The sequence below is a fragment of the Pyrus communis genome, chromosome 13, assembly GCF_041283825.1.
Source record: "Pyrus communis isolate YQ-2024b chromosome 13, ASM4128382v1, whole genome shotgun sequence".
Lineage (NCBI taxonomy): Eukaryota > Viridiplantae > Streptophyta > Magnoliopsida > Rosales > Rosaceae > Pyrus > Pyrus communis.
In genome coordinates, this window is record NC_142577.1 from 27089680 (window position 1) to 27142465 (window position 52786).

At 36.3% G+C, this 52786-nt stretch overlaps 7 protein-coding genes, 2 long non-coding RNA genes and 1 pseudogene across 11 annotated transcripts; 7 read left to right on the forward strand and 3 right to left on the reverse strand.

The window, feature by feature from the left end:
* Positions 1-852: 852 nt before the first annotated feature.
* On the reverse strand, positions 853-1997 carry LOC148692029 (uncharacterized). The gene is made up of 2 exons (XR_015955218.1): positions 1763-1997; positions 853-1642 (listed from the first exon to the last, which is right to left on the reverse strand). It is a non-coding gene; the product is annotated as an uncharacterized LOC148692029 (long non-coding RNA).
* Positions 1998-6931: 4934 nt separating this feature from the next.
* On the reverse strand, positions 6932-10057 carry LOC137737309 (uncharacterized). 2 transcript variants are annotated; one of them, XM_068476752.2, is made up of 8 exons: positions 9928-10057; positions 9501-9791; positions 8920-8991; positions 8285-8349; positions 7943-8096; positions 7743-7835; positions 7545-7634; positions 6932-7326 (listed from the first exon to the last, which is right to left on the reverse strand). In XM_068476752.2, exons 2-8 carry the CDS (start codon positions 9765-9767, stop codon positions 7192-7194), a joined length of 876 nt encoding a protein of 291 aa, XP_068332853.1. In that variant the 5' UTR covers positions 9768-9791; positions 9928-10057; the 3' UTR covers positions 6932-7191. The 2 variants fall into 2 exon arrangements, with proteins under 2 accessions (XP_068332853.1, XP_088539605.1); XM_088683479.1 differs by having other exon boundaries at positions 7743-7856.
* A 1916-nt stretch (positions 10058-11973) lies between these two features.
* On the reverse strand, positions 11974-16113 carry LOC137736911 (putative apyrase 6). Of its 2 annotated transcripts, XM_068476228.2 has the most exons (9): positions 14982-15952; positions 14629-14741; positions 14099-14206; positions 13924-13978; positions 13308-13499; positions 13116-13213; positions 12737-12933; positions 12531-12615; positions 11974-12436 (listed from the first exon to the last, which is right to left on the reverse strand). In XM_068476228.2, the coding sequence occupies exons 1-9, from the start codon at positions 15595-15597 to the stop codon at positions 12401-12403; spliced, it is 1500 nt and encodes a 499-aa protein (XP_068332329.2). In that variant the 5' UTR covers positions 15598-15952; the 3' UTR covers positions 11974-12400. The 2 variants fall into 2 exon arrangements, with proteins under 2 accessions (XP_068332329.2, XP_068332328.2); XM_068476227.2 differs by having other exon boundaries at positions 11974-12615; positions 14982-16113.
* A 3590-nt stretch (positions 16114-19703) lies between these two features.
* Positions 19704-21432, forward strand: LOC137738388 (amino acid transporter AVT1I-like). The gene is made up of 3 exons (XM_068478022.2): positions 19704-19868; positions 20013-20620; positions 20879-21432. Exons 1-3 carry the CDS (start codon positions 19751-19753, stop codon positions 21392-21394), a joined length of 1242 nt encoding a protein of 413 aa, XP_068334123.1. The 5' UTR covers positions 19704-19750; the 3' UTR covers positions 21395-21432.
* Positions 21433-25469: 4037 nt separating this feature from the next.
* Positions 25470-25883, forward strand: LOC137736312 (pentatricopeptide repeat-containing protein At2g02980, chloroplastic pseudogene; annotated as a pseudogene).
* Positions 25884-26808: 925 nt separating this feature from the next.
* LOC137736724 (amino acid transporter AVT1J-like) lies at positions 26809-28756 on the forward strand. The gene is made up of 3 exons (XM_068475962.2): positions 26809-27103; positions 27249-27856; positions 28204-28756. The coding sequence occupies exons 1-3, from the start codon at positions 26986-26988 to the stop codon at positions 28714-28716; spliced, it is 1239 nt and encodes a 412-aa protein (XP_068332063.1). The 5' UTR covers positions 26809-26985; the 3' UTR covers positions 28717-28756.
* An 826-nt stretch (positions 28757-29582) lies between these two features.
* Positions 29583-33721, forward strand: OTP85 (Pentatricopeptide repeat (PPR) superfamily protein). The gene has a single exon (XM_068477934.2). The coding sequence runs from the start codon at positions 31651-31653 to the stop codon at positions 33430-33432; it is 1782 nt and encodes a 593-aa protein (XP_068334035.1). The 5' UTR covers positions 29583-31650; the 3' UTR covers positions 33433-33721.
* Positions 33722-35890: 2169 nt separating this feature from the next.
* On the forward strand, positions 35891-37962 carry LOC137737999 (extracellular ribonuclease LE). The gene is made up of 4 exons (XM_068477595.2): positions 35891-36079; positions 36198-36353; positions 37191-37389; positions 37592-37962. Exons 1-4 carry the CDS (start codon positions 35978-35980, stop codon positions 37813-37815), a joined length of 681 nt encoding a protein of 226 aa, XP_068333696.1. The 5' UTR covers positions 35891-35977; the 3' UTR covers positions 37816-37962.
* Positions 37963-41091: 3129 nt separating this feature from the next.
* LOC137738167 (ribonuclease 3-like) lies at positions 41092-43562 on the forward strand. The gene is made up of 4 exons (XM_068477793.2): positions 41092-41417; positions 41991-42146; positions 42829-43027; positions 43163-43562. The coding sequence occupies exons 1-4, from the start codon at positions 41313-41315 to the stop codon at positions 43384-43386; spliced, it is 684 nt and encodes a 227-aa protein (XP_068333894.1). The 5' UTR covers positions 41092-41312; the 3' UTR covers positions 43387-43562.
* A 1246-nt stretch (positions 43563-44808) lies between these two features.
* Positions 44809-46365, forward strand: LOC137736313 (uncharacterized). Its single transcript, XR_015954593.1, has 3 exons — positions 44809-45031; positions 45308-45928; positions 46062-46365. It is a non-coding gene; the product is annotated as an uncharacterized LOC137736313 (long non-coding RNA).
* The last annotated feature ends 6421 nt before the right edge of the window (positions 46366-52786 follow it).

Genomic DNA, 52786 nt, shown 5'->3' on the forward strand with positions numbered 1-52786 from the left:
GTGACATAATTTCACTGCGCAGTTATTAGATAAACAATACATTATGTTGTGGAAAACCGATTATTTGGATTGGTTCGATTAATAGTTTTAAGTTGATATTCTGCCTAATTCAAGTCCTCGAGTTAACATATTTTCAAGTGTGATGTTCTGCATAGTCCCCGTCTCATTAGGAAGGCCTCTCACCGATGTCGAAATACTTGCACCATGCAGTAGATCTCCCTTAGTTGACTCCACAATACGGAGAGGAAAACCTTACGGACGTAATGCTCGTAAGGGTTCATGTCATCTGTTGGCATCTTATCTCGCGCTTCAAATTCATGAGGAGGGAGACAAATTTTCTGGTAGGGTTCTCAACCGTTGTAAAAGGGTTTACAAGAGTGATGTTGATAGGTTGGTTTGCTAGATCTATTGCAGTTGGCGCTGCTTGTATGCAAAGAGTTTCCTTTACCGGTTTTATTGGCGATTTTATGGGTAAAGTCTCTCATGTGGCGGGTTATGAAGTGACTGAACTTCTAGTTGCCGGGATTGAAGTTTGTTTGGCTTTGTAGCGCTATTTGTGTTCTTGTGCTTGTCACACTAAAGGATCCGCCAATATGGTGGCTATTAGATTGGCCAAACTGGCTTTGTTTTTTTTGTTTTGGAGTTATTTCTATTTGAGGATCCGTCAGATTTAATTCAGGTTGCCTTCTTTGTAATTTGTACATTTTCTTAAAACGCTAATAAAATTGTTGTCGTTTTGCCTCAAAAGCAAAATGTGGGAATCGGAACACAGGACGTAAACTCTACAATGAACCGTCCAACACTTGAATTCCCAATAATTAATTATGTTCCTACGCTTCTAAACCCAATATGTTCCATTTCATAAAGTCCATGTTCTTACTCACTCTGGATGTCAACTTACTGCATTGTAAACCCATTCTTGCTGACAAATAAATCTATGTTCTAAACCCATTGTAACATTCTAGTAAGAGAGCTGTGTGATTACAAAAGAATTTCACTATAATATGCAAGAAAACTCAAACACTGATGCAAACGAAATAGAACATTGTTCTTCAGAAAAAAAATATAAAAGTAGAAAAAATTTGAACACCTATATTCTTTCATTCATTTTGGAGGCGCCGCCGTCATATCTAATGTCTCTCATTCATTTATGATCTTGGCTCAAAATATAGAGATGGCGTTGCCTCCACAGTCGTTGAAACCCTTCAGTGATTTCCTCTGTTACTTCACTATACACGTCTCTATTAGAAAAACACCAAAAGCAAGACAGGAAAAAAGACCAACCAACATATGAAAGTTGCTCTTGAATTTTGAAACTTTGAAGCAATTCACCGCCCTCTGTTTTTTGCTGCATTGTTTGAAATCAAATCAACTTTGTGTGTAAAAATGTCAGCTTTGCTCCTTTAAGCCTTATTGTGGATAGGATCCGATCCTCGTCGCACTCTTCTTTTGCTCGACTGATTCAGATCAAAGTCGTTCTTTTTGTTTGTTGAATTCTTCTTCTCAGTGTTCATTGCCTCCACTGTGACAGCCTTGAGACTGCGCTGATTCTGCGGCAAAATCCCTTGATGATATTGGTCTCGGTTCTGTCTGAGGGCAACACCTATACTAGTGAGGGCACAGACTTCATCTGGTTGAACTACTAAGAACCCAATACAGATAAGAAGAAGAATAAACACACTGTGATTACTGCAAATCATAGTTTGATTTCGACAAAAAAACAGATTAACAAGAAGAGAAGTAGTAGGAGATAACAAGATACCTTCCTGTAGATGCAAGAAGGGTATTTATGTGTGCTGGTTTTTGGAAGGGGAGGATTTAAAGTGTAAAGCGATGGATGGAGGGACCCAAGACACCAACAAGGAATTTTAGATTCACCCAAATCATAAGTCTGCAATCTAAGCAAATTAAGGCTGTTATATTGAAGAATCTGACATGGATGAATAAAGGGTATTTGAACAATACCCTTGAGAAGCCAAGTATCTTTTTTCAATTGTTCCCTCCCCTACATCTCTTATCATTTGCCCTGCTTTTGTCTACTCAGAATATAAAGGCCAAATCCAGTCTACTGGTCTCTCTTTGCCACATCACTATACTGTGCTTTTGTAATTTCGATGTATACTTATTTAATCAAGTTATGCTATTTTGGTATACAAAATTAACCATATTGTTAACACAGTTTACAATACATGTCTGTCACACATACAATAATAGAGTTCGCTACGATTAGAGAGTGTGTCAGCAATGTGATTAGTTTTGTGTATGTAAATTGTAACTAAACGAGTGTATCTCCAAAATAATCTCGGATTTCATTCGTGTTTGTTGTCCCTTTTTGGCCTGACACTCGTTAGATTTTGATGGTTAACTCATTAATCTGAGATGTGCATTGGGACAAAAGGGGTTTAAGCTTCTTAACCTGAGGTGTGCACTGGGGGTTTTATGGTAAAATACATTTCCTTTCCCACTAAGAAAAGGATGTTTTTGTTTTTCTAATAGGAATATATGACCGAGCAGACACCACTGTAAACCTAACAGATACTACAGTCGCAAGCAGAAGCAAGCCATGCATTGCATGTAAAGAAACAAACACTTGCTTTATGCCGTTCTAAATTTCTAAGATCTCCCCTCTCCCTTCAAACTTAAGAATTCCAAGCTCTCTTCCCGATGCAACAAAAACAACACTGGTACACTCGGGTTCTGGTGCTAAATGTGTTTTCTTTATGCTTTACTTTGCTCAAAAACTCCTGCTCTTCAATTTTCTTAGTAAAAAGACTCATTTCAGTTGTGTAATTTAGACCACTTTTTCTTTATATCCAATGAGATTTAATCAACTCTTGAATATTATATAATTAACATAAGTTTTACATGCAACTTGGAACATTCGAAAGCATAAATTCTTGTGCTTTATCCAATGTGGTGGGCGACATGTTGCCTTAAGATAAATGGCGACTGGTCAAATAAAATCTGGGCTCGAATGTTTTTTGTTAATGTGCTGATTCTCTGCTTTTTTATCCACCAATGAAAGTGAAAAGAGAGCTAACTGAATTGTAGCTTTCTGGTCGATTTTTTTTTCTCCACAAGGTTTTTAAAATCTCCTTTGGTGGGTTTCCTATCACCAACCATGCATATATAAATAGTATATACAATGATTTATCCAATTCGAACACCAATATCATATTTTAGGTACTTCGCATTTAATGTAGAAAATTAAGCGAGATTAACTACTAATGCAAGTAAAATTAGAACTCAATATCACTCAATTCCCAAAGAGAGACTATCAGTACGTTTAGAAACTTTGTACTTTAGGTTAGTCTTGATGTTGCTTGAAAATTGATTTTTTTTTTTTTTGTGATACTACACCATTTATATTTTAAAGGCACGCATGACGTCCAAAATTTTTGAAATGTATATTTATCAAGAAATGCTAAGAATAATTGCTTACGTGCGAGTAGATGGTAGATGGGAACCTCACAATTCCTTAGATAAAACCTAATCCCAAAACAGAATCGGGTCTACGTAGAAAACTTATTGCAAACCCTAAGTTGGCTCCAAACGCTTTTGCCAAATTAGGAAATAGGTAAATAGTGTGAGTGGGATCTTTTGATTCTTTGGATTGCTGTACGGCTACGTACCACATTGCTAAGGTAAAACTAGATCAGTTAATTAATTATGAAAAACATTATATTTTCTTACTAAGCTGGTGGATCCCATCCCTAAGAATCATGTTAACAGTAATTATTAAAAGCAAAAACTAAAAACTAAATTAAGATTAAAGATTATAGAGGTAATATATTTCGTATCGGACGGCTTTAGTAGATTCTCGAGGTTGGTCTTAAAGTTATGGCTTTATAAACATGTTTAAAACTGGAGAGGGGGACCCATGAAAGTTTAAACCTCCCTACCAATCATAACGGTCTCGATGCAATGACAGCATTGATAAGCCACCAAAGCAATGAGTGCCAAAGCAAGTTAAAGAAGATAAAGCAAAGGATATATCCCATTTTGTTCCCCAATAATTTTCCATCTTCTTTCTCGTCTTTTGCCTTCTTTATTTCCTTTGCCCCCTTCAAATTTCATGTGTTTGATTTGATATCTTCATTTTCCTTGTTTTTTATTGTGGTAGTGTTGAAGCTAAGTATGTGTGACTCAAATTAAGGGAGCTTCTATTCGGATCGTCATATCTCCACACTATAGTACGAGCAATATCGAAGCGTTGTTGTATATGAGAACGCAAATAGGAGATTAAGTTTTTCGTTTTTTTTTTTTAATGTATATGAGTTCAGTGTCATTTGGGGAAAAAGTTAAAACTAAGATTCGTCTTTGGTCTAGATCACAACGTGGCATAAGAGAGTGTTTCCTTTTATCTACCAACTAAAAATCGTATTCTTCATCTTGTATATGACTCACGACATTGTTTACTTACTTGGAATGAGGGAAGTCGTGAATCATGAAAATGAAAGAATAAATGAGTATGAGATCAATTACTTTCTAGCTAATATGATTCTTGATTTCTAAATATTAGATTACGAATTCTAATGTGAAAGCCCATACGTTTTTATTTATAAATGTACTAGTAAACGGATGAGAAATCGAAAATTCAAAGAACTTCTATATGACAAGTTATCAATGGCCCAAATTTGTGACAAGTCGTTCAGTTAGGGAGCTTAAATTTCTTGATAAACCCATATTTAGGATAATTAAGACAGCTTAATAGCAAAAAACAAAGTTGGGAGCTACAAAGAGAATGTCCCAAAAATATATGCCAAAGAGGGATGCTTGCTTTGTGTACTTTACGATCATTCTTCCTGGATCACGATTCACAATCATACCAAACAGTGTGAGAGAGAATATATGTAGTCTTATATGCTTTGGTTTCCTTCAACAGAGATCGCAGTAAAACACAAGACCACGTTGAACATGATTCACAAAAGCTCCAAGCCTACCATCCATCCATCACTTTGTAATTGGGACCACTTCGAAATCTAGGAATTTACATAATCAACTTAGTTATATGTTCGTCAAAATGAAAAGAAAAACTTAGATTTAATGTGCTGAAGTAAGAAGCGGGTCTCAGACTAACAAATCTCGTCTTTGTTGAAGGCAAAAGATGGGCTAGTCATGAAGATGTTCGTAAGTAATTGATCTACTTTTAATTTGGACAAATTTGAAAATTAACATCTATTTCTAGCATCCACACACACATATATACTGTATTTGTTTAGTTATCTATCTAATCGAATCCGAAACACCGAACAAGACTATTTATATACGCCCCAACTTGACAATAAAACAAAGAAAACAAATGGATTTGAAATTTTTTTCGCGTATAGTTGTTTCAAATCTACCACATTTAGTTTTTTTTTCAATTACAAACGCAAATCTATTCTTTCAAATTCATTAGTCCATGTTTGGCTGAGGGACTTTAAAGTAGCAAACTTTAGACTCAATTGTTTAAAATGCACAACAAAAAGAGCAACGACCGATCAAGGACTACGAAGCCTAACAGACTAATGAATTTGAAAGAAAGAATTTCAAATGATGGTAAGAACATGTTCATTAATAGAGCTAAAACTTTATACGTGTTTTTATCGATAAGAACGCGTTCATTATTAGAGGTGAAAATTTACAAGTTTTCTTATCTGTAAAAACGTAAAAACACGTGTAAATTTTCTACTCAACCAGTGAACATGTTATTACCGGTAAGAACACGCTCATATATGACTAGCATCTTGTTTTTTACTAACTTCAAAAAGGGTTTTTGTCACAAATGGTCCCTGAAATTGATTCTCACCATCAAGATAGTCTCTGAAATTGAAAATCGATCAATGTAGTTCCTGAAAATAGTTGTTGCAAATCAATGTGGTCATTTAGTCACAGTTTTGTTAAAAATTATGTTAAGTGCTGATGTGATACATAAATAGGCCCCATAAGTCATTTTTAATTACAAATGGTGCTTGAAATTGACCCGCGAAATCAAAATGGTCCCTGAAATTGACCCGAGACATCAAAATGGTCTTTGAAATTGAAAATCAATCAATATAGTCCCGCAAGTAAGTGTCTCAAATAAATGTCGTCATTCCGTCAGAATTCTATCAAAAATTCTGTTATGTGCTGATGTGACACATAAATATGTCATACAAGTCTAATTAAAAAAAAAAAGACAAATAGGTTTAATAATTAATAAAAAGGTTGTCAACCCAAAAACCTAGTCCCACAATCACCTCCAATCTCAGTCTACATTCCTATACCTCCATCTATGGTAGCCTTCGCTGTCTATTCTCTAGAAAGGAAAAAAAAAATCTCAATACACCCATCTTTACACACTTGGACACCCTTCACTGAATTAGGCTTGGATTGAGATCACGTTTGGTGACGGTTTGGATTCGCGACAACTTTTGTGACATCACTGTTAATATTTAGGTGATCAACATCCTCACAACCTTAATCTTGAAGAGCTTGTTGGGCGCTCCCCTAGTAAGAATACGTCCATATATGACTAGCATCCTATTTTGTACTAATTTCTAAAAAAATAATTTTAGGCCCGGGGTTCATTTTTTCCTAGGCCTCTTTTATTTAAAATATTCCGAAATAGTAGGTAAAGTGTTAGAAAAATACATGTCATAACAAGCCTTGCTAGTTGTCGCCATAATGCAAGGCATGACATATGTTTGACACAATAACACTCCACTAGCATGTTGAGTGTGAGTTTATGTGGCGGTTATGAAGAAGCTTCATAAAGTTGACTCAAAATATATTGCATCTAATCATTTTCTAGTTTGTTTATCGAATTTTCATATTGCATTTCTAACAAATTTACCTCAAGGTTCTACAGAAGTTTTAAGTCCCTCGCCGCAATCTTTCTATGTAACATCCTTGAGCTGAGGAAATATATTCAAGTCGAACAACCAACTGCTTTGAGCTACCCAACAAGTTGGAGAAATTTTTTCTTTCTTTCTCAGGTTGGACGAAATTAATGTACATAAACATACATGAAATACAGGACAAACGAAGATGGAACGAACCAAGACCTGACTGACATAGCCTTTTCTCTTCTCCAATGTTTTACACTTTTTTTGTTTCCATCATATTTTTCGACAAACATAAACGTTTTCATTTATTGTTCACTACTTTCCGCTGAATCGCCCTCACCATGGCACCGGAAACTCTCTGGCATTTTGTTGGCTTCATAAATTAGGCAGTTTCTTGATGTGCAGTTTCTGGATGTGGAGTTCCACTGGGTCCTGGTGCTACCGCAAATTGTAAACCCCTATGTTGCCCGGATTGAAGAACAAAAGCAACTTGGGCTGCTGCCATTGCTGCGGCCTCCTGTTTTTCCATATTACGATGAGAACAATAATGAGCGACAAAAATAAGCACAAATTCTATGTATCATGTTACAGTTTCCAAATCTAAGATTATATCTTTACGACATAACTATGGAATATACCAAGTGATTATTATGTAGCTACATCAGTCCAACATGGTAAGAGCAGAGCCGGAAAAAAAATAAAATAAAACCCAACAGTGGATAAGATAATTCTGACCTGTCTTTGCTGTCGACGCTGCAAGATACTGATGGCCCAAGCCATAATATAGCAGGGCAGTAGAAAGCCAGCTGCTCTAAGCAAGAAAAGCTGCAAAGCGCGACCAGTTTATCAGCCTCAATGAACCGCAAATCACATTCTTTCAACAATGTAGCACCAGCAGGCACGTTGTAGAAATGCAAATTCAAATCCACTTACAGAGAAAATGGCAGATGTGTCACTGTCATCCCCAGAGTCGGAGTCAGAAACTGAGGCCCTCAATGCATGCCGCAAGATTAGAAGGGCCATTAACTGCAAAATAAAAAACCAAAGCTGATTTACATCATACATGAGGATAAGCATATGAGAAAAAAATTTTGAATGTTTTCCCGGTAAGTTTTGAAAATTAATCGGCTTACAATTAAGGCAGCTGAACGAAAGAATGGAGCTCCACTACTACTTGAAGAATAATCATCATATTCAGTATCCATAAACTGACGTTCTGCCTCTGCAATTGACAAAATGCGTGGATCATCCAAACTCAAGGGAGTGCCAGAAAGTGTCCAGCCACCGCTGCAAGAAACACCCATAGCCAAAGATAAGTAAGGTAACTATAAGTCTATAAGGAATCTAGATTGCCATTTATACAGTTCTATTCATAAACATGACAGAAGTATTACGTAGCTAAGTTACCAAGATAATCAAGATAAATCAGACACTTGGGTAAAACATGAACACATGTATAAGAAAATTTGACTCACCCAATTTCAATAGTAGTTTCATCAGATGGTGGACGAGGAGGTGCAGTGTAGCCAGGTTGGTAAGGCTGTACATAATGCAAAAGACCACGTATTAGAACGGAATGAAATTTCATATGGCTTGGAAGGATTTCAAATTTTTCAAAATAAATAAGATGGACGAATAACAATTTCAAACAACTTCTCCATCTAACTTAATAAAAAACAGAACATGACCTACTTTTCCAAATTCTGAAGAAAATGTAAGCTATCTATATAGCGTTAAAGGGATACAGGAAAAGCATAATGCGTATGAGAGATCTAAAAGTTATATGTACACAAATGACTTCTATTCACCCGCTCAAATTTAATTTTCTTAGGTAAACATGGCCCCATTGGATCACATCATTTAGGAAAAGGTCAAGGGCGATCCACCCCTTACCATGTCACCACATAAATTCAACTGTCATCCACTCACTACTAGTTTTTAATTCCTCATGACGCACAGCCGGCCAAGGATTCTAACAGGAAATTAGGAGTACATTTTTCAACAAATGAAAATTCCAGTAACCAAGGCAGTCGGAAAATCAAACGTAAACGCTTATGTGCAACATAAGATTAGCACCAATAATAGATGCAGAAAAATTCAAGAAGCATACCTGATGACAAATTTCACAAGTTATATCCCCTTTCTCATTGCACCAATACTGAACACATTTTCTATGAGCATACTGAAAAACAAATTAGAAAAACAGTAAGAAATCCATTGGAGACCCATATGATAAACAGATGTAAAACAAATTTCACCACGCACAATGCGATCAGACAAACACGAAAAACAAAGATAAGAAGACATGAATAGATGATTACTAAGCAATGCTTTACAAATTCAACATTTTGGAATGCAACAATTCTGTTAATTACAAATTTACAATATTGATGAAAGAACTGCAAACAAGGAGGGACAAGACCGGTTCTTTGAATACGAAATGTGAGACGGCATGTCCTAATGACTTAATGGATTCCACAAATTCAAATAACTAGCTAGGAAATTCTCCCATCCATGTCGATATGCTCATACCTTCATTTGGGGACATTTCATTATACTCTCTCTGTCCCGAAAACTACACAGTAATTTACAAAATCGAAAACATGCCCTACAACCACCCAAATGAATTCAAATCCGTACCATTTTCAACAAAAAATTCCAGAATTTCGTACAAAGACGGCAAATTTATACCTTGAGGCTGCCACAACAGGCGCAAGGAGATTCCAAATTGCTAACGCTATCCTCATCCTGGCAAATGCGGCACTCCGCCGTCTGAATCAGCGGTTCCTCCTCATCCGCCTCCTCCGATGACGAACTCGAAGAAGGCCCGGCGGCATCCAGTTCTGGCTCCGGTCCAGCCGGCTCAGGCACAGAACCAGCCTCAGCAGGCTCGGAAGGCGGCTGCGCTGCCATTGGCCGAAGGAGGCGGTCAACGTACAACACGAGGTGGTCACTCATTGCCGATTGCACAGAAAAACGGACCTAATCGAATTGAGCCAACACAAATTACCAACCAAACGAGACGAATTTGGGGTCAAATAAAAGCCCTAGAAAACCCGGGATCGCGCTGGAATGACACAGCGGATCGGAGGTTTCCGATTTGGGAGAAAAATCTTACCTCCGAGTAGGAGAGGAAAATCGAAAGCGCGTTAAGATAATCGAGGAAGAGAGAGAGAGAGAGAGAGAGGGAGAGTGAATTTCGTGAATTTCGTGAATTTTCTAATTGGAGTCGTCCGTTGGATGTTAATTTGGATTTGCCCAAAATAGCCAAATGGCTACATATAGTGCTGGCTGTCTTGTCCCCGACTTCACCGAACGACTAGAAGGGGTATTTTCGTCCTACTGGTTTTTTGTAGCCGCGTAAAACGACCGGTTCCGCTCTGCACGACCGAAATTGATGTAAAACGACACTGATTTGGACAAATGAAGTTGCTTTATCAATTACCACCGTCGTCATCGGACTCGTCATCATCACCGAATTTGGCAAATATGGGAATGTGTTGGGAAATTTACAAAAACTAATACATTGTAAAACACACTATAGATTTAAAAATAGAAACTTTAACGAAAAACTATTGGTATTATTTATTTTAATGAAAAATCACATTTTACAATAAGAAATCAATTATGATATTATTCACTTTACCTTTATTTTGTTCTTATCGTTTTCAAGTCATTTTTATTAATTTTTCTTTAAAAAATATTATGTTCCAGCTCCTAAGAAATGCTTCTCGAACTTTATGATAAAAATATGGTTTTAACTTAAAATACTTTTGAATTTTTTCACGAAATAGCCAAAATCACTTTTGATTGTCAATGCGCGTTTTAGCCCATCTGCAAACAATCTCAAACATACCATTGGAATGAGGTAAAAAGCCTAAAGGGGTCTTTCACATGCCCCTAATTTGGTTACTTTTTATAAAATTTTGCGGGTGTCATTAGGTTGGGAAATTAATAGTTCAATCCAACTTTTGAGCCGACTCTCAAGCCTACGTAGCTCCAAACCTTCTATAGAAAATTGCCACCCCTGAAGGGTTTCAAAATCATGCGTTTTTGTTTTCTAAACTATGAGGTATTCCACATTCTGAAGAGTAGGACGAATTTTCAGTAGAGCGTATAAGGGCCAAAGACATTTCAACTCATTTCTAGTCACAGTTCAATGACACACTTTTTCTCAGAGCTTTCAATCAATAAATTATCTGTATCTTTTACAGCTTCGTGCATCGAATCCAAGACCAAAGAGCAAACCTGACTTATAATTCTATCGCATTTCCACTAGACCACTTCCGTGGTTCAAAATCACGGTCTTAAATTTTGCAAACTTTGCTTTAAATTGTTCAATTGGAGGTGTAATGTACTAGTGAAGCTACGCTTTAATCAATTATTTCAACACACTTTGGGCAGTGTACTCAATTATTTCAACAAGGCAGTATAATTTGGGTCAGATTTAATTAATTAGGTAGGAATAGGATAACGCAGCACACAGATTCAAATTGGTAAAAGACCATTAATTTCCCTACAAAAAGTTAATTAAATTATTAATTTCTTCTGCATGTTCTTTTTGTCACACTCATACAGCTCAGAAGATACTCGTTCAAACAAAAATGGTGGGATTGGAGGCTTGGAGCCCAAGAGCAACGGCAAAGAGACCAAGACCCTTTCGACTGGGAGAGAACATCGAACCAAACTACAAGTCCACGACGTCGTTTTAAAAGCAATTGGAACAACATAACCACGGGCATACTCCGATTACTTGCATTGCCCGGATGGGAACAGAAAGAACCAGACCTTCAGGGACGCAACCCTTATGTTTACCAACTAGCTTATGATCTAGTGATGCTTCTCCTTAAGGGCCGGACATTTAACATGGTCATGCTCTACCTGGTTTCTTAGTTTTCGAGTGAAAATGAGAAAGTTCATTTCCCCAAAATTTGAAATTCTGAAAAACCATAGCCTCGGTCTTCAGATGGATCTAATGACATCAACAACTACAATTTCCAGTGAACATATACGTTCCAAGAGGCCTTCACTCGATACAAACAGTCGAGAGAGCCGGTAATTCTTTCGTTAATCCAAACGAGAGAATTGAATAACACGAAGCACATGAAAAGTAGAAACCCTGATGCAATGAAATAAGCTCACGCTTCAGTAACAAGAATAACAATTGTGACGAACAAATCAAGTGCATTACCGCATTATCATACAACGATACAGCTTTCTACATCTCTCTCCAATACCAGCATGCCCCTGTTCTTTTATCCTAACCTTCATATGATATAACAAATAGGAGGTACTGGGATTCCTCCGAATACAAAATGGGGATCTAAGCGTAGCTATGGCGCAAATATGTTACCTCTAAATTCTGTGCAGATAGATACCCGCACTGTACAATCTCATTTCTGGTTGGTAACCTCGAGAGGGTGGCCTTGGGCAAGAAGCCGAGGCTGCTCAAGTGAATTGGGTTTAGCATATCGCACCACTCTTTCAATCCGAATCTACATGGCGAGTGTGCATTCCTCTACAAGGTGCTATCAATCATCTACTAACACGAGTCACTATATACCGCCCTTTCTCCAGATCGTAAATTGTCTTCAGCTGTGGCTTCCTCCACTTTGACAGTGACCACACTGTAAACATTAATATTGAAAAGATAAAAATTACTGATAGCAATGTGGGAGATCCATCATCAATTATGGCGGTAAGCCAATCAGAGTGCCCTACGTCCAAATCAGATGTACTTTGCAAGATGAAAGCTCCCAGTGCCCAATCGAGTGGAATACTTCCCACCTGATTTGCAAACCCGATCCTGGTAATTAAAAAAAATAGTGACAAACAATAAGATACAGATTCGCATTCGTGTGCTCAAGTTCAAATGTATAAGTATGTCATCATCTTAATATACAATTCTGAAGTAAAATGAGTAATACCTTTCATCATCCAAAGCAATTCCAAGACTATCATGAAGTAGGGCTACCGCATATGCGGAAGAGAAGCAATAGTGCAGCAAAGCTTCTTCATCAACTGTCGGGTATCTCTTCTTTATCTTTGACCAATCTTCTCCACAAAATTGTTGTCCAGCCATCATCAAATTTGAAAGAAATCCATTTGGGGACAAACCAAAGAACTAAGCAAGTATTGACAAAAAAGAAAAAGGAGTGTAAGCAACACTGTTAACTGCAATGAAGAATAATATCTTTTTTTCAAATCTGAAAGGGTATAATTCTTACTTGCTTAACATTAAAAATGATAGTAAAAGCAGTAATAAGAAGAACCTGATGAAAAATAAAGTACTGAGAAGAAAAAAACCTTAGATGTATAGAAAAAGTTTTCTGTAGCCAAAAACTTTCCCCGAAGCTTAGGAATGAAGGTTGATCCTATATCGCAATGTTGATACACGCATTTCTCTGATCCCAAGTAAAGACATAATGAGTGTTAAAAGAAGGTAACGTGTCACGCAAATGTAATAACACACTAAAGATTGAAGAAGAGTATCTAAACCTTTTCCCTTCTGCAGCATAATTTTTGCAGCAGATCTGCACTCAGAGAAGTTACCCCTTGATTGTAGAGCAGATAAATGTCTATTCTTCCCAACCGAAGAACGTGGAGGAAGCTCCAAAGACTGCATCTTATATGAGTAGCCTTTAGGAGTGCAAGGATCTATTGACATTCTTTCCTGAAGTGACTTACCAGCTGCATTAATGAGAAAAGCATGAAGAAACTCAGAAGAAGAAAAAAAATCATATTCTAAGTGTGAAACTTTAAGAAGTATGGCTAACATGCATTTGATCAAATAAAGGAATCAAAATAACTGTGCAAAAGGGAGAGTAAGAACCGCATAAATATGCTCCATGCTAGCAAACAGTCTAATATTCTGTTTTAAGAATATATGAACTGTCAATTGTAGCATTCAATGCAAACGAATGTGAACCAGCACAAATCCATTGCATTCAAATATAGACAGATCCTATCAGGACAGACAACGACACTCTATGTATCTAAGGAGGTATCAGTTCAAAGGTGCCACACAACAATATATTGGAATTCAGTAAGTCAAATAACTTGAGGTTCAAAGCATTCATATAATCAGGGCAGAAAGAAAAGCTTGTATCTTGACCTGAGTCGAAGTCTCCTGAAACAATAGCCTCTTTCAATGAATCATATGCAACATTCTGCAAAACCAAATTACTTTTTAAACTTCAAACCATAAAGTAACACCTTTAGGAAAATTAAAGTTCAAGCTTCAATTTGATTGGCAACTTTAAATAGAGTTAATAGAACTAAATGAATACCTGGCCAAAATGAAGAAAGCTGTGACTGTAGAGATTGTAAGTGACATTTCCAAATTTAATTGCACGAGAGAACTCGGGAGGCACCGACTCACTTGAAACAAAAGTCACCTAAAATAAAATTGCACCGAACATTCTCAGACAACCAAAAAATAAGAACCTCATATTCCCAATCGCATGAACCATGCATAACTCTTTCCAACTCTTTTCTCTGATATTTTGTTAGTAAATTAGAAAAAACACTTCAAGAGTATAATTGGAGGAAGAAAAAAAAAAAACCAACTCAGCTAGCCATTTGCCATGTTCTAACTAATTCTTAGTTGTGAAATTCCTTTGTTGTCAGTCACCCATTCAAAGTCAGCGGGGTTTCCTTCCAAAACATTGGATTTGAAGTGTTTCTCTCTAAAGTGCAATGTTATCAAGGACTATTAAGTGAAAAGGCCTAACTTTTTAGTGCTTGTGCATGAAGAGATATCTAATCATATTTCCGAAAAGAACACAAATTCCCGAGTAGCAGATAGAAGTAACCTAACCTGAGCAGAAGCTCCACCAAGTTCAATAATCCCAGTTGTTTGCGCAGGATCGCCACCAAGAGTACCAAGAGCGTGGTTTGCAACAACCCAAGCATATAATCCTTCATCAGATCCTAAATCAACTAGAACTTTCAGCAATAACGATTCGAAGACTAATTCCGAAAAATAAAAAACTACAAACTTGAAGTTAACATACAATTTACAATGACCATTATGGCAAATAATCTTTCCTAGCATCCGATATCGGCTTGTTTTGCACAATGCCACTAAATTTAGCTTCAAAGCTTATTCATTTCACTTCAATTGTATTGCAATTAATACCAAAATCACCATAAATTCACAATTAACAGTACCTGTAATGACGGAAGCCCACTCGTCACGAAACTTAAACCCCGAACTGCGAAGCACCTTCCTACAAGAATTCAGAATCCGATTCTGAACACCCAAGTCAAGCAATCGAAGCCCCGCCGTAGCCATAAGCCTAATCTCCGTCTCCGCCCAGTGCTCCTTCGGAACCCTCCCCTTCCCAAACTCCACAAGCTCCCGCAGCGACCCACCTGCCGATTCCGGATCCCCTGCATAAGCCGAGAGCCCCGGATTGACCCGCATCGACGCCAACCCGTCCTTTCCAAAATCAAAGACGGCACTGTTACCGCCGTCAACTCCGTACCCGAATACGTGGATCCGGCTTCCCGTACTCCCGCCGTCGATGACAATCCCGTACCGTTTCGTACCAAAATTTCTCGAATTTCGCGCGGAAACGAGAAAGTAGCATGCTGTGAGAGCGAGTGCGATGGCGACTGAGGCGATGATTAAGAGGCTCGATCTGGGGTTGTGCTTGGAGCTCCGGGAGAAGAGATTGGATCGGGTGATGGGTCGGATTTGGAGCTTAACCGGATCCATATTGCTGTCGTCGTCGTCGTCGGCAGGCTTCGAATTGACCCCTTTACGGGTATTCAATCGTCGCATGAAAAGGCACCGAGAATCATAGGAATTTTCGCAGGTAATTTGACAAAAACAATGATGTCGTAGTGACGGTTTCCAATCGAAACGCAATGAACAATTAAATTCAAATGTGTAAAAAAATGAAAAATGAGGGGCTCGTGGTTGATCGGAGACGGAGAGGGCGGTGATCAAACTGTCGCCCTCTCGATCCCTGTGTGCGTCGCAGGTGTTGGTATCTGGGAAAAACGAACGACCTCTTGGTTTTCCCTCTTCCTATAGAGGCAGGTTCCGACTCCTCCTCGCTCCCTCCTTAGGACCTTAGCTATCCTCCGACCGTTCCCGGTTCGGTTCACTTGTCTAATTGTGACTCATTCTTTACGGTTTGTCGCGCTGGACCGTTTCTCATTTTGTTTTGAGATTGTTTATTGGTATACCATCGAACAACCGAAAACCGAAAAAAAAAAAATGGAACAAACGAATTAAACCGAAGAACAACCGTACCAAAATATTTAAAAAAAACATATTTTGCACTCTAGCCTCGACATGTACGTGCATTCTTTTCTTTGAATTACTAAATATCGTACTTTATCAAAAAAAATATTTTTCCCCAAAAAAATCTTCTAGCGTTTAAAAGTTATCAAAATATTTTCACCAAAAAATCTTTCAAACGCTTTTAATATTTTAAATATCAGTATCAGTTGAAATATTCATATGCAAATCGGTAGAAATATCAATGGATATATCGAATCGATATTAGTCTTTTTCAACGAAAATGATGGAAATTTAAAATGAAACTTTAGAGGTCAAACATTGGTTTGGACAAAGAAATATACGAGTTTCTTTAGTATTTAACAAATGTGTCAAAAATATCTACAATATCTGTTGATTTTAGCCTAAATTTAAGAGTTTATGTGTTATGAGGTGAAGTTTAGACTTCAATCCTTATTTTCATATATTTTTCTATTTTTTTTTATATTTCTACAAAAATATTTATTGTATAAACTTTAAACGTTGGATATATCAATAAGGGAAAATATGGGCTTCCTCTTTTTCTTGTATTTTCTTTTTTCAAGAGGGTTGCAGTCTAGTCTCTCCTTTTTTTTTCTTGTATTTTCTTTTTCAAGAGGGATAAGGTGTATGTCCTTCCCTCTTTTCTTGTATTTTGTTTTTCTTGCTTTATAAAGAATAAGGTTTTTCTTTCCTCTAAGTGTGACTTTTTTTTTAATATCAATTCTTTCGTACCGTCGAGATTTTCAAAAAACAAAAAAAAATAGGGGTTCAAGGATGGTGAGCTGAATCCTACAAGAGCGAAGCCCATTAGTGAGCCCATAGTTTGGCTAGAATATATCACAGTGTGGCCTAGCAATGTATTGGGCCATACCATCAAGACCAATAAGATCCCAGCATCGGGCTATCAGAACCCGCCTACCCAATTTCCCCCGTCTACACAACTTATTCTTATTGCCTCGTTTATGTACATGAAACATGTTACACGGTGAATTATTCTTCGTATTATAATATGAATAAAAATTAAATACACATGTTATAAGTTAAGTGAATCTTAATATCACATGAACAGTATTTTGACTACACTCTGAAAAACTTCTTGCAAAGAAACCAGATATGAATATAACTAGGTCAAACATAATACAAATATATCCCTTCTCATCCCACCATTTTGATGGGAATTAAAATGAATATGCTTCAATTTGGACACAATTTTTTATTTCTCCTTTCAAACATGCCTAGACCTGAATATTTAATCATATGATGTATTTGCTTTTTGTCACGTTGCTTTCAAATTCTTTACAAAAGGTTGGAAAATAATATAATGTATATTCCATGCAATTTCTTTTGACCTACAAAGTAGAATCATTGAACCATGTCCACAATTTCCCCAAGCAATCAGTTAGGTTAGGTAGTCTTTAAGCATGCCTAAACAATATGTGATGTGTGCCCTTTTTTTGGGTAACCCAAAGGAAGAAGTTAGCTTCTTCAGATCGATGATGTTTCCATTTTTAGAATATTTTCATGATTCGTAACAATTCGTTACGAAACTTAGAGATGGTGATGGATTATGATCATATATAAAAGAATCATGCTTCGCTGTTAAAAAAAGAGCAGCAAGTGATGATGAAACCTAATCACAAATAAACAAGTGTCTAATTATAGTTCTAATTTTAATTATTCAAACACGTATCCATTTATGATTGGTTTTGTCAGCAACACTTCCTGCTCTCCTTTTAGTAGCGAAACATGATTCTATATTAATGGTGATGGATTACGATCATAGCTCTAAAGTCTTCCTTACAATTATACAAGCAAGCATATACATGGGATGGAAGCACCTTTATCGTTGTTCATGCGGTCATATTTCCACTCTCTTCATACATAATGCTAGGCAAATGATCACAATACTACTAGGCATCGATCGATCATGGGAAAAATAAAAGAATAACGTCTTGACTCTTTGAAACGACACATTTAAATGAGTTGTTCACTTGTCTATCAGAAAACTAAAACTTATGCGGCTCTAATATTGGACTAATTTTTAGAGGCAGGTGTAACTACATTAGTTAGAGCAAATATGCTTTTTTTGTATACCCGACTTCAACTCTCCTTCTCAAAACTTAGATCACTTGTATCAAAACTCTCCATACGTTTTTTTTTTCCAATGATTTCAGTATAAATATACAAATTCGACCCCTTTTTGGTTGAAAGTATGTGAGTTTTTTACATTTAAAATTAGAGAGGCTCAAATCTTTAGTTAAGGTAAATAATCACTTAAATGAGTCATTTCAGATATACGTCCCGATCATGCATCAATAGGTACCAATATTGTAAATTGGTTTCTTTCTCTAGTGCAAGACCTGTGTGCCCAATAGCATCCACTTACTAACACCGAAAGAAAAGAAAAAAAAAAAAGCAACCCAATCTTATGAAAGGAAATTAATTTGCATGTAGTTCAATATCCTAGTGATAGGGTGTTAAGTTTTTACTCATATGTCACAGTTCGAAACTCTCTCTCCTAAATCATTTCAATAGTTTCGAACCCTCTTCATTCTCCCTAATAATGGTAAAATTAAAAAAAATAAAATAAAACCCTAATTATCTAATTGCCATTGTTATGGTTGTCTTCTACAAAAAACATACGTTTTTCTTTGCGCTTTAAAATTTACTCAAAACATGTACACTAATCATGTTTATAATATTCTTTTGTGTTATACAATTTTAATTATCTTTAAACATAAGTGTTGAAAAGCACATGGTAAGGTTTATGTCCCTCCCGACTAGATATAACTTCTTTTTTTTTCCATATCAATAAATTTCCCTCAAATTGTCGAGATTCCAAAAAAAAAAAAAAAAAAAACAAGACATGGTTTCCAATTTGATTGTGATGTAAGATAAGACCATGAACGTGGAAAGTGCTTTTCGGGCTATTTTAAGTGTGCAATTTTCATGTGTTTATTCGTAATTATTTTAGAATGAGAACTTATTGGATATTGACCAAAATAGTGATGATATTCAAAATATTAGTTATCATAAGATAAAATACACAATTATAATTTGAAAATGGTTATTAGCATTCTAGAAATTCTATTTACAATATAACATTCTAAAAAGTCTGGTCGACATTTGCACTTCTCCGACTATAACAAAAGAGGAGTGTCAAATAAGTTTTATATTCGCGTGTCAATCACTGTTCTGAACAGTTATTAATGATATCACAAATAATGCATGACAATAAGAGCATACGTCTCCTCTGAGATTGGATCCTAATGGAAAGTAAACTTAATTTCTTCTAAAGCAAAGTTCGTGACATGTAAGTGGGTTTCCTTTTGAAAGCCTATAGACGTGTAATTTTCCACGAATTAAATTCCACAGATTGTACAAGCTGCCTAATGCTCTCTTTAATTAAATATTGGTGTTTTTTTTTTTTTTTTTTTGGTTGAAAACTGAAATATTGGTGTTTGGTTGTGTGGCTATCTACTCATCCTCACCATCCATTTCCCTTTTCTTTCTTTTTTCTTTTTTTTTTCCAGGAACAAATGATTTTGTTATTGGAATTCAATCGTTTCTGGCAACGCTAGCTTTGGTAACCTTTTTGCATTATATAACTGGATAGCCCCTTCTTCCTCAGTGGAACCAAAGTTTTTTTAGTGGGCAGCACAAAAAAATGGACAGTCTTAAAGCAGAGAAAATTGAGAGCCAAAGCTTACCCTCACAGGAACCAACCAAAGGTGGAGGCACCACATTTTTCAGAACATGCTTTAATGGTCTCAACACGTTATCAGGTAAATTTGTCTCTTTTTTCTCCTTGTCACACCATATTTTTAACTTTCTTAATTACGACAAATGTAAGTTAGGTCAGTTGACTAAATTAGCGTGTCTGACCCCTTCACACAAAACATTCTTAATTACCTTGTTTAATTTTTCAGGAGTTGGGATTCTATCGATTCCATTTGCACTTTCTGAAGGAGGGTGGCTGAGCTTAATCCTTCTTTTCCAGTTGGCACTTCTTTGTTGGTATACTGGGTTGCTTCTGCAACGTTGCATGGACGGGAATCCGGGGATCAAGAGTTATCCCGACATTGGAGAAGCTGCTTATGGACAGAAAGGAAGAGTCGCCATCTCCATTTTTATGTACCTTGAGCTGTATTTGGTAGCTGTTGAGTTTCTAATATTAGAAGGTGACAACTTAAACCAGTTGTTCCCAAGCATGGGTTTTAACATGGCAGGCCTCAAAGTCGGAGGCAAACAATGCTTTGTTTTGCTCACTGCCCTTGTAATTCTGCCAACGACATGGCTGAAGAGTCTGGGATTGTTGGCGTATGTTTCCGCCGGAGGAGTTTTCGCTTCTCTTTTTTTGGTTGCCTGCGTATTTTGGATTGGTGCGGTTGATGGTGTAGGGTTTCATGAAGGAGATGTTCTTCTGAATTTCAGAGGATTGCCTACTGCTGTGAGCTTGTATCTGTTCTGCTATTGTGGCCATGCAGTTTTTCCCACATTGTGCAATTCCATGAAGGACAGAAGCAAATTCTCCAAGGTCAGTATTTTCAAAGCGAGGTTAAATAATTCATGGAACATGCGCAGATAGAATGATTGCAAATTTTTAATAAAAAACAGAACTAGAGGAACACTTAAGAGGACCATAAAGAGGCATTAAATCGTGATTCACATATCACTTATTGTCGGTTTAGTCTCCTTCAACTTGATTTTTGATTAAATTTTTTTAAACCGATTCTATTTGTTCCTGAAATCTTTTGCAGTGATCTGACCATGTCCATTTTCCCCATCATTGCAGGTATTACTTATCTGCTTCGTTGCAAGCACCATCACCTACGGATCAATGGCGGTTTTAGGTTACTTGATGTTCGGACAAAACTTGAAGTCTCAAGTCACATTAAATCTTCCGGTACGAAAAATTAGTTCAAGGATTGCAATTTACATTACTATAATTAATCCCCTCACAAAGTATGCAATTATAATTACTCCGATTGCTGCTGCTATTGAGGATACACGCCCTTTTCGCAACAGTCGTCGCACTGTTAGCATCTTCGTGCGAACCTTAATTGTAATTAGCACCATAATTGTGGCATTAGCCATTCCGTTTTTCAGCTACTTAATGGCTTTAGTCGGCGCATCTCTGAGCGTGACGGTCTCAGTCTTGCTGCCGTGCTTGTTCTACCTCAAGATTAAAGTCGCTGCTCGGAGATTCGGGTTCGAGTTGGTGGTAATTGTTGCGATTATGGTAATAGGGTCTTTTGTTGGCGTAGTGGGTATGTACACTTCTGTGAAACAAATTGTAAGACAATTCTGAAATCGTAATGGAGCATTTTAATTAGTAACTCTGATAAATTTTTTGCACGAAGTAGAATTTCAGCACATGACTCATTTCCCATTTCTGCAATTATGCAAAATCACTTTCTGTTTTTTTTTTTATTTAGTGGGGTGCTTTTAGATTTTAGGGCTTCAATAAGATTGTTTTTAAATTTTATCCTGAATGGTTTTCCAAGTCTAATATAACTCCCTATTTTTAAAACTTACCAGATTTAAGTAATTATAGCACATTTATTATTTATAAACTTTCCATTCGAAATTCTTTACCCATCTATAATTATTTTTTTTATTTTGTGCTCTAATCATATCAATAGATAAAAATTTATTCAAAATTCAAATTCTCATTATTAAAAAAATTCAACAACAAAACAAAATCAATTTATACATAACATTCGGTATCTTATTTTATTCATAAGTACGAAAGTATCGGCACATAAGTTTCGATACATAACTTTAGGTACTTTATATTACTCATAGGTACAAAAGTCTCGGTAAGAATATATCGGTACGTAATATATATGGAGAAATTCACGCACAATAAAAAATATATGAACTTTCTTATTATGAGAACTTAATAATAACTATCAATGATAAATAACATTTTTATTATTTATGGGAATCTATATATAACCTACAAACAAAAAACTCAATAATTATTACAACCTATTTAATATTAAAAAGTTACAACTAAATGCTAAGGATTAGAATTTTTTCAAAAAGTAATTTTAGACAATCATTAGAATAAAATTTTTCCTTTTTTTTGTTCAGTATGGAAGCATTTTTTACGATGAATTTGTTGGAAAATTAGTTATTATTATTATTATTATTATTATTTTAGATTTTTTTTGTGAGCCAAGGATTATGATTATTCATCCGTTATATTTAAGGTTTATTTTCGTTTTCTCTTATAAATAGGAATCTTATAAGTCCGATGCACTGTAGACTTATGAATTATGTAGCATTCTTAACAAATCTTGTTGTGTTTCTTCGATTTCAATATTCTTTAATTTTATAATTCTTTTATTCAATCATGGTACGGATACTTTAATTTTCAACAGAACTGTCGGTTATGGCGTTTATGTCCATACTGCTTCCGGATCATGGCTTTCAACTTTCCGTAGTGGAGAGGATGTGTGTCCAATAGCATCCACGAAACAAAAAAAACAAGAAATTCATAGAAAAAGGAGCAAACTTAATCCGGTTTTTAATCAGCCAACAAAGTGCACTGCTTTCCTAAGAGCAAGTCGACTCTTAAAAAATACGTTAGCATTCAGTCTATTTAATCTACTCAGTGTACAGTGATAGACCTTATGAATAATTTAATTGGCCAAATACATTTTCATCTCTAAAACTAAATAGCCTAGTCAATTTATTAAAATATTATTAATTTTTATAATAAAATATTTGATTTTTAATTTCTGATTTTATAAAAAATTATTATTAATTTTTGACATTTTATTTATTTATTTTTAAGTTTTTTGGCGGAGCGTTGATCTAAAAATCAAATGGTCCTCATTGTGCCACGTCAGTAGCCATTAATTTTAAATTTCAATTTTTTTTACTGTTGAAATCCAATAGCCTAGAAAAATAGCCATTGGAAATCCAACGGTCCACATTGTGCCACATATCCTGCATAGTGGGCCCCACCTTTGCGATGCTGTCGGCCACTTGCAACCATGCGCACGTGTTTTCCACGTGCCTGACGCAAAAATAGGATATTAGGTGGCTAACATCATCCTAGCATCATGTAGGTCGGACCTTAACTCAGCACATTTTAGACCGGCCTAAAGACTGGCTTGGATTGGGTGCCAGCTTATTAAGCTTGGTTGGGGTGTTTTTTGGGGGTGCCGGCTCAATTTTTGGACTTTAGACCAGCCTATTGTCTTGGGCTGGACTTGCTCTAATAATTTACTGCTTTTTCCCCGCATTATTTTCATGTGCTTGGTTATAATAATTACTCTGCTAAGTCGGAATCCCTTAAAGCAAAGAAAACGGAGAACCAAAACCAAAGCCTACGAAACGTACTACAGTTGAGAAATTTTCCAGTACAACAGTCACAAACTCACAAGAATCAGGAAGCATGCACCATCTTTTGATCAGAATCATTAGTTTGGAATCTTTGGATCTGTCCAAAAGCGACTCGATCAATGTCAGGGTCATGTTAGGATTAATTTCAATTGCACCAAAGCAAACTTTGGATATGCCATTTCTTTTATTAAAGGGGCAAAAGATAACAATAAGATAAAGAAAATGACCTCAAAAGGAGGGTACCAGCTGCAAGAATTTGAAAGAGGAAGATCTATAAAATACATCCAACGTTGTAAGATCGTGTGAAAGATAAAAAATCTCAAAACAATCAATCTGAGATAGGAAAAATGATGTTCTTAGCTTGTTAGTTAATTGAAAGATATTATAACAAAATACGAGTATCCAACTCAAAATTAATCGATAATAAATTGAGAATAGTTTATCAGCTATATATCGGCTTATTCTGATTCATTTTTCATCGTCTGCAATTATGCAAAAGCAGTAAAGCACCTTTCGTCTTTTGTTTTTAATCAGTATGGAAGCACTTTTGAATCTTGATGATGAATTATTATTTCATGACGTTCAGCCAAGTATTTCATATTGAATATGGATACATTATGAGACATTGGGACACATAAAGCAGCAAGTTTCATCGTAAATAATGACTTTTAACTTTTTTTAGAGCAGAAGAATGTGCTTCCAATATATAGCACTTCAACACTAAAAAACAACACATCCAAAGAAAAGAAGAGCATATATTTAATCTGGTATATTTAATCTGGATTTGGGATCCCTGCAAAGTACGTACACTGCTTTCTTCCCTAATAATTTGATGCTTCTTCAGTCCTATTTCTTGCATTATCTAGTGTGGACTAATATATGGAACTCGTATAGAAGTCACACACTTACAATGGACTAGAAAATTTGAGTATGATATTAATATATTGAACTTACACTAGTGAAGCAGTAATGTTATACGTATCAAACTCAAATTACATGATTCTTATATATAAGTATCACACTCACACAAACTACTGTGAAATGTCTAAGGAAAGACACCTAAAGTCGGAGCCCATAAGGCTAAAGGCAAAGAGAATGGAGAGCCAAAAACCTAACACCTACGGTCGAGAAACTTTTGAGTGTGACGATCATAGATTCACAAAAATAAGGCAAAATGCACCACCTTTTTGGATCATATTAGTACTTAGTTTGAATGTGCAGAGTGAATTTGCAAAATGTGGGAAAGTTGCATGCTCTTAAATCCATGAGAGCACCTAACTCTTTCATGTTCGATTCTCCTTTATCTTGTATTAAAATTTGAGAAATTATTTTGCACTAATTTTTTTTTTCCCAACCACTCTCTTCTTTTATTCTAGCCACTAAACTGAATAAATAAATAAATCAAGTAACGTAAACAAAAAAAGAAGTGCACAAGAAGAAGGGGAATGTGGTAAATTAAAATCCCAAAAAAAATATATATATTTAGGCTTGGGCTGCATGTAGTAGTAGAACCAGAATTTGGGCTTTGGGTGGACAAACAAGAAACAAGTTCCATCATCTAAAGGTTTCCTGGACAAATTTGAACCCAGTAAAAAAAAAAAAAGAAAAAAAAAAAAAAGAGGAAGTTGGAAAACAAACTTTTTACCATATCTGGGAAGAGTGATCGTATGTACACTTATATTTCGTTTCTGAACATCTGAATACCTTTCTTTTATTTTTTATGATTATTTTTCTCTGGACACCTATTTTTCACTTTCTTTGAACATCCATTTTCTTGTCTAAATTATAAAGGCTTTCTCTTCAATTTTATTGTGAAATTCAACCGTCCTCAAGTTCATCAATCGCTTGATTACCACCCCATGAGCGTCCAAGAAAAAAAACTATTTTTCTTGAGAAAATCACTATGTTCTTTGTATAATTTTATAAATATGTATAATAGTCTCTCTGATTTTTTTTTTTTTTTCAAATAAAATTGATGGTTGTACGAAACCCAACCATCTGCTTGTGCCAGCCATGGTGATGTAGACATGGGGATGCGGGTGCTTAAACGGATTTTTGAGTTAGATGATTCTCACAGTGGGGACTATGTGATCATATCGAACTTGTGTGCAAGAGCGGGGAGATGGGAGGATGTGGATTACTTAAGGAAGTTGATGGGAGACAGAAGAGTTGTAAAGATTCCCAGATGCAGCTCCATTGAGGTGAACAATGTAGTGCACAAATTCTTTTCTGGAGACGGGGAGCGTTCTGTTTCTACTGTACTGCACCGGGCAGTTGACGAATTGGTTGAAGAATTAAAGCTGGCTGGATATGTTCCTGATACTTCTCTAGTGTTTCATTCTAACATGGAAGATAAAGAGAGAGAAGTTTCTCTCAGATACCGTTGTGAGAAGTTTCTCTCAGATACCATGGTGATGGATTATGATCATAGCTCTATTTAACGTCTTCCATACAATTATACAAGCAAGCATATACATGGGATGGAAGCACCTTTATCGTTGTTAATGCGGTCATATTTCCACTCTCTTCATACATAATGCTAGGCAAATGATCACAATACTACTAGGCATCGATCGATCATGGGAAACATAAAAGAAGAATGTCTTGACTCTTTGAAACGATACACTTAAATGAGTTGTTCACTTGTCTATCAGAAAACTAAAACTTATGCGGCTTTAATAATGGAAAGTAGGCTTAATTTCTTCTAAAGCAAAGTTCGAAACATGTAAGTGGGTTTCCTTTTGAAAGCCTATAGACGTGTAATTTTCACCAATTAAATTCCACAGATTGTACAAGCTGTTAGACCAAGTCCGTGTCTGGTTTCTGTTCCCGCGACTTCAGGAAGTTGTGATCAACCTAAACTCTCATCTATGAAGAGTTAGTTCAGTTTACAACTCTTTTAAATGTTTGTTGTTTCTGTGATACGTTTCCTTTGTATCTTCAATTGCATGCGTTCGAGCTGTCAGCCAATGGGGAAAAAAATTGGATCTGTGTCGTTAGACTGCTAGGGCTCTGATACCATGTAAAACTTAAGTATATTCAAGGGTTCACTTCAATTGCATGCCTTTTCAATGAGAGGCTGCATGTATTTATATTCCACTTCAGATTACATCAGGGAATGAAATCCCTATTTACAAGGTTATTCAAAATTCAAAAATTACAACAGAAGATACAAAGGAAACGTATCACAGAAACAACAAACATTTAAAAGAGTTGTAAACTGAGCTAACTTTTCATAGATAAGAGTTTAGGTTGATCACAACTTCCTGAAGTCCCGGGAACAGAAACCAGACACGGACTTCGTCTAACACAAGCTGCCTAATGCTCTCTTTAATTAAATATTGATGTTTGTTTGTGTGGCTATCTACTCATCCTCACCATCCATTTCCCTTTCTTTTCTGTTTTTCCAGGAACAAATGATTTTGTTATTGGAATTCAATCGTTTCTGGCAATGCTAGCTTTGGTCACCTTTTTGCATTATATAACTGGATAGCCCTTGCTTCCTCAGTGGAACCAAAGTTTTTATAGTGGGCAGCACAAAAAATGGACAGCCTTAAAGCAGAGAAAATTGAGAGCCAAAACCTACCCTCACAGGAATCAACCAAAGGTGGAGGCACCTCATTTTTCAGAACATGTTTTAATGGTCTCAACACGTTATCAGGTAAATTTGTCTCTTTTTTGTCTCCGTCACGCCATATTTTTTAACTTTCTTAATGACGACAAACATGAGTTAGGTCAGTTGACTAGGTTAGCTTGTCTGACCCCTTCACACAAAACATTCTTAATTACCTTGTTTAATTTTTCAGGAGTTGGGATTCTATCGATTCCAATTGCACTTTCTGAAGGAGGGTGGTTGAGCTTAATCCTTCTTTTCCTGTTGGCACTTCTTTGTTGGTATACCGGGTTGCTTCTACAACGATGCATGGACGGGAATCCGCGGATCAAGAGTTATCCCAACATTGGAGAAGCTGCTTATGGACAGAAAGGAAGAGTCGCCATCTCCATTTTTATGTACCTTGAGCTGTATTTGGTAGCTGTTGAGTTTCTAATATTAGAAGGTGACAACTTAAACCAGTTGTTCCCAAGCATGGGTTTTAACATGGCAGGCCTCAAAGTCGGAGGCAAACAATGCTTTGTTTTGCTCACTGCCCTTGTAATTCTGCCAACGACATGGCTGAAGAGTCTAAGATTGTTGGCTTATGTTTCCGCCGGAGGAGTTTTCGCTTCTCTTCTTTTGGTTGCCTGCGTGTTTTGGGTTGGTGCGGTTGATGGTGTAGGGTTTCATGAAGGAGATGTTCTTCTTAATTTGAGAGGATTGCCTACTGCTGTGAGCTTGTATCTGTTCTGCTATTGTGGCCATGCAGTTTTTCCCACATTGTGCAATTCCATGAAGGACAGGAGCAAATTCTCCAAGGTCAGTATTTTTGAAGCGCGGTTAAATAATTCATGGAACATGCGCAGATAGAACGGTTACAAATTTTTAATAAAAAACAGAACGAGAGAAACACATAAGAGGACTATAAAGAGGCATTAAATCATGATTCACACATGGCTTATTGTCGGTTTAGTCTCCTTCAACTTAATTTTTGATTAAAATTTGGGTAACTTTGGATGCGGTCCCTATTTATCAACATTCTTTGATTGAAACCTTGTTCGTTTTCAATTTTTTATTGAAGTCACTAAAATTTTTGTAACAGATTCTATTTGTTCCTGAAATCTTTTGCAGTGATCTGACCATGTCCATTTTCCCCATCATTGCAGGTATTACTTATCTGCTTCGTTGCAAGCACCATCACCTACGGATCAATGGCGGTTTTAGGTTACTTGATGTTCGGACAAGAATTGAAGTCTCAAGTCACATTAAATCTTCCAGTACGAAAAATTAGTTCAAGGATAGCAATTTACATTACTATAATTAATCCCCTCACAAAGTATGCAATTATAATCACTCCGATTGCTGCTGCTATTGAGGATACACGCCCTTTTCGCAACAGTCGCACAATTAGCATCTTCGTGCGAACCTTAATTGTAATTAGCACCGTAATTGTGGCCTTGGCCATTCCGTTTTTTAGCTACTTAATGGCTTTAATCGGCGCATCTCTGAACGTGATGGTCTCAGTCTTGCTGCCGTGCTTGTTCTACCTCAAGATTAACGTTGCTGCTAGGAGATTCGGGTTCGAGTTGGCGGTAATTGTTGCGATTATGGTAATAGGGTCTTTTGTTGGGGTAGTTGGTACGTACACTTCTGTGAAACAAATTGTAAGACAATTCTGAAATCGTAATGGAGCATTTTAATTAGTAACTCTGATAAAAATTTTGCAAGAAGTAGAATTTCACCACATGATTCGTTTCCCATTTCTACAATTATGCAAAATCACTTTCTGTTTTTGCTTTTTTTTTTTTTTTTTTTTTTTTGGTTCGGTATGGAAGCATTTTTTATGATGAATTTGTTGGAAAATTAGTTCTTATTATTATTGTTATTTTATTAGTTTTGTTGTGGGTCAAGGATTATGATTATTTATCTGTTATGTTTAGAATTTATTTTCATTTTTCTCTTATAAATAGGAGTCTTATAAGTCCATTACAATGTAATCTTACGAATTATGTAACCTTCTTAATGAATCTTCTTGTATTTCTTCGATTTCAATATTCTTTAATTTCATAATTCTTTTATTCGTTCATGGTACGCATACTATAATTTTCAACTGAACTGTCTTCGGTCAAATGTCAATACTGCTTCCGGATCATGGCTTTCAACTTTCTGTAGTACAGAAGGAACAAAGAACAATGCTTTCCTAATAATTTACTGCTTTTTCCCTGCATTATTTTCATGTGCTTGGATATAATAATTACCCTGCTCCAAAGACTCTTGCATTATTCATATGAATATAAAGTGGGAATCCCTTAAAGCAAAGAAAACGGAACCAAAACCAACGTCTACGTAACGTACTACAATTGAGAAATTTCCAGTATAACAGTCACAAACTCACAAGAATCAGGAAACATGCACCATCTTTTGATCAGAATCATTAATTTGGAACCTTTGGATCTGTCCAAAAGCGATTCGATCAATGTTAGGGTCATGTTAGGATTAATTTCAATTGCACCAAAGCAAACTTTGGATATGCCATTTCTTTTATGGGATAACTTGATATAGATCCAATTTTGTGAGCCATTAGTAGAATTAGTCCACTTCATTGAAATAAGTCCAATAATTGAGATTCCATGTATGTTTATTTGTGGTTTGTACCATATTTACCCCTTAGGCTTACGAATTGTAGTAAATACACAAAATTTCTTAATTATGTGATAATTTGTGGTTTAACTAATCCCTTAATTGTAGGATTAGTTATAGCCATATAATCACCTCAACCCCCAGTCCGTTTCATCTCTCCTTTTTTCCTTCTTCCAAACAATTCCCTCTATCAATCCTCCTCTTTTTTGTCTCTTCTTTTCATGGGTGATATTTTGTGTTCTTCTCTCCAAATTCATTCCTTTAATGGAGGTATATTATATCATATTTATATTTTTATGTTCCACCATGTAGGTTCCAAGCATTTTTCTTCCAATACAATAGGTAATTTATTTTTATTTTGTGGGTAGATTATATATGCTTTGTAGGTATAAAGCATTTTCTTCCTATACAATAGGTAGGTAGTTACTAAATTATATCGGTCTTGTTTTCTTCATAAATAGTAGGTAGTTACTAGATAATATTTTAGTTTGAGTATTTAAATATTCAAAATTTAAAAACTGAATAAATGATAAAAAATTAAAGAATTTAAATATTTTTATCTGAAGGGGCAAAATTGATATCAAAATATGTAATTGGATACTGGACTCGGTCCCAAAAACTACCTAAGTTTTTGGATCTAGATCCAAAAGCCCCTTCTTTTATTAAGGGGGCAAAAGATAACAATAAGATAAAGAAAATGACCTCAACAGGAGGGTACCAGCTGCAAGAATTTGAAAGGGGAAGATCTATAAAATGCATCCAATGTTGTAAGATCGTGGGAAAGATAAAAAATCTTAAAACAAATAATCGTGAGATATGAAAAATGACATTCTTAGCTACTACATAGTTAAAAGATATTATAACAGAATACGAGCATCTAACTCAAAATTAATCAGCAATAAGTTGAGAGTAGTTTATCAGCTATACGTTGGGCTATTCTGATTCATTTTTCATCGTCTGCAATTATGCAAAAGCACCTTTCGTCTTTTGTTTTTAATCAGTATGGAAGCCCTTTTGAATCTTGATGATGAATTATTATTTCATGACGTTCAGTCAAGTATTTCATACTGAATCTGGATACATCATGAGACATTGGGACACATAAAGCAGCAAGTTTCATTGTAAATAATGTCTTTTAACTTTTTTTTAGTGCAGAAGAATGTGCTTCCAATATATAGCACTTCAACACTGAAAAACAAGACATCCATAGAAAAGAAGAGCATATATTTAATCTGGATTTGGGATCCCTGCAAAGTACGTACACTTCTTTCTTCCCTAATAATTTGCTGCTTTTTTTTTCAGTCCTTTTTCTTGCATTATTCATGGCCTGTCATGCATTATCTAGTGTGGACTAATATACTAAATTCGTAGAGGAGTCACACTTTTACAATGGACTAGAAAATTTGAGTGTGATGCTAATATATTGAACTTACACTAGTGTAGCAGTAGTGTTATACGTATCAAACTCAAGTTACATGATTCTTATATATAAGTATCACACTCACTCAAACTACTGTGAAATACGTAAGGGGACCCCATAAGGCTAAAGACAATGAGAATGGAGAGCCAAAAACCTAACACCTACGGTCAAGAAACTTTTGAGTGTGACAATCATAGATTCACAAAAATAAGGCAAAATGCACCACCTTTTTGGATCATATTAGTACTTAGTTTGAATGTGCAGAATGTGGGAAAGTTGCATGCTCTCAAATCCATGAGAGTACCTAACTCTTTCACGTTCGATTCTCCTTCATCTTATATTAAAATTTGAGAAATTATTTTTGCACTCATTTTTTTTTTCCAACCACGCTCTTCTTTTATTCTAGCCACTAAACTGAATAAATAAATAAACCAAATAACGTAAACAAAAAAGAAGTGCAAAAGAAGAAGACGGGAATGTGGTAACCAGAATTTGGGCTTTGGGTGGACAAACAAGGAACAAGTTCCATCATCAAAACACACAAGATAATGATATGGCAGCGCCGGCTGTCCAAATAAGCCCGTTCTCTCACCCAAAAACCAACAGAGACACCCCTCTCTCTCTCGTCCCCAAGTGCTCGACTTTGAGAGAAATCAAGCAAATCCATGCCTTTTCCATCAAAACCCATCTCCAACATGACATCTCCGTCCTCACCAAGCTCATCAATTTCTGCACCTCGAACCCTACGAGTACCTCCATGGACTACGCTCACCACCTGTTCGACCAAATTCCCCACCCGGACATCGTCGTCTTCAACACCATGGCTCGCGGCTACGCGCGCTCTGACACCCCGTTTCGAGCCATTTCACTCTTCTCCCACGTTCTGTGCGCAGGTCTCTTCCCAGATGACTACACATTCCCGTCGCTTCTCAAGGCGTGCGCCGGCTCTAAAGCGTTAGAAGAAGGGAAGCAATTGCATTGCTTTGCTATCAAGTTTGGCCTCCACCTTAACATCTATGTGTGTCCTACACTTATAAATATGTACACCGAGTGCAATGATTTGGATGCCGCTCGGCGGGTGTTTGATAAGATAACGGACCCTTGTGTTGTTATACACAATGCCATGATCACGGGCTATGCTCGAACTAGCCGGCCAAATGAGGCGTTGGCGTTGTTTCGAGAAATGCAGGCAAGCAATGTTAAGCCTACTGATGTAACCATGCTTTGTGCTCTTTCTTCATGTGCTTTGTTAGGAGCATTAGACTTGGGAAAGTGGATACATGAATATGTTAAGAAAAACAGGTTTGATAATTACGTTAAAGTGAACACTGCACTGATAGACATGTATGCAAAATGTGGAAGCTTGGAGGATGCAGTGTCTGTATTCGAAAACATGAGTGTCAAAGATACTCAGGCTTGGTCTGCAATGATCGTGGCATATGCGACACATGGGCATTGTTCCAAAGCCATATCTATGTTCGAAGAAATGAAAAGAGCACGAATTAGACCTGACGATATCACCTTTTTGGGTCTCTTGTACGCGTGTAGTCATGCTGGATTTGTTGAGGAGGGTTGCAATTATTTCTACAGCATGAGTGAGAAATATGGGATTTCTCCCGGTGTTAAGCATTATGGTTGCATGATAGATTTGCTAGGTCGGTCTGGACGCTTAGAGGAGGCCTACAACTTCATAGATGAGTTACCAATTAAGCCGACTCCCATATTCTGGCGAACGTTGTTATCAGCTTGTGGCAGCCACGGTGATGTAGACATGGGGATGCGGGTGCTTAAACGGATTTTTGAGTTAGATGACTCTCATGGTGGGGATTATGTGATCATATCGAACTTGTGTGCAAGAGCAGGGAGATGGGAGGATGTGGATTACTTAAGGAAGTTGATGAGAGGCAGAGGAGTTGTAAAGATTCCGGGATGCAGCTCCATTGAGGTGAACAATGTAGTGCACGAATTCTTTTCTGGAGACGGGGAGCGTTCTGTTTCTACTGTAGTGCACCAGGCAGTTGACGAATTGGTTGAAGAATTAAAGCTGGCTGGATATGTTCCTGATACTTCTCTAGTGTTTCATTCTAACATGGAAGATAGAGAGAGAGAAGTTTCTCTCAGATACCATAGTGAGAAGTTGGCGATTGCTTACGGGCTCTTAAACACAGCCCCCGGGGCAACAATCCGCGTCGTGAAGAACCTTAGGGTATGTGGGGATTGCCACTCTGCTGCTAAGTATATATCGTTGATCTTTAACAGACATATAATTCTTCGAGATGTCCAACGGTTCCATCATTTCAAAGACGGAAAGTGCTCTTGTGGAGATTATTGGTAGTTGAACTTAATCGAACTGGAGATCATTTTTATCATAGCATAGAAAATATATTGGCTCGACAAAACTCTTCATTTTGTCGGTGGAAGGCGATCCTTGATATCACGCTCTTCGCCAAACCCACTTCGACGATCATCGGCAGGCTGACATATCTGTCAATCATCATCAACAAGAATGCAGATTAATTTGTTGTAAATGTAAGATAAACTATGTTGTTACAAAAATATTTGTACTAATTCAGGTATTTGCAGATTAATCATGGGAATTCGAACTTAGAAGCACATTGCTCTAACCAATTTGGCTAAGCTTAGTTTTACAGTGAAACTCGAGCAATTGGGTACACTCCTGGTATAACATGTTACAAAGATGCATCTGGGACTAGCCAGCTTCATGAGGTTTATCGAATGTCCATGCAGCCCGACGAGATGCTCGTCCAACATTGAGTTCCCATCCTTCTAGCTACTTTGATATTATGAGATTTTCTAGTATCGTCCAGACCAAGATTTGATGGCCAAACTTCAAGTGTATTACATATACCGGAGCATAGTAGAATTTCCATAATATCAGTAAGCTCATTGGATATTGGACTCTCTCATAGTAAAATTTCGCTGTCATCGTAATGTAATTACGCATGTAATTAAGTTGCTCTACACTGTCAAAATTCTTGTCCACCAGATTATCATTGGAAAGAAGGAAAAAGGACGTCGGCAATCATTTTAGGAAGCTGTTTCAAATGTTAAACGAAAAATCCTGTAAAACAATCACAAATACGCACAAATATATTCATAAATTGTAATGATTCAGTTCTCCGCAGTGTAGACAGATGACTTGTAATTTAAACAGAGACATGAGTTCTCCACAATTTATCTTGGCACTATTTGAGTTCTAATAAATTAAAATTTGGGAAAGTTTTTCAAACTTCTTATTATGCTATTGGAAGATTTTTTTTAACTTTCTGATTTAGGGGCAATGCTTTCACATCTTCTCATACTTCATCACAAATGACAAAATTTAAGCCTGAGCCGCCTAACATGTGAACAATGATGACAAGAAATAGTGGAACTCCATGTATCATTGTACTTAGTTGTTTAAAGATCAAATATTGTCATCAACTATTTTTCGATGTCATGATAGTTTGCTCCACTTAGAGTAAGTATCATGTTCGATTTGCAGAGACAATAACACTATATATTTGTAATGAGTTTGACAGTGAGTTGTGGTTCATCCAATTGTGGTAACGTACCTTTGTTGTTATGTTTTGGACTGTCGTAAAAGTATTTTGTGAATATATTTTGTAAGAAAAAGATCCAGCTAATGTCAAGATACAAAATGAAAATTCCTAAAATGAGGAGAGAATATCCTCTTGATCAACATATGCCAAGTTTTCAGTATGAAAGCATTAAGCATGTATGGAAATCACGGCACGCTATTTCACCAACATTATTGCTATTGGTGACCACATTTCTATATGCATGCATGCATGTTACAACCACATGATTTAGATTTGTTTTATTTGACACAATATAAATAAAGTGTGAAAGCATTACTTTATCTACCTAACTTGGAAGGCTAATCCATCAAATAATTGGTGCAAGTACAAAGAGATGCTTACAATGGAGAGAGGATTCTCACCGGATCCTTTTTGTGAGGATTTTGGAAAATTTTCAATCACATTCGTTCATCGTGTATCGTGCTATTAGTTTTTGTAAGGTACTGTTTATATTCAATTTTAAATAAAAAAAATTTACAATGATTTCTAATTGCATGTATGATGAACGGATATGATTTGAGGATCCTCGAGATCCTCACAAAGGATCCGGCAATGATCCTCACTCCTTACAATATTCCTAACATTTATTTTATTAATCGAGGTAACTTCCAAAGGTCGCAGGAAGTCACAAATATGGCCAATAAGTGTGTGCCATACGAGAGATTTTTCAGTGGAACACAAATACATACAATCGCAAGAACGCTTAAAAAAATCTTCTCTCCACTTATCTAATGACATATAACGTATCACTTTAGATTTCTAGCATATTGAAAAATCTCCCATATCATACATTATGCACCATATTGTCTCGTATTAAATGGGAAAAAAATGATAAAAATTGTTTACACCTGTGTCAAACCTTAGCTAAAAAGCTTAACACAATCTGCCAAAATCACAGAAGCATCCCGCGTTGAGATTTAAATTAATTAATGGCTAATTTCGTTTAGTTGGACAAACAAAAAAATTAAGAAAAATAGTGAATGTGACAGGAAAAAAAATCCCACAAATATGAAAGGAAAAATTTTGTACAAAGAAAAGGTGAGCCGACATATAGCTATCATCATGCAACGGTTACACACGTAAATAATCCAGTGGACTCATAAAATTTGGTAATGAAAGCATATAAGGCTGGATATTCGGCCCCTCAACCTTTCCATATTTCTGCCTATAAATAAGGCTCGTCACCTCCCTTTCATATACACTATCATTACTCTCCAAATTAACCAGTCTCAAGAGTCAAAGGCCACAACCAAGAGAGAGAGAGAGTGAGTGAGAAGGATGAAGACCAACCCTTCAACTTTTGTGAAGCTTTTACTGATAGGATGTCTTTCAGTTGTTTGTGTTGCAGAAGATTTTGATTTCTTCTACTTCGTCCAGCAGGTGAGTGAGACGTTTTATCTTATGCCACGTCGGATGAAATCGAACCCTTGACCTATGTGATTGTTAGTTCTTATGATTTTACCTTGTCATGGTTGTGTTTTTTCGTTGAGTAATGCAGTGGCCGGGATCGTATTGTGACACAAAGCAAAGTTGCTGCTATCCAACAACAGGGAAGCCTGCAGCTGATTTTGGTATTCATGGGCTTTGGCCGAATAAGAAGGACGGTTCATATCCCTCAAACTGCGATCCTAACAACCCTTTTGATCAATCTGAGGTATTTTAATTGAATCTTGAAAATGTCTTTTAGCATAAAAAACATCGATCTTATACTTCTTTTTACATTTAAGGCCGGCCATCTAATGCAAAATCTGCTACATTTAGGCATTTTCACATAAAAATCATCTATCATTTATTCGAAATCTGTTAAAAATGAGTTTTACAGTATTAAACTTGGACAAAATTGTAACAAAATGGTCACACGCCTCATTGGTGTAAAGAACAAGTCCTCTACAAGCAAGCATGGAGAAAGCCTGTACTCCCACTAGTTGTGTATAATCATATATATATATATATATATATATATCTCATCACGTGAGTAGTGATGTATGAGAAATATAAACACATAATTGGATGTATCGAATGACCCCTGGTAATTGCAAGCTTGGTTTTGTGGCGTGACGTTTGATGTCACATCTCACACCCCCTGCGTGCTAGCAATGGCGCATTTGGACTTTTTATCCTTTATTCTGTTTTTTTCGTACTACTTTAATCTTCTGTTGTTGACAAATTAAGATTTATAATTATAATAATATATATAGCTCTTGATAATGGAATTGGATTCCATCCGCATCATTTTGATGAGATATTAGGGATCTTCACATCGTAGTCATTATTCATGTATCGTGCGGTCATAAATTATTTGACTTTTTTATTTAAAATTAAACTCAAATAGTATATAACAAAAAATGATTATACGATGAACGATTAGGATGTAGGGATTCTTAAAATTCCCACAAAGTGAATTCGGAGAAGGTCCTCTTCCCTTGATAATTAACGAACGTTATCAACCTTTAGATGCCACTAAATCCTATCATGAAAAATGATGTCACAGATTTCAGATCTAAGAAGCAGCATGCAAAAAGAATGGCCAACATTAGCTTGCCCAAGCGGCAATGGCATAGCGTTCTGGACACATGAATGGGAGAAACATGGCACCTGCTCAGAGTCGTTCATTGACCAACACGGTTACTTTGCAGCTGCTCTTAACCTCAAAAAGAAAATAAACCTCCTCCAAGCCCTCGAAAGTGCAGGTAATTAATAAATAAATTAAGAAACTAATCTGATCAAATTATCAATGCGTAACAGTTATTACACACGATTATTAGTTGGTAGATGTTGTATTCACTAGTCACCTCATATTGAGCCCACTAATTTCAGTAACTATTGATGTTAATTCCTTGCTGTGTTCGTCGATCCACATTTGTTAAACATATATAATTTTATATGTTACAGGTATACAGCCAAATGGGGACTCATACACCCTACAGAACATCAAGGGGGCAGTGAAAGATGCAACTGGGTTCACTCCATTTATTGAGTGCAATGTGGATGAATCTGGTAACAGCCAACTTTATCAGGTTTACTTGTGCGTGGACACTTCTGGTTCTGACCTCATTGAGTGTCCTGTCTTCCCCCATGGAAAGTGCGGTGCACAAATTGAATTCCCAACTTTTTAGAAATGTAGAAAGATGACTAGCTAGCTCAGAGACCACAGCATCAGCTTTGTCTAAATTTTCATGTATCCATCATTCGCTAATCATGAATTCTGGATGTAGTCCAGTTTTTAATAACCCATTTATGATAAAATACAATATATTTTGATATATGAAGTTATTGAGTCCTGACTATGTAGAACTTAATTTTCTTAGTTACTCACGCACATGAACCACATCAAGTGGTCTAGTGGTAAGTTCATGAGTCCTGACTATTTAGAACTTAATTCCGTCCAACTTTTTTGTTAATTATTAGCACGTGAGCCACACATATTAAGCTAAAACAGAACTCTACATTAATTGTTAGCTAACTCACGTACTAATAATTAACAGAAAAGTTGACGGAAGTTTCAATTTTGAGCATAAATCTTAACAGACTTTACCATAGGAACTTAAATCCTAGTTTTTTTTTACTACATGGGTTATCTTCCAACTATCCTATTACCACGGTACTTAATTTTAATTAAGCCAAAAAAAAAAAAAAACAAAAACTCACTAACATGGATTGATAATATTACATCCTTTTAGATTTTTTTACACCTTTAAATAAATAAAGGGTTGTTTTATTACCACTGGTAATTTGTTGAATACACCTACAACTAAAATGTCTCTCAACAATTTCATCTTTGCCCTTCCGTTTGTTAGATCTACCCCACCTTCCAAAACAATAAATCCCACAACCACCCACAATACCCCCACACCGTCGCCTGTGACTCCATTGTGTTCTTCGGATTATCCGAACCCTTGGAGAGGCGAGAGTGTTTGCCTCGACATTGTTTTTAAATAAGCCTTATTCTCCAGGTTTCTTGAAACTGTATTAGTATTCCTAATTGTTTTTTCATAATGATTTCGAAACTGTATTAGAAGTTTATTATCCATAACCATAAATTGAATTACAGGGTTCTCTATGCTTATTCGACAGGTCTAAGTTTCTCCAAATTGTATTAGGGTTTTGTTCTTATATTGCCCTGAGTCCAATTCTCGATATGAGAACTATGCTGAGGCCAATCCAGTATTCCCAAGTGGATTTGAATATAATACCAAAAATAATAATAATAATAATAATAATAATAACAAAAGTACAACGATGAATATTTTGATGTTGAAAAAATGCGAGCAGTCTAATATTAAGCAACGGATCTCAACAATCACCCATCGGCCACTGTGTGGAGAAATTTTTAGTTGTGACGGAAACACAAGTGGTACAACATGTGTTCTAATAAGAGTGGTGGGAAATTTTATTTTTTAAGTTATTAACTTTTTAACACACATATCCCACCATTTGTACAGTAACACGTGGTGTACCACCCCGTGTACCGATCACATTGAAAAATCTCTCCGTGATGGAGTCGGTGGTTTTGAGAATCTGATATTGGTGATATCTTATTTAGTTTATTTTGTTTACAAATTTAGACTCATTAGTATTACCCTTAAAAAAAATTTATTTTGATTGTTTCAACAAATTGTGGAGTATTAATAAACAATCCTAAATAAAAGATCAACAGTCATTAGATGTCATTGATGAGAAGAGTCTTGTTGAAAATTGTCCTTCGAATTTTCACCGGCCAAGATCGATTGATTTTGGCTTAGAGTGTTTTGGTGAGTAATTGGGCCATGTATAAAACTAGTGCACATGGCATGCTTTTAAATTTCAAGACCAGCCAAGTTCGCATTTATAATCTATTTATTTATTTATTGAAAAAAGAACAATATTTGTTGTAAGAATTTCGATTTCGTTTGGAGTACGATTTCGTTTGGAGTAACGTCTGCGTTGCAGAGATCAAATTGAATGGCCCATTTATACTTTAAAAAAGAACCCATACAGGAGAAGAGATCTATCTTAAGCCAAATCTTGTTCTAGAAAACTGGTGAAATGTGTTTGTCATGGAAGCTGCGCACCGGCTAACTACTTAGAAGAAGTTTAGGGATACTTAATTAGAAGAAGTATATGTTATTATCTTGAGGTCTAGGTAGATCACATCATTATCTGAGATATAAACACTTTTCAGTTACATGTCACTTTTGTATACGTTGATATAATTTTGTAGCAAGTTTCCAATTCATATTGAGTTTGAGGATTCAACCACCATATATTGCTGATCGAGGGGTCCATCAACCACATACATGAAATTATCTCATGATTTTCGTACGTATTCGTGGCACTAATACAAGTTCCTTTTACAGTGGAAAGTTTTAGACAAAAGGTCTTCATGATATGGCCAAGTCCATATATTCGTTACTTCGTTTGGTGGTAGCAAGTGTACATGATGGGATGTTATCCAACGCGACATGACATGTATGAGCCATATCTTAGTCAATAAATATGATTATAATAGGAGAAATTCTTGTGTACAGCATCCAACATGATGTGAGCATATAGTGCATTTGAATAACACAAAATATATATACGAAATGTTGATTTGGTGTGTGGTGTCTCACAAACACATGATCGGTAAGTCGGATACCATTTTTTCCACAAGGAGTATAAAAAAGAACACTTGACACCATCTAATCTAGGGAGTAGGATTTTCTCCCTTTCAAATTCCCTCCTCGCATTTCCTCCTATTTGAATAGTCGCAATTAAGCCACGTCAAATTCTTCTGTGACTTTCTTGATAGAGAGAAAGATAAAAGAGATATTGAGAGAGGAGGGGACAGGACGGGAGGGGTTTCGGAGGAGAGAGAATCCTCCTCCCTGATCTAGTATAGCCTGATGCTAAAATGAATTTCATTCGAAAAAGTGTAACTCAGTTAGGTATACAGATCCATATTTTTGCTCCCCATGAGTCGTGTAAGCAGATTAAATGACTTGCACGCGACACAAATAAGCCTGATATAGCAAGCATAAACGAGCTAACTTCATTTCAGATTGGCCCGGAAAAGCTAGCCATCCGACTTTGCGCTTCATCCTATTAGTTAATTACTTAAAGACTAATCCACCGGCCACTTCCTTCCCATGACATACATCTATCCACAGTTGCTTCCAGATTTGCAATTCTTATAATTTATATGAAATATGAAATGAAATGTGGAAAATTACTAGTTAGATTAAATTAATTAGTCACTCGATCAATGAGTTAATGGATACATATATCCTGTACTTGTCCATGGAGACGTGGAATCTTAAGCTAATTAAATGACAAATTAAAATTAGACTTAAGACTTAATGTAACTAATGAGAAATTAACTGGATTAAATTATTACAAAATAAATAAATAGAGGGTGGAATGAACGAAGGAGCAAAGAAAAAAAATATAGTGTACGATCACGTTAGACACGCAAATGATGGATTACACAGATTTATAAGCTATTGGTGATCAGCATATGCTTTCCATGATACTCCATATTCCCTCTCTATTTCCCTATTAAATACAGGCCCTTCAGCTAGCCATATTGTCATTCCTAAAAAAAAAAAAGAAACATATTTCATCAGAAACAAAAAAAAAAAAAAAAGGAGAGACAATGAGATACAGCAATACTTTGATCTTGATCAAGCTTTTGATCATTCAGTACCTCTCGGTTCTTTGTGTTTCTCAGGACTTTGATTTCTTCTACTTTGTTCAACAGGTGTGCTTTTGCTTCAGCTTGCTATGATGACCCATCCCAAATAGAATATGATCCTCTTTCATTTTCTTCTATATTTTTTTTCTCATATTCTATTTCTTCACTTCCTCTTATGTTACTTTTTATAGCCCGTATAAGCGATGTGCACGGTACATGGTTCATAATGCGGAACTCTTTTAGTTTCATCGTAGTGGCTCGACTCATTCGAAAAAGTATTTTCAAAATTTGAGAATCTCAATAAATCCTCTAATTTTTTTTTTTTAGTGTCTATTTTTTTTAGCCCACCCAATAACTACAAACCAAACGGTTTTTCAGTTTCTAAACCCTAGTGGAAATTTTATGCAACTGTTCTTTAGTTTCTAAACCTAGCTAAACATTTTATTTTTCTTCTCTCTTCGATCTTATTTTTGCATATGCAAGTAACCCTTTATTATAGTGGTGGAAATAAATTATGCCTTCGCATTTTGTCGTGGTTTGAACCCTCTCTATTTCCTAATCTAACATCTAACCACTAACGCTATCGTCTTTTCAAATCTCATTTTTCTATATCACATGATGTTTTTTTATATCATGCAGTGGCCAGGAGCATACTGTGACACAAAACATACTTGTTGCTATCCCAAGTCAGGAAAGCCTACAGCAGATTTTGGCATTCATGGTCTATGGCCTAATTATAAGGATGGTGGCTACCCCTCTAACTGTGATCCCGACAGCGTCTTCGACAAATCTCAGGTATATTTTAAAGCAACCGAATCAATGGTCTGTGTATCCAATAATGTAAGCAGACAGTAGCGCAAATAAGATTTCATAGTTTTACAATATACATACACCTATATAGATATGAATATGGATGCATACAGGGAGCTTCAAATACAAACTGAGACTACGCAATGATCATAATGTTTTCATACTCCATTTTTTATTTGGCTTTTTAGCTAAAATGGTCATTAAGATTGCATAACTTCTTATTACTTTGGTCTGTGAGATTTGAAATTGATAAAAGTGATTTCTGATTTAGTCCACGTCAATCATTATGGTTCTTATGTGAAAAATCTCCTTAAATAAGAACCAAAATGATAAAAATACCCTCAATTTAATAAATAATAGGCCAAAATAATTTGATAAAAAATGAGGGTATCTTTGTTAATTTTCCTATTTTACGGAGATTTTTCACACAATGACAAAAATGATTGATGGTGAACAAACTTAGGAACCACTTCTATTGATTTGAAATCTATGAACCAAAAAGTTGGGAGTTATGTCAATCTCATGGATCAAAACATGAGGAGTCATGTCAATCTTAATGACCATTTTGAAGTAAAAAAAAAAAAACATTTTTATTTGTGTGTGTTTTGAGTGTCTTCTTCTGCTAATTATTCTATTTTCATGGACTATTTATTTTGTACAAAATTAGATCTCAGAGCTGTTGACCAGTCTTAATAAGAACTGGCCATCACTGAGCTGCCCAAGTAGCAATGGTTACAGGTTCTGGTCACATGAATGGGAAAAGCACGGGACTTGCTCCGAGTCCGAGCTCGATCAGAAAGAGTACTTCGAAGCAGCCCTCAAACTCAGAGAAAAAGTTAAACTTCTACAAATTCTAAAAAATGCTGGTAATTCATTAGCAAATTTCAAAAAATTAAGTTTCCGTCTAAAGTTTGAGCTGGCCAGGGGCCGCTCCCAAAGTAAATTCCATAATATCACTTAAAACTAATAAATCAACATTTAAATGTAACTGTTGAATGCAGGAATCGTGCCAAATGATAAACTTTACAACCTAGAGAGCATAGTGGAAGCTATAAAAGAAGGTGTTGGGCACACCCCAGGGATAGAGTGCAACAAGGATTCGGCCGGAAACAGCCAACTTTACCAAATTTATTTGTGTGTCGACACTTCTGGCCAAGACATCATCGAGTGTCCTCTCCTTCCAAAGGGACGATGTGCTTCCAAAGTTCAATTCCCTAAATTTTAATTAATTCATTGTTGTAATTCTTTCACAATAATCTTTTACTTTGTAACCTGTTACTCTTGTATGTATCTTTGGCTACCGATGTTGCTTTCAACTAGCTAGCCACTTCATGTGTCATTAGTCATGACTAATTGATGAACTTTCATGTTGCTAATAAATTTTAACCACACTTTTGGCTACGTTCTCTTTTGTTCTTTATATTTAACTTTGTCTTGTTCCGTTTTCATCCAATAATGCCCTTGATGATTTTAGCTGTCTATTCTCCTAAGTGGCCAGTTTATAGATTATCATACAGAAGCTAATTAAATAAAAAATAGATTAATATTCTAACTATTATCAAATAAATAAAAGGATCATGAGTGCTTGACATGCATGTATAGTTAATAACGAAGCACCATTTCTATTGGAAACCCTACCAAACACGTGTGATCGTGCAGTGCTTACTTTTAACTCAAAGAAATCCAACCAAAAATTAAGGGTCATCTCCATTGGAAACCCTTGATACCATCTGATCTAGTGTGGCTCGACGCTATGCTCCCCATGAGAGTGAGTAGCGTCCGTAAGCAAAAATGACTTGCAAGCAACACCAATAAGCCAGATCTAGCAAGTATAATCCAGCTAACTTCATTTAAGATTGGCCTGGAAAAGCTAGCTATCTGACCTAGCGTTCCATCTTATTAATTAATTACTTAAAGACTAATCCACCGGTCACTTCCTTCCCATGACATACGTCTATCAACCGTTGCTTCCAGACTTGCATTTCTTAATTTATATGAAATATGAAATGTGGAAAATCATTAGTTAGATTAAATTAATTAGTCACTCAATAAACGAGTTAATGGATATATATCCTTTACTTGTTCATGTTAGGGAATAGAGTGTATGGATGGTGTGGATTGATACACTTGTCCCTTGATATGCAAAAGAGTGAGTTAGGATTGTTAGAATCTGTTAAGTGATAAGATTCTAGAGATTAGCTGTACAAATTACCTTTACATAGGTTAATCATTGTTGTATCTTTCTATCAACAAAATATATATACTTCAACTCGTTAATTTTCCTCTAAAGCCTTCTCGTTCTCTCCCAGTCTTTTTCTACACTCTTCTACGGGATATCTTCGTTCTGGTTGATATTGGTGAACAGTTCATGGAGATGGGATCTTAAGCTAATTAAAAGACAAAGTAAGTTAGGTTTAATGTAACTAATGGTTAAGTAAACGGACTAAATTATTTCAAGGTAAATCAATAGGTGGAAAGAACGAAGGAGCAAAGAAAAAAAAGTTGTGTGCGATCACATTAAACACGAAAATGATGGATTACAAGTTTTCATAAGCTATGGTGTCATCAGCATATGCTTTCCGGGATATATTCCATTTACCCTGTCTCTTTTCCTATTTATACAGACATCTCAGCTAGGCATATTGTCATTGTAATATAGCTCGTCCCCAGCAAAACCCGCCCGCTCCCACCACCCCAGCACCCCCCCCCCCCACCCCCACAACAAAAAAAAAACCTACTTCTGCAGAAAAAAAAGAAAAGAAACAATTAGATACAGCAGTACTTTGATCTTGATAAAGCGTTTGATCACTCCGTACGTCTCGGTTCTTTGTGTTTCCCCAGACTTCGATTTCTTCTACTTTGTTCAACAGGTGTATTTTTGCTTCAGCTAGCTCCTAGCTGTAACGCCCGTCCCAAAATTTCCTAATTTTAGTGAATATACATCAACATTATCTTCAGCTTGATTTTTCTTCGATCTCAAAACCCAACGGTATTTCAGTTTCAAAACCCTAGTGGAAATTTTACGCAGCCGTTCTTTAGTTTCTAAACCTAGCTAAACATTATATTTTTCTTCTCTTCGATCTTATTTTTCTATATGACATTAGTACTGTATATAATCCTCATGATGTTTTATATATATCATGCAGTGGCCAGGAGCATACTGTGACGCCACAAACTTTACTTGTTGCTATCCCAAGTCAGGAAAGCCTACAGCAGATTTTGGTATTCATGGTCTATGGCCTAATTACAAGGATGGTGGCTACCCCTCTAACTGTGATCCCGACAGTGTCTTCGACAAATCTGAGGTACATAATACTTAAGCAACCTAATCACTGGTCTGTGTACATAACCTAACAATGTAAGCAGACAGTATTCGCAAAAAGATGTTCATATAGTTGTATGAATATGTATGCATATAGGGAGCTTCGAATACAAATTCTGATTACACAGTGATCATACAATACTGTTTTTCTATTCCATTTTATTTTTATTTTTTGTGCGTGTCTGCGTGTTGAGTGTCTTCTTTTTCTAATCATTCTATGTACTATTTATTTTGATCAAAATTAGATCTCAGAGCTTTTGAGCAGAGTTGATAAGAATTGGCCATCACTAAAATGCCCAAGGAGCGACGGTTACAGGTTCTGGTCACATGAATGGGAAAAGCACAGGACCTGCTCCGAGTCCGAGCTCGCTCGGAAAGAGTACTTCGAAGCAGCCCTGAAACTCAAAAAAAAAGTTAACCTTCAACAAATACTAAAAAAAAGCTGGTAATTAGTTAGCTAACTTCAAAAAAAATTAAGTTTCAGTCTAGGCTGATCAGGGACCGCTCCTAAAGTAAATCCCATATAATATCACTCAAAATTAATGAATTCAACCTTTAAATGTAACTGTTGAATGCAGCAATCGTGCCAAATGATGAATTTTACAGCGTAGAGAGCATAGTGGAAGCTTTGAAAGAAGGTGCTGGGTACCAGGGATAGAGTGCAACAACGATTCGGCCGGCCGAAACAGCCAACTTTACCAAGTTTATTTGTGCGTCGACACTTCCGGCAAGACATCATTGAGTGTCCTCTCCTTCCAAAGGAAGGATGTGCTTCTAAAGTTCAGTTCCCTAAATTTTAATTCACTCCTTGTTGTAATTATTTCACACTAATCTTCTGATGGATTTTTGGATCGGCGGGCCTGCGGGGCCCCACTTTAACAACACCGGTAATGTCCCCAACTTTATCACCAGCCTAATCCTTCAGGTATAGGGTTTTATTACAAAATGCCTTGATATTAGTTAAAGTGGAGTAATCATATTTAAACCCCCATTGTTTTTCTTTTCACCCACTAATGTGGGATTCCAACACTCCCTCTCACGTGTAACCTCATTTAGTGGTTCACACAATGAGATCTACGCATTGGCAATTGAAACTCAGAGGTCGGCTTTATGTTAAGAGTCAATGCTTGTTTTCAATGGAACTCAGAGGTTGGCTCTCTATTAAGAATCATGGCTTATTTCCTTCTCGATGACAAGCTCATTGGTTTGCACGGACCCGAATCTGGCTTTGATACCATGTTGGATTTTTGGATCGGCAAGCCAATGGGGCCTTACTCTAACAACGTCAATATTGTCCCCAACTTTATCACTTACCTAATCTGTCAAGTGTAGGATTTTATCACAAAAGACCTCGATATTAGTTAGAGTGGGGTAATCATATTTAAACCCCATTGTTTTTCTTTTCACCCCCAACAACTTCTACTTTCAACTAGCTAGCCACTTGTACTTCATAGGATAAGAGATCAATGGTTGAATGATAGTTTGGTTGTACACATTGATAAAGATGTATTTGATTCTATTGATAATGATGTTGTAATAAGACGTTTCCAAAATATGAGAACACATCATGGACAATTATAATGAAAGTATGATCGATTTTTCAAAGCTACTTTTGACCCATTGCTGTAAATTCCAAGCTCCACAATTGTCTCCATGCATGTACTATCTGACACCTCATGTCACCGAACACGACATCACGTGTATGAGTCATATCTTAGCCATCAAATGCAAATATAATTAGAAGAAATTTTTGTGTACGACTGTTGCATCCAACATGATGTGACCACTAGTAGGTTTGAGTAACAGAAAATATATACGAAATGTTGATTTGGTGTGTGGCGTCTCACATACATGTGATCAGTTAGTTGAATACCATTTTTTCCACAAGGAGTATAAAAAAGGAGCACGTGACACCATATGATCTAGTATAGCTTGATGCTAAAATGAATTTAATTTGAAAATGTGTAACTCAGGTAGGTATAATACAAACTCATATTTTTGCTCCCATGAATCGTGTCCGTAAACAAAAATGACTAGCACGCAACACCAAGAAGCCTGATCTAGCAAGTATAAACCAGCTAACTTCCTTTAAGATTGTCCTGGAAAAACTAACTAGCTAGCCTTGCTCTCCATCTTATTAATTACTTAAACCTAGCTAAACATTTTATTTTTCTTCTCTTCGATCTTATTTTTCTATATGACACTATATAGCTAATACTATATATAATCCTCATGATGTTTTATGTCATCCAGTGGCCAGGAGCATACTGTGACAACGCAAATTATACTTGTTGCCATCCCAACTCAGGAAAGCCTACAGCAGATTTTGGCATTCATGGTCTATGGCCTAATTATAAAGAAGGTGGCTACCCCTTTGACTGTGATCCCAACAGCGTCTTCGACAAATCTGAGGTATATAATAATTAAGCAACCTGATCAATGGTCTGTGTGTATATCTAACACTGTAAGCAGACAGTATCGCAGAAAACATTTTCATATAGTTGTATGAATATGTATGCATATAGGGAGCTTCAAACACAAATTCAGATTACGCAGTGATCATACAATACTGTTTTTCTATTCCATTTTATTTTTATTTTGTGTGTGTGTCTGCGTGTTGAGTGCCTTCTTTTTCTAATTATTCTATGGACTATTTATTTTGTACAAAATTAGATCTCAGAGCTTTCATTTGAGCAGTCTTGATAAGAATTGGCCATCACTGAAATGCCCAAGTAGCGACGGTTACGGGATCTGGTCACATGAATGGGAAAAGCATGGAACCTGCTCCGAGTCTGAGCTCGATCAGAAAGAGTACTTCGAAGCAGCCCTCAAACTCAAAGAAAAAGTTAACCTTCTACAAATCCTTAAAAAAGCTGGTAATTAATTAGCTAATTTAAATAAATAAATAAATAAAGTTTCAGTCTAAAGTTTGTGGCTGATGAGGGATCGTTCCCAAAGTAAATACCATGATATCACTAAAAACTAATGAATTCAACATTTAAATGTAATTGTTGAATGCAGGAATCGTGCCAAATGATGAAGTTTACAGCATAGAGAACATAGTGCGTGGAAGCTATAAAAGAAGCTGCTGGGTACAGCCCAGGGATAGAGTGCAACAGCGATTCTGCCGGAAACAGCCCTTACCAAGTTTATTTGTTCGTGGACACTTCCGGCGAAGACATCATTGAGTGTCCTCACCTTCCAGATGGAGGATGGGCTTCCAAAGTTCAGTTCCCTAAATTTTAATTAACTTCTTGTTGTAATTATTTCACACTAATCTTCTACTTTGTAATTTGTTAATTGTCTGTATCATTTTTGTATTTTGGCTTCTGAATTTCTGATGTTGCTTTCAACTAGCCAGCCGCTTGTAGTTCATGTATCATTAGTCATGAATAATTCAACTTTCACACTACAAATAAATTTTTACGAAACTTCTAGCTGCGTTCTTTTTTTTATTTTATTTGTTCCACTTTTATCTAATAATGGAGAGATTTTTTAGTGTGACGGGAACACGTGATGATTGTCACATCCCGGTCCGGGGCGGATCACTTCCTAGGCCCGCTCCACCACCGTAGCACGATATTGTCCGCTTTGGGCCCCGACCACGCCCTCACGGTTTTGTTTCTGGGAACTCACACGAGAACTTCCCGATGGGTCACCCATCCTGGGAATGCTCTCATGCGCTACTCGCTTAACTTCGGAGTTCCTATGGAACCCGAAGCCAGTGAGCTCCCAAAAAGCCTCGTTCTAGGTAAGGATGGGAATATACATTTAAGGATCACTCCCCTAGGCGATGTGGGATGTCACAATCCACCCCCTTAGGGGCCCGACGTCCTCGTCGGCACACCGGCCAAGGTTAGGCTCTGATACCAATTTGTCACATCCCGGCCCGGGAAGTGATCCGTCCCGGGCCGGGATGTGACAATGATACACCATATGTTACTATAAAAATAGTGGGATATGTGCGTTAAAAAGTTAATAACTTAAAAAATAAAAATTTTCATCACTTATATAAAAACACGTAATGTACCACTCATATTTCAGTCACAATGAAAAATTTCTCCCAATAACGTCTTTGATGATTTTAGTTGTCTATTCTTTTACGTCATCAATTTAAATATAATTCATGCACAAATTAATCAGATCAAAAATTGTTTAATATTCTGGAATTGGATCCTCTCATGAGCCCAAGGTGAGGATCCTCTTGACAAACACACGTGGGTCGTTCGATAAAAATCCAACAACTATAATTATTATAACTTTTAAGGAATCCCCTTGTTTGTAACTATTAGATTTTCATCCAACTGTCCACATGTGCTGGTCAGGAGGATCCTCACCTTGAGTTCTGGAGAGGATCCAATTCCTAATATTCTAACTATTATAAAAGAAATACACGTGCTGGACATGCATGTCTAGTTAATAATAAAGGTCATTTCCAAAAACGTGTTTATCGTGAAGTGCTTAGTCTCCAATAATTCAAAGAAATTTAACAAAAATTGAAATATGTCATTCAGTACTACAGTCTATTGATATTTCTCTTCACTTAAAAGTGAGAGGTCTTTTTTTTTATTTGTTGAACAAACGACATATCTACACTAAAGGGGAAGGGATGGGCTTAGCCTCATAATGGGCTAGCAATAATATAGTTCAAATTTGTCTTTGGCGAAAATCGAACCTAAGACCTCTCACTTACAAGTGAAAAAGAATAACACTAGACTATAGTACTAAGTCGCAAGTGAGACATCTTATGTTCGAATCTCGTAGATGGTGAATTCGATACCAAATTAGGTTGTTTATTGTGTGATTTTGCCGAATTTTCATTTATTTTAGTGTAAAAATATCGATGTATTAAAAAAAAAATCATTGGAAACACAACCAACACGTGTTTATCAAGCATGTTTAGTTAATAGTATAGGCCGGTTTTCCGTTTGTACATGCCATTTTTGGGCCCTCGTTGTAAACTAAAATATTTAAAGGCCGAAGAAAACAGGTCCTGCATTAAAGCCCACTTAAATAGAGACACTATACTAGTGGAGTGGGAGAATCACACTGCATAATTATTACGTGTCTTACTTTTTGCTATGCTCTTGAAATTCACACTTAATTTACAATTTGAAACAAAGGTATCGTTAATTTACAATTTGAAACTCAACTTTTACTCCACTTTATCGGTGTTCCGTCAATTCTTTTAAGGAGGAGGATTTTATACCCTTTTATTCTTATTCATTTCATCATCTCCTCTCCCATGCTGCTTTTTGTCTTATTATCTCTATAAAAAAATCAATATAAGATGTTGACGTGGCTTGACCGTAACTGTTCAAATAGGAGGGTATGGAAGAATATAGAGATTAGAAAGGTAGATAATCCTTCTCCTTCTTTCAAATATGTGTTGAGTGTGCTGATGTATGAAGGCAATACAATAATTTCGTTCTAATTGGCACTATTGTACCACCAAAACTGTTAAAACAGCCAATTACTCCTTTTCACGTCCTTAACACCACCCACCACTTTTGAATGAGGAACCGAATCCCCTTGGCACATAAATAAACTGAGCTTAAGGATCAAAGAATCTAGGATGTTGAAATTTGATCAAATAGTTATAATTATTATAATTTTTAGAGGGACCTCATGTTTGTACCCGTTGGATCTAATTTCAACGCCCCAGATCCTTTGCTCAGGAGGCTCTGTTTATTTGGGTCTGGAGCGTGTTAATATTTGAACAAACGATATTATTTACATTAAGAGGGAGGGATGGGTTTAGCCTCACAATAGACTAGTAATAATGTGGTTCAAAATTCAAATTCCCCTTTGACGATAATCGAACCTAAGATCTCTTACTTATGAGTGAAGAAAAATACCACTAGATCGTGGTACTAAGTGGCAATAACACTGTCTTTTTAAATACTCATTTTTGAGGTGCTGTTTTTGGTTGCCGGTTTATAACTAACACGTGGTTTAATTTGATTTGAAGCGTGTAAGTACCGGCCACTAGCCAAGTATTATCCCAAAACAAACGGCATTAAAACATGAAAATTAATGCATTGACAGACAATCAGTCAATCACCATATGGCAATTTTATAATTTGAGCAACAATTATTTAGTGGATCCATACCTTTTTCAATAGAGATCTGCTTCTTCATCTCTACACGTGCCTGCACTGTCCTAGGTTGCAAACGACCTCCTAAACAACGTTATTTATTAATATTATCATTTAATATTTTATGATCATTTAATACGACAGTTTAGTTATATTTTTTTTTCGTTTAGAAGTAATTGGTTTTAGATTCGAATTTTGTGAATGGTTAATTCAATACCAAATTTAGATTGTCCATTGTGTGGCTTAGCCAAACTCCTCATCTCCGTAATGTAAAAATGTCGACGTACTAAGAAAAAAAAAAAAATTTATGTTCACCTTCGCCATCAGGTTTGGCCGACTGTCGGGTCATAGATGGTACCTCTCTGCCAAATTCTTATATTACGTGCAAAGCTTAGTATTAATCAACGTCCAAAGCTTAATGATGTTATGTTACCTTAACTAATAATCATAAACAAAGAAATTAAAGGGAAGCTTAATGATGTTTCATTTGGTCTTTCTTCTACCTTTCGCAAAGTCGCCTGTTGAGTTGTCCCTGCCCAAGGCCTACCCCTTTGGCCCCCCCCTTGTTCAAACTTGAAGGTCACATTTCACCAGCAAACTACGGACCACAAAATATAACTGAAACAGTTTTACCGTGATGTAACGTTGCTAAATTATACTATAACTAAGACAACATAATCAATTGAATGGCTACATATTTTTATTAAAAAAAATTAGCGAGTCTCATTAAATTAGGTAATATTTGAGCTCATATAAGTACAACATCTTGACTAGCCAAATAGTTATGCATTCTTACAAAGAACGAGACTCGTTTATATTTAGGTATCATCCAACCTGTATGAATAAAACTTCCCATGCTCACAAACACACCATTTGTGATATCAGCATGACCAGCTGATTTGTCGAAGATTTTTTTTTTTTTGTTACTAATTAACAAGTTGTTATATATAGACGATATGATTAATGTGTCATCAAATTCATATACAATACAAATAAATACATGTTTCAATTTTCAAAAACATGTGAATAAATAATACTAGAAAATTCTTAGAATTATGGGTTTAGACCAAGGACAAAACCGTCCTTCCACCTTTGAGCATTACCCACCCCCTTTGGCTTCGGCCGGCCCCGCCTGCAATTTCAAGGCGGAGACATACAGGCAACGTGCATATCGCCTTCCGATGCTTATGAGGCGGCCCTCTTTG

What these genes read in the sequence shown, in the direction of transcription:
- LOC137737309 (XM_088683479.1), bottom strand. Translation starts at nt 9,767, where the DNA reads ATGAGTGACCACCTCGTGTTGTACGTTGACCGCCTCCTTCGGCCAATG. An exon ending in CTTGTGAAATTTGTCATCAG is followed by an intron (nt 8,350 to 8,919) that starts GTATGCTTCTTG and finishes CATTATGTACAG; the next exon opens with CCTTACCAACCTGGCTACAC. An exon ending in GAAACTACTATTGAAATTGG is followed by an intron (nt 8,097 to 8,284) that starts GTGAGTCAAATT and finishes TGTTTCTTGCAG; the next exon opens with CGGTGGCTGGACACTTTCTG.
- LOC137736911 (XM_068476227.2), bottom strand. Translation starts at nt 15,597, where the DNA reads ATGCGACGATTGAATACCCGTAAAGGGGTCAATTCGAAGCCTGCCGAC. An exon ending in GCTTTCTTCATTTTGGCCAG is followed by an intron (nt 13,979 to 14,098) that starts GTATTCATTTAG and finishes TTGGTTTTGCAG; the next exon opens with AATGTTGCATATGATTCATT. An exon ending in TATGCTGCAGAAGGGAAAAG is followed by an intron (nt 13,214 to 13,307) that starts GTTTAGATACTC and finishes ACTTGGGATCAG; the next exon opens with AGAAATGCGTGTATCAACAT.
- LOC137738388 (XM_068478022.2), top strand. Translation starts at nt 19,751, where the DNA reads ATGGACAGTCTTAAAGCAGAGAAAATTGAGAGCCAAAGCTTACCCTCA. An exon ending in TGGTCTCAACACGTTATCAG is followed by an intron (nt 19,869 to 20,012) that starts GTAAATTTGTCT and finishes TTAATTTTTCAG; the next exon opens with GAGTTGGGATTCTATCGATT. An exon ending in ACAGAAGCAAATTCTCCAAG is followed by an intron (nt 20,621 to 20,878) that starts GTCAGTATTTTC and finishes CCATCATTGCAG; the next exon opens with GTATTACTTATCTGCTTCGT.
- LOC137736724 (XM_068475962.2), top strand. Translation starts at nt 26,986, where the DNA reads ATGGACAGCCTTAAAGCAGAGAAAATTGAGAGCCAAAACCTACCCTCA. An exon ending in TGGTCTCAACACGTTATCAG is followed by an intron (nt 27,104 to 27,248) that starts GTAAATTTGTCT and finishes TTAATTTTTCAG; the next exon opens with GAGTTGGGATTCTATCGATT. An exon ending in ACAGGAGCAAATTCTCCAAG is followed by an intron (nt 27,857 to 28,203) that starts GTCAGTATTTTT and finishes CCATCATTGCAG; the next exon opens with GTATTACTTATCTGCTTCGT.
- OTP85 (XM_068477934.2), top strand. Translation starts at nt 31,651, where the DNA reads ATGGCAGCGCCGGCTGTCCAAATAAGCCCGTTCTCTCACCCAAAAACC.
- LOC137737999 (XM_068477595.2), top strand. Translation starts at nt 35,978, where the DNA reads ATGAAGACCAACCCTTCAACTTTTGTGAAGCTTTTACTGATAGGATGT. An exon ending in TCTTCTACTTCGTCCAGCAG is followed by an intron (nt 36,080 to 36,197) that starts GTGAGTGAGACG and finishes TGAGTAATGCAG; the next exon opens with TGGCCGGGATCGTATTGTGA. An exon ending in CCAAGCCCTCGAAAGTGCAG is followed by an intron (nt 37,390 to 37,591) that starts GTAATTAATAAA and finishes TATATGTTACAG; the next exon opens with GTATACAGCCAAATGGGGAC.
- LOC137738167 (XM_068477793.2), top strand. Translation starts at nt 41,313, where the DNA reads ATGAGATACAGCAATACTTTGATCTTGATCAAGCTTTTGATCATTCAG. An exon ending in TCTTCTACTTTGTTCAACAG is followed by an intron (nt 41,418 to 41,990) that starts GTGTGCTTTTGC and finishes TATATCATGCAG; the next exon opens with TGGCCAGGAGCATACTGTGA. An exon ending in ACAAATTCTAAAAAATGCTG is followed by an intron (nt 43,028 to 43,162) that starts GTAATTCATTAG and finishes TGTTGAATGCAG; the next exon opens with GAATCGTGCCAAATGATAAA.